We start from the raw sequence: 72,089 nt of genomic DNA on the forward strand, positions 1-72,089 counted from the left end.
AGGTTCAAAAGCAGTGACATGCTCTCCAGTCAAAAGCAGTCAATATTCAATCAGTTTGGCTGACTGACTTATTTAGCTCCTAGGGATACACAGAGAGGAGTAGTGAGCTATTTCTCACTGAAACAGAAAATTCTATACATAGGGACTAGAGGGACAGCTCTTCTCACTCCATCTTTTTATTTTGATATTTCTGCCCTCACTACTACCAGTAGTTTTAAAAGCAAAGCATACCCATTCTTTTTACAATGTAGATTGAGCACAAAACAGACAGTCATACAGCCATTACTTTCCCATGAGAAACAATGATTCACATGCAAAAAAAGTAAAGTAACTTCATGTTTGTTAGACAAATTTTTCACACTGAAAAGTATTCAATTTTAACAAAAATGGATTTTCCTCAAATTTTCATGGCCATCTGCACAGAGTAATCTTCAGTATACCCTTCAGTGCCCTCAGGAACAAACCTTCCATCAATATTAATCATGCATGTCTTGTTCTACCTTTGATTCTTAAGCAAATATGTTATTTTGGCCAGCTCAAATGAAATCCTATGCTTCATTTCTGCTTGACTTCTTCTGTTTTTCTTTTGCAGTTGAAGGAGCTATTTCATGCTATTGAAGGAGCACAGAGAAATATGTTCTAGAGGCAAAAAGAGTATTTGAACCAAAACCCATCCTCCTTTTTTTATAGGTCAAAATTCTGAAGAAATGCTTTTATGAAGCCCAAATTCTATTTCTAGTGACCAATGACCAGAAGTACTATAATAGTATTTCTTGGAATCAAGTCATTTTCCTTTTCACTATTCCAGGGTCAATAAGTGTTCAGAAAATCATTTTTCAAACATTTTTAAATTATAAAAATTCTCAGTTACACCCCCAAAATTCATCAGAAATGATTACCTCTAGCTAATATGATTGTTTGTGTGGGGAAGTCAAGTATTTCAAGGATTATTCAAGCTCATAATGAAACAGGATTAGTCAAAATCACTTTACAAAGGACAGTGAGGTTAAAATGAAAAAGCAACTCCAACTGACAAACTACAATATTATAAGAAACGAGGCAAATTCAATCAATTAATGAATACTTGTCAATCTCCTGTTATCATTAAACAAGTGAAGACCTTCAGAGAAAATTGGCAGGGGGAGGGTTTGCTATTGATTCCTTTACAGTGTGACTTCTTCAACAGTGAGAATATCTTGAAAGAGAACAACTACATAAGAGGTTATGGGATCTTCATCTAACCAATCATATTATTACTGTATTTGGTTCATGTTTTGAGGCATATAATTTGATTTGTTTTTTATTGGAACAAACGGCTAAGCAAATTTTAAATGAAGTCCTACTTTTTTGCTACTGAAACTTGAGGTATAAACAGAATATGTGCTACATTTGGATGATTTTACAAAGAACTGTATTTTTGAAATATCACCTACCTTTTCACTCTACATGAAAATTCAAGTATTTATTTAGATATAAGGCACACACCTGTCCATTTATTTTCAGATGAATTAAATGAAGGCCTTTTAATATCTTTGCTTCTAGGTTGGTATGTGTAGCATTTTTATTTCAAGTTTTCTTGCATTATAAATTGCCTACCAAAATTTGTTATTTTTAGATAGGAAAATTATTATTTTTATGCCTTCATTAATATTACATGAGTTTGTACTATCATAATTACAACCAAACAGTTAAAATGCATACAAGATGAATAACATAATATTTAAAACCCCTGATTTTTAAACTTTATAATGATTTATTTATGAGCCATCTGGATTCATAAACTGGATAGTTTGGCCAAAAGCACTTCATAGACTTAGGAAAATACTATTCACAATGAAATAGTTGAACTTAAAGAGTGAAATCTAAAAGTAGGCTAAATGATTCAGTCTTCAGACTGTGTGTGTGTGTGTGTGTGTGTGTGTGTGTGTGTGTTTGTGTGTGTATGAGAGAGAGACAGCGAGACCGCGAGACAGCGAGACAGCAATAGTAGCATTTTAAACCCCTACCACCACCACCAAGTTTTAGAATCTCAGTATAACACAGTCAAAGGAAACAAGATCCATACTCAGTGAAAAGTAAAGAAAAATAGAAAGAAGAATTGGTCAGGGATTTTTAGCATACTTATGATAGCATATAAGTAAAGAAAAGAATAGAAAATGCTCCATTTTTTACTATTGGCAGTTTGAAATCCTTCCCTGCTACATACCAACATAGTAGCTATTTTAGGGATTAAGATCAAACTTGAGGTCCTCTTGACTTCCTATTCATTTCTATTTGAGTTTGAGACTACTGACTAGAAGAATGTATTGTTTATGTATCTTAATGGAATTAATGCATTTTAATGGAATGGAGAGATCTTTTCTATCCATTAATAGGCCCATGTGAACCTGCTTGAATCACATGGAAACCTGAGTCACATAATTCTGTGGTGGAAGGAGCCTGCCAAAAAGGTGGAGCAGAAAGGGGTGGAGTAGGAAGGGTGGAACAGGAAGAGGTGGAGAAGCCGGAGGAACAGAGCTGGAAGTGAGTTAGTTAGAGAGCAATCAGGGCTGAGAAAGGCAGCTGCTAGCATGAGTGAGAGAGTTTGCTTGTGATTTGTATAAGGGAGCTGGTTTGTAGGAAGCCTAACAGAGGGAAGGCTTGGGGATGGTGTTGCTCTCTGCATTGTTATTGTGTATAGATTTCTTTGTTACTATGATGGATTTGGCTTTCTGGTGCTTAAATGTTTTGGTTCTTTCTTCCACATGGAGAGTCTGTTGTGTGTTACAATTCAGAATTGCACCATCATATTTGTGGCTGCTGTAGGCACTGTGAATATCACATTGGTGCTACAAAGACATATATAAATTTTATGCTGTCACCACAAAAGGGTTAACAACACCAGCACCAAAATATTTTAGTTCTTTGTCCCATCCCCCATTCATGTATCCTACAGTTCAGGTGACAAATATATAATTTCTAACTTCTCTTAAACCCTAGAACAGATTAAAATTAAGCTGCTTGATAACATGACATTTCATACTTGAATTTCAAGATTACATTAGCAAAACCTACTTGTCATTACTATGACTTTAAGCCTCTTTTAATCCTATTCATGTTCATGAAAAGGGCCACAATTAAAGTCTACATTTTTTCACTTTTTCCTTCCATGATGTGCAACTGATGACGCCTAATGCTCTTCTGGTTTTGTATGTCAAGTTCTTATCAACTTTCTCAATAAGATGAAGAAAATTATTACATTACACTTGGCGAGGAGGCTTTAACATGAGAAAAAATAACAGTAATGACTACAGCCCACCAAACAGCAAAACATCTAGTAGTAATATGCATTATTGGACAATGTCACAATAATATCAGTGTTACGGGATGCAAACAAGGACAAAATGCATGATAGTATTATGGGAACAAATGATATGGAACTCTTCATTGACTAAGTTGGAAATATTTCAATAGAAACTATACCATGGTAGGCAACATGTCTCTAGACGAGAGAACTTTGGTTCAGATCCCCCTTCTGAAACTTACTGCCTATGTGACCTTGGGCAAATCACTTAACTTCCCTAGGTATCAATTTCCTCATTGTAAAATAAGGGAGTTGGATGAGATGGCCTCTGAAGTTCCTTCCAACTTGAGATCTATGATGCTCTTACATAGGTGTAACAGTAAACACCCCAACATACACAGGGGGCCTTAGATAAGTATTCATAAAAGGAAAGTAATTTTCAAGGGGTTAACAATCACTTTAACCAGCCACATGTATCATTCCTTTAACCAAGTACATGTATCATTCCTTTAATTCATAGGAGTCAGCACCCTGAACTTCAAAGAAAATACAGAGAAATCAAAAAATCAGCAGACATGGCTTCCTCTGCCTGAATTCAACAGACAACGATAGTTACCAAAGATGGAAGCATGACTTCTGGGTTCTCAAAGCCAGGGGGCTCCTTAGGGTTTCCCAGAATCCTCATCTGACCAAACAAATAATTCCAGTCAGTAAGCCCCAAAGTAATGAACAGACATGGCTTCTTGCCTGACCATAATTCAACAGACAGGTACAGCTGTCTGACCATAGTTACCAGAAAGGGAAGCAGGACATCTGGGTTCTCAAAGCCAAAGAGCTCCTTAGCAACTTCTTAGAGTCCTCATCTGGCACTCAAACATTCTTGCAAAAACCAAGCCCCAAAGTAAAACCTCAACTCAGAGTATTTATACCATTTTTAAAGCCAGAGGGCATCACAACCCTTTGACCCAGTGCCTCAATGAAAAAACAAAAGGCACTTGGAACCCTCCTACAAAACAGTTCCCCTGATCAAGCTGCACAATGGGCAGATCCATCAATGGATGTAAAAACCTATAAACACAGTAAAACTGTGTCATGTCCATCTTTTTGTATTTTAACATAGTTTTCCCTATTGTTTCACTTAAAGGAGATTAACACCAAAAGTGTGAGTCAAAATTGTTATATGTAGATAAGCAAATCAAGAAATAATTTATTATTAATTAGGTTCATAGGAAGAGATAGGACAGGGTTGGGGGACCTGTGGCCTCAAGGCTACATGTAGCCCCCTAGATCTTGCTCAAGTACAATCCTTGGAAAATGTTTGAGGATCCAGAGGGCCACATGTGGCCTTGAGATCAGTGACCACTGTTTCCCCATGCCTGAGATAAGATCTTAGAGTGTAACAATCCGCCAGAAGCTCTCACAAGAGGAAAGGGGCATATTGCACCCCTTGCTCAATATGGCTATAAAGCAACCAACTATATTTCAAAACTTCATGTGTTATTAATGTAGAAAAAAACTTGGATAGAGACCAGGCCTCAGAGTCAGGAAGAATTCAGGTACTACCACTACTGTATTCAAATATTACCACTGCTACATAATAGATGAGTGGCCTTGGAGAAGTCACTTAATCTCTCAGTATTCTGCACAACTCTCTAAGAATCTAAGTTGCAGAGAAAGTGCTGGACAGCATCAAAAACAAATTTTCTCACCTACTAATTTCCTTTATGTCCATGCAATCACAGGTCTGGTCCCTATGCATTTTATTGGTATCAATAAGTAATTAAAGTGTGTAGAAATATCAAGAAAGAACGTATATGGTGTAATAATTATAAAATGATTAGTTATGTTGAACTGAAGTTTTAAGTGCTCAACAAATCTTCAACTTTAATTAAGCAGTTACTAATTCAAAGGCTTTATTTATCTTGGAGGTTGGAAATGGTTCATGTCAAGGAGAGAGATTCAGCTCAGGATTAGCCACAGGCTCAGGGCAGTCCATATGTGTTTCAAACTCCACAGAGGAAGTTAAAACATTTATGAGGAATTGCTGATGAGCATCTGGCTCTTAACACACAGCAGACAATAATCCTACTAAGGTAAAGGACTAGTTGAACTTCAGTGAGATCCCTTGGCAGAATTTTTCTTAGTACCCCAGGATTAAAATGTATTCTGTTAAGCTGAGCATTTCAACTGTAGGTATTTATTATAGACTCAAAATATCAATCAATATAAAAATGCACACTGAGCATTTACTTGCTAGTGCAAGTGACATGCAGGATTGTTGGGTTTTTAACCATGGAACTAAGTGCATGATTTTCAATTCATATTTTTATTTTAAGTGAAAATAATGCTAAAGTAACTTATGCACATATTAGAATATTAAATTTTAATAAACTTTCACTGCCTCTGCAAAGTAAGCCAGGCAGATTTCCTTTATGCTGAGTCATAAGGCAGTATTTAACAAGAAAACATCTATGCCTTCCATTTGCTAGCTTGAACACTGTATATCAGAGGAAACTGTGAGCTTCAGCCTGAACCATGTCTCAGAAGTCCAAGTTGGTTTTGGCATTTTTTAAAAGCTAAAATAACTTCTAGTTAAAAGAAAGAAGTCTCATTTGGAAGATTCATCAAATGTTTTGAATTATACTTTTTTCTTTTTTTTCTAAACCACAGATAGTAAGAAAGCTAATTATAACCTAGATACTAGGTCTGATGTTTAAGGTAAAGTGATATACTCAATGCTATGTAATATTGAAATTAAATTCATGTCATATCATTCATAATTTGATTAAATAAGGAATTCTTAAGAGCCTATGGAGAAGAAAGGATTCTGGAAAGATGGCATAGACGTCAAAAATTTTAGGCTCTCCAGATTTCCTTCACAAACAACACAAAATAGCACCTCATGGTGAATGTAGAGCAGCAAAAACAAACAAGAGTTGGGGCAGAACAGTTGTCCCTCTGGGATAACCAGAAAAGATCCAAAGAAAGATACTCAGAGAGAGATTCAGTCTGAATGAAGTGTAAACAATTTCAGACTAGTTCTGCTGGGGACCACTGAGGGAAGTTGGGTTTGGAGGCAGCCTTGAAGACAACCACGGAAATTTTCACTTCCTGGACAGTGTAGGGAGTCATGCAACTGATTAGGGGAAGATGAAGGCAGCTTCTAATGACAACGGATACCAGGTCCTGGGTGAGAAGGAAGCAGTACACACCCTATGAGTGCAGGAGGAGTAGGGCTGGGCCACTGCTGGCTGTGGGCATTTACAGGAGAGCTGAGTTCTTGGTCTTGGTTCCAGGACAGAGGGGAGAACTGAAGGTCATAGCCACTGGAGGAGGTCTCAGGGAGGAACAGTATTTTCAGCATAGTATGCCAGGGACAGGGGAAGCAGTGACTTGGATAGGGAAAGGGTTGCAGAGATTGACCCTAGGAAAAAATTCAAAAAATAACAGCAAGAAGGACCTGAGGTCAGAGGGATCATGTCCCACACCCCAGGATTAGAAGTGATTATGATAATAAGCTGTTAAAAAGTTTTCTCAAAAAATGAACAGAGGAAAAAACACCTAACCAATAGACTGTTACTATGAGAATAGAGAAAACAGGGATTTGTCTTCAGAGGAGGGTATTGAAAAAAGAAAAAAGCCACTCCTACCTCAAATAGTAATATCAAATGACCACTTGACTCAAAAGAATTCATAGAACTCAAGACTTCAAAAATGAAATGAGAAATTGAGGAAAAAAATTAGATATCCAAGAAAAACAAGAAGATTATGAAAAGAAAGTCGATCAACTGTAAAAGGGGTCTAGACTCTTAAGGAGAGTCATAAGGAAATGACTCCTTGAAAATTAGAATTGGGAAGGGGAAGCCAGTAAAGTTATGAGACCAAGAACTAATAAAACAAAATATAAATGAAAAATAGAAGAGCATGTGAAACATCTTATAAGGAAAAAAAAACTGATGTGGAGAACAGATCAAGAAGAAAAAACATAAGAATAATCAGACTACCTGAAAGCTACCATCAAAAAATAATTGATATAATAATACAAGAAGTAATTAAAGAAAATTGTCCTGAAGCGTTAGAACAAAATGGGGAAGTAGAAATAGAAAAATCCAACAGTCACCACCTGAAAGATATCCTGTGAGGAAAACCTACAGGAATATCATAATCAAATTCCAAAACCTAGGTTTAAGGAGACAATATTATGAGCAACAAGAAAAAGAAAACTCAAATATGGCAAAGAGATAATTAGAATTACACAAGGCGTAACAGTGGCTACACTAAAAGACCACAGTTCTTAGAACATTATATACCACAGAGCAAAAGAACTGGGGTTCTAGCCAAAAATATCATACCCAGTAAAGTTAAGTATAATCCTGAATGAAAAAAAAAAAGACATTCCATGAATGACAGACTTTCAGGATTGTCTTGCAAAAAAGACCAAAACTTAATAGAAAATTTGATATACAAGATCCAAGAGAAATAATAAGGTAAACATCAATGACTTATAAGGGACTTAATGAGGACAAAGTGTTACTTTTTATATGTGGAAATGTAGATTGCATATCTAAGGCTGCCATTAGTAGTTGATAGTTTGAAAGAAAGAGTAGTGTACTACTGAGTACTATGTGATTCTAAAAAGCAAAATGATGTAGGAAAAGGTAATAAGAGTAATCATCTCATGTAAATGAGGTATGAAAGAAAGAAATGATACAGAGGAATTAGATGGAAGAGGAGGGTGGATAGTTTTGGAACCCTAATCTCATCAAGAATGAGTTAAAGAGGGGACAATACATCTATATCTAGAAGGGTATAAAAGTATTCTAAATTCATAAAAAAATGAGGGTAAAGGGATGGGGGGGAGAGCCTAAGGGAGGGATAGCAAATAGGATAATAGGGATATAGAAGGGTGTGTAGATGAATGGGAATGGGATAAAAAAGGAACAACATATATATTTGGAAGGGTATAAAAGTATTCTAAATTCAGAAAGAAATAGGAGAGTAATGGGATAAAGTGGAAGGAGAGGATAAGGGAGTGGTTCTCGGAAGGGGTTAGCTTAAGGAATAGGAGGGCAAGGTAGTGGGTAGAAGTAAAGTAGAGGAGTGAGGAGGGATAGGAATAGGGTGAGGATAGTGAGTAAAATAGGAAGGAGAAAACCTATAATAGGTCAGTATAGTTTAGAATGGTAATGGGATGAATTTGCCTATAAAATGCAAACTGATAGCAGATTAAAAATATTAGTTCAACAATATGTTGTTTTAAGGAAATGCTATAAAAAAAGAGAGATATACACAAACATAAAAAAAATGGTCAGGAGAAGAATTTATGAGGTGAAAAAGCTCAGATAGTAATCATGATCTCAGATAAAGTTAAAGCTTATATCATATTTAATCAAAAGAAAAAAATAGGGAAACTACACTATGTGCCAGCCATATTAATCAGTAGTTAGAGACTATGCAATATAACAAGATAGTATAAAATATGGGAGTATACTTTCCAAAATAGACACAATAGACTCCAATAGATGCCAAAATAGACTCTACAAATATAAATGCAAAACTTTTAGACAAAATTAGATCTAAATAATTGAAGTAATTTGTATTGTGCATGGGTAGGTAAGGGTTAATGTAATAAAAAAATGACAATTTTACCTAATCTATTTATGTAATGCCATGCCAATTGAATTATTAAAAAACTTATCTTACTGAATCAGAAAAATAATAATAATAGGGTCCATTTGGATGAGCAGAGGGTCAGGAATATCAAGGAAACAAGGGGTGAAAGATGTGAAGGAACTAGACTGAGTGATATCAGACTTTAAACCCTTTTATAAGGTGAGAGCAGTGTTGAATTGTAAAATAGATATTGTTCGTTATTCAAAAGGAAGATTCTCTTGTATAATTTCTGTATACTATAAAATATTCCTGTAGCCAAGAATAGTAGGAATGTAGAAAATTGGGAAGAAAAAAACACATTCAGAGAATATCCCAGATAGAATACAACTGGGTCAGAATATTGTTATCGTGTAGGGCAGGGGTGGGGAAACTGCAGCCTTGAGGCCACTTGTAGGCCCTAGTGTAGGAAATGATGAGGTGTTGGATTTAAACAATGTGGAAAGACTTGGATTTATGAAGGAAAATTCTATCTACCTTCAGAGAAACAGATGACATGGAAAAAGCATAATATTATCTTACATATTTGTTTTTATTTTATGTGCATATTTGTGTATATGTATATACACACATATGTATGTTTATGGATATCTATGTGTGTGTGTGTGTGTGTATATATATATATATATATATATACACATACATACATACATATGTACCTGTGTGTATATACATATCGATCTATTTATCTCCATGCTTAATTGTAACTTTCTTGGAGAGGAGAGGGAAAGGGACAAATAAAATATAAACTGCACAGAAGAGGACAAAAGAAAGCAGGAAGCAAAGAAAAGATGGACAGCTTTGTGTAGAATTCATTATACAGGTTTTCTTGAAATGGGAATTTGTTGCTTTGCATTGAATGGTCTATGTTTTGTAGCATACATGGCAATGGTTTCTTTTCTTTTCTTATTTTGTACTTAAGTTTAATATAAATGTAAAAATTTTAAAAGTAAAGCAAATGAAACATACTTTACAATAAAGTCTATGGACCCCTTCTCAGAATAATATTTTAGATGCATAAATTGAAATACAAAGAATTACAAAGGAAAAATAATTATGTTGAAATGCATTTATGAATATGTATATGTTGAAATACATTTATCTATACGTAGATATATATGTGTTATATATTATATGTGCATGTATGTGCGTGTTTGTGTTTGTATAAGACATGAAAATAATCCTGTCCTTGGATCTGCTACTTTCTGAGTTTCAATACACTTACATTTAGAATGGTATTAACATCTCTTCCCTAACACCAAAAAACTCCAAAACAAAACAAAACAAAAAACTTTTTCCTTTGAAAATCAAATGAGTTAGTAAATGTAAAAGACATAGTGTTATATGTCCAAGAGGAAAAAGGTAGAAAGAGTTCATGCTATGTGCATCAGACTGGTTAAATGAGTTCCCTTGTTAAAAAATGAGTAATGATAACATGTTAAATATTAATAACCACCTGACTCTATACCCCCAAATTCCTTCAACTTTCATTGGAGAGACTTCTTAATTTCCAGAGCTCTGGAATGAATCTGTCTGCTAAAAAGGATAAATGTGAGGACCCGGATGCATAGGTCAGGGTATATAGCATTCATGGAAGTCATATGTTGTGCTTATACCTTAGTTCTAGAAAGCGGACTTAATTGAAGTCAATCAATTTAATTCACAAACATGTACTTTATATAATGTATAATGTTAAGACTTGAGGATTAAAAACATAGTGAAATAATCTCTGGCTTTAGGGACTTGCATTTTATCTTTGACCAACCTTTCTATTTTGACCAGCCTAGATTCCTTTTTAATACACACTGTTGGGACCTTCCTGGATTCGTTTCTGACCCTTTTAGATTCTGGGTTCTGATGTTTCCTCTTGTTCTTCTCTGTGTACTTGCACTGCATAGGATCAGAAAGGCACTGTGTTTAATGGCTAGAATCTAACCCTGAGTCATGTCCAGAAAGACTTCATCTGATATGGAGTATCCAAAGTACACCTGAGGAATGTAATTACAACAACCTGAGGCAGAGCCTGTATTTTATTATCTTTGTATTATCCTGTCCCCACATATAATATATATATATGAATATATGTATATATCACAAAATTAACCCAAATTACATTAAATTGCTTCAACATTAGTAATAGTATAAAATAAAAATGAGTACAAACTATTTCAAATTACAAGCTATGCAATCCTTTGTGAGTGTAATGCTGTGTAAATTGACCCTAAGAGAAATTGTAAAGTAAGCAAATTTTTTTTCTGGTATATTGGCATCATGCTTATGTGCCACAGACCCTCCCCCAATTCTCCCTAAAAGGGTATAACCTTCTTTTGATAACAAAGACAAGGAACACACTCTCAGTTTAAAACTAAGTTTTCTGGGGTGGGGACTTGCAGTTTCAAAGTCATATGTGACCCTCTAAGTGTTGAAGTGTGGCTCTTTGACTGAATCCAAACATCCCAGCACAAATCCCAAGACTGATGGAGTTCTAAGAAGCTTCAGCTCTTGCTAGCAACCTGACCTGCTCTTGTCTTTTTCTAGCTTTTATTTTTTTTTCTTACCATCTGGAGACAAAGACCAATGTGGCTTTTATACCCCTATAATCACAAGTCGTTCTTGAAATCCCAAGTTGATGAGGATATGGCATGCCTCCTTTGTCTCAGTGTGGAAAACTCTGTTCTAGGGAAAACATGTAGAAACACAGAAACACAAAGAAAATACATAGTACCTGACATATAATAAGCACTTAATAGACTCTTGTTGATGACTTCCATGAAAGGACAAACAAAAGAGCTTTCAAACATATAGAAGAAGGACAGCTTAGACTCCAAGGACATATAGGACCTTAACAAGGAACAAGAAACAAGACAACAACACAGAATGGAGCAAGTCAGAGCACTTATTTTTTAATAAGCATAATGATAGTTTGTTTCTTTACTCTAAAGACCAATCTAACAAAGCTCAGAAAGACTCAGCAGATTGATTACCAAATGTTTTATACATACATGAATACATACATATGCACACACATATACACCTATATACACACACAAACACACATATACATATACATAAACACAACACAAAGAGACATAGATGTACAACATTTGATCCTAGAGACACATAAAATGGAGAAAAAATACAAATTGTTGTTAGTTCTCTGTATTTCCAATCCATTTCTGATGGTCTAAGTGGTAGTGGCAAAAATTGGTAAAGAAGTGATTAAGAATCAAATATGTACAAAATAGACTAGCCATTGATAATTTTTTTTCACACATCTCTAATTCAAAAACCAAGTGATTCTACTGGAGTTCCTGATCATATCCATATTGACAGTCTCACTATGATTGATGTCAGAAAATATAAATATGCTTCATGTGAATACATTCTAAAGAGTCTTAAGTCAATTATGTCAAGAAGAATTTATTAAATCCCTAAAGGCAGAACATACAATCAAGGGCCCCAAAGCAAACAAAACCTAGATACTCAACCAGGGCAACAAACAAGCAAATGTCTAGTCTTTGCTTTTAAAGAACTCATAGTCTATTAAAAAATGCTTATATACAAGAAAGGATAAAGGAGATGTTTTTAAAATAGAATGTATTTCACTGTAAACACAAAAAACAATACAAATCACCTACTTTACAGTGTTCAAGATATACATAAATATGTGTAGAACTGTAAAGATAATCACATATTATACCCATATGCAAAGAAAGTGAAATGGAGAATTTTATGAAGAAGTTGTTAAGGACATTCAAACTAAGTAAACATGGTTTTCATTCTTTGTGTTTTTAATGCTAAGGCAAGAACAAGAAAGGACAGCAGAAAATGTGCCAGAAAATATGGTTCAGGATGAAGAAATGTACAAGGATAAGAAATTACAGAGCATTCAGTTCATGATTGCACATGATTAATCTTTTCTGTAAGAAGTGAATCAGAAGGTAGCAGGCATGGTAAACCTTGAAAGGCATTTGGGGAAAAATGTATTTGATAATATCCCAACGGACAGGAAATGTAAGGTTTTAGATGTAATAGTCATTGCAGAGTTGATTGAATGTAGTTTCAATCACAATGTTTTAAACAAGTTATTAGTTTAAACTTTGGAAATAGACAAAACCAAAGACATTGATTCTGATTCCTGTCTTTTCTTGGGAAACTTTAATGGTAACCACAATAGCAGGTCAAAGAAATTCAGAAATTTCCTTGTTCCATTTTGCCTAGGACAGAGTCATGGTAACTGCTTGGCAAAGACATTACAGGTAAAAATAAAAAAAAAAAAAAACATTTTATTGAATACTCCTTTTGGTGTTTAAGATGATAAAGAGAAAAGAAATGACTGCATCACTTTAGGCAGCACTGTTTTAGAGTAGAAAGTCATTTAAAGACAGGACTTTATATTTGTAAGAGGATGATAAAAAATTACAAATAGTATTATTCTACTGGACACTGAGAAGTGATTGGGAGGGAGAAAATACCCTGAAGAGAAGTTGGCATGAGAACCAGCTGAGCTAGATCATATTGAGCATATTTATAAATAAAATTGGAATGAGTATAAAGAAAAAATGTAAAATTGAAAAGATCTGCTAATGTTTTATGGTAATTTCTTCTTATTGCTAATAGTAGTGGAATTACCTAACATATTATAGCTTCTCAATACACAACTATGTATATGAACCAGTGAAAGAAATTCCTAAGAAATGAAGTGAAAAGACATGATTTTGCTTTACCAAATACCTGTATCTATACAAAAAAATCTTATATGTTAATCAGCAATTCATTTCCAAAATAACTTGTATAGGAGAAGACTCCAAGAGAATGGCAAATATCAGAGTTCTTTTATGAACAACAAACATGTAGTGTTGAGGAAATGAGACTATATTAACATTTATAAGTACTTTCTATTTTATAAAATAAACCTTTGTAACACTGCTCTATGCATTCTCATTGAAAACCTGGAAAGGGACTAGACAACTTTTTGTAATTGATTGCCATGAATAGAGCACATCTTCACATTTCCACAACTGATTAGGAGATATGAAAATGCAAAAAATAATATTTTTAGGAAAAATACTTTTACCAGCCCTACTGAGGCATTAAAATAATGTAAGAACCTAAAATATGTGACTATGGAAATGACTTTATTCTTCTGAGGTGATGACAGGTATGTGTCTAAAAAGAGTCACAACCTAGAGTCAGGAAATCTAGGTATTAATCCCTTCCCTCCAACTTTCTAAGTGTGATTGAAGGCAAAAAAATAACCTCTGGTGACCTGATTTTCCTCATTTGTGTAATGAGAGAATACCAATTTCATAGCACTGTTGGGAGCAACCACTCCTGTAAATCTAACTGCACTATATAAATGTGTAACTATGATAGCAGGATGATTATGATAATGGTGATGATACAAAGGATGCATTTGTTGAAAATGTTTATCAGTGACATGGATGTTCTATGCAATTTTTTTTAAATGTCCAGCTGTTGCACATTTAAATGGCCATCTATTCCACTTGGATCCTGTTGTAATGGTAATTTAAATGAGAAGATCTTTCCCATCCATTAATAGGCTCATGTGACCTGCTTGGGTAACATGGAAATCTGAGTTATATGGAGCCTGTTATGGGAGGAGTTTGCTTAGAGCAGGAAGTGAGTTGGAACAGTCAGAGCTGGGAAAGAGAGAGCAGATAGCAACTAGCATGAATGAGAGAGCTTGTTTGCGATTTTGTTTAAGGCAGTCTGTTTGTGATTTGTTAATGGAGCTGGTCTGTGGGAAGTCTAACAGAGAGAAGGCTTGGGAATGGTCTTTCCCCCTGCATTGTTATTGTGTATAGATTTCTTTGTTGCAATGATGGATTTAGTTTTCTGCTGTTGGGATTTGGTTTTCTGGTATTTTAATAAATATTTTGGTTCTGTGAAGAGTCTGTTATATTTTGCAATTCAGAACTTTGCTGGCCTATTCATAGCTGCTGTAGGCACTGCAAATATTGCATTGGCCCTACATCAGTTTACAAAAGATATGTTACTAATTTTAACAAGCTTTGGAATGCTCCAAAGTCTCTAGAGTGAAACTTATACAATATGGAAAATATCAGCTTAAACATCTTCATTGGAAAAACATAGTTAATTTTTAAAAATGTTGTCCAGATTGATGATATACTGCTATATATGGACAATCAGCATATGTATCCCAAAAGACCTCTATAGCCAGACAAGCATTTTCACCTAGAATTGTGAAGTAGAAGATGAATGGACTGGACTATATTGGGGAATTGTTATATTTTTCCAATGAAACCACCTGCTCGTATCATAAATAATCTCTTATTTTATTGTTTGTATAGGCCTGTGATTTTAGTGGTATTGGGAACTCTTCATGAGGAAATTTGCTCTATTGAAACAGACTACAAACTATTCTGCAACTAACAAGTTTGGACAGTTGTCTTGAACACAAGGTATTAATTGACTTGTCTAGCACCACACAGCCAGAAAATGTCATGGGTTTGACTTGAACCTAGTACTTGTGACTCTAATATCACTGTCTATACAGTATACCATATCTCTCATTAATATTCTCCAAAAATTTCTGCATGAATATGTCATGGAATACTAAGATGGTTGACAAAGAAAAATTTCAAATACCACAAAAGGTGATAGAAAGATATATAGTGGGCAAAGGAAGTAGTAACAAGTGTATTGTAGAAGAAATGGTATAAAAGACATCATCAAAATGGTGGCTCTGAAAGGGACTTTCAGATGTGAGTCAGTCAGAGTGAAAAGAAACGCTTCCTATTTAATACATTGTCAGGAGGTAAATAGAAAATTTATGAAAAGATTTAAACAAGAATTGAACAAGCAATATGTGAAAGGGAGGAGTGGTCAGGATCCACATTGACATAAGATATATAAAATACTGAATGCTATTTGTTATTAAGAAGTCACAGTTTGTGATTCCAAGATGTGCACAATATATTTATGCGTATTGATAATTCTACGTGATCCTGAACGAACCATTTAGTTAATAGTCCTCAGATTTTTTTTTTTACTACAAAATTAAAAATTTGAAATATACTATGTCATTAATACAAAGGAATCCTTTTATTCATTCAACATTTGTTTACAGTCAGCTAGGTGATTTAGTAGTCCCTGCTGTATTAGGAATCGGTTTAATTCATTGACATTGGCACTTCCACTGGAGTAAGTAAGGGAGTAAAGTAAAAGGAAGGGTGTTCAAATATTTTGTATCAAATAAATTGTACTATATTTGGTCTTTACAAATAGTATGTTAAGAGAGTTGTGCAAGAAAGAACCTGATTGTTGTTGGAAGGTATTGTATATCTGTCCTAATTATGGTGTTTAATTCTGTGTTTCTTCTTGCGTTGTCATCATGTTACACCTACATAACCATGGATGGTTATGTTGACCTGACATCATAGCTTGTTTTGTCCCAGAGAAGAAAAAGAGAAAGGAAAAAGCTTCTATTAAGTCCCAACTTTGCGCTAAGCAACGTGTAAAGCATTTTTCAATTATTGTCTCACTTGATTCTCACAGCAACTCTTAGAGAGGAGTGCTATTTTTATTCCCATTTTATAGCTGAGGAAACTGCGGTAGACAGAGGTTAAATGGCTTATCTAGGGGCACACAAATCATAAATGTTTGAGGCCTAGAGACCCCTTCAAGTGCGAACCAGACAAAGAGAAGTAAACAATGGTAAAAGTGAGGGCCATAACATTCTGAGAATTGTCTGTAAGAATTTTACCAGATGAATATAATTCTAATTTCACTACTGTTCAGTAGTGAATGTTATAGTAACTCATGCAAAATCAGTTTGTTTTTGTTGGAAGCAAAGTCAATAGAAGTAGAAATTATTTATATCAAATATTATCCTTTAACTTTTAGAAAATTACAAATTGTCAGTTTTCTAAGAAAATAATTTTTTAATCAATCTACTTCATCAATCATGGATTTACAACTAATCTAAAATTGCCACTTCATTAACTCAAATAAAAAGGTTTTATTCAAAGGAAATGTTGTAAAATTTTATTTCTTTTTTTTTTTTTTTTTTTTTTTTATTAATTTTTTTATTTTTTTTAATGTTTAACAATCACTGCCATACAATTGCGATTTTATCCCTCCCCACCCACCCCCCACTACCTCCCTCCCTCCCCACGACTGCATACAATTCTGTATAGATTCTACATATACTTTCCTATTGAGTATATTTTCACTATCGTCATGCTATGTAGTCAGACTAAGATAAATGAAAGAATCCGTATAACAAATCAGAACACGATACACAAACAGATACACATACACAAACATGATCTGCTACATTATGTGAGTGACTTCCATATTTCTCTCTCTGAGTGTGGAAGGCTTTTTGCCTTGAGGTCCACCATTGGGATTTTTTTTTTTTTTTCAGAAGTTCTTGTGTTATTACAAAAATCTAAGTCTACCAGAAAAAACTCTCACACACTGTGGTTGTTGCTGTGCATAAAGTTCTCCTGGTTCTGCTCCTTTCACTCAGCATCAGGTCATATAAGTCCTTCCAGGCCTCTCTGAAGTCTTCTTGTTCATCATTTCTTATGGCACAATAGTACTCCATTACATTCATATACCATAATTTATTCAGCCATTCCCCAATTGATGGACATCCCCTTGACTTCCAGTTTTTGGCAACTACATAGAGTGCTGCTATAAATATTTTTGTACATGTGGGACCCTTTCCCATTTTTATGATCTCTTGGGGATATAGTCCTAGTAGGGATATTGCTGGGTCAAAGGGTATGCACATTTTTGTAGCCCTTTGGGCATAGTTCCAAATTGCTCTCCAGAATGGTTGGATGCGCTCACAGCTCCACCAACAATGAATTAGTGTTCCAACTCTCCCACATCCTCTCCAGCATTTATCATTTTCTTGTTCTGTCATGTTTGCCAATCTTATAGGTGTGATGTGGTACCTCAGAGTTGTTTTGATTTGCATCTCTCTAACCAATAGTGATTTAGAGCATTTTTTCATATGATTATAGATAGCTTTAATTTCTTCCTCTGAAAATTGCCTGTTCATATCCTTTGACCATTTATCAATTGGGGAATGACTTGTATGATTATACATTTGGGTCAGTTCTCTATATATTCTAGAAATGAGGCCTTTATCCCCGAGCTTAGCTGTAAAAATTTTTTCCCAATTTACTACATCCCTCCGGATTTTGGTTGCATTGGGTTTGGTTGTGCAAAAACTTCTCAGTTTAATGTACTCAAAGTTATCCATTTTGCATTTCATAATGCATTCTATCTCTTCTTTAGTAAAGAATTCTTTCCTTCTCCATAGATCTGATAAATACACTATTCCTTGCTTCTCCAGTTTATTCATGGTATCAATCTTTATACCTAAATCATGTACCCATTTGGACTTTATTCTTGTGTACGGTGTCAGGTATGGGTCTATGCCTAATTTCCGCCACACTGTTATCCAGTTTTCCCAGAAATTTTTGTCAAACAATGAGTTCTTATCCCAGAAGCTGGGGTCCTTGGGTTTATCAAACAGAAGGTTAAAATTTTATTTCTTAGCAATGCCTCTGGAAGACTTCCTCTCCACATATTTGATTATCTGATTAACACCATAGAAAATGATGTTGTTTTAAGAAATTAAGGAAATGATAAATCTCCTCTGTTGAATGATACACTATCCACATACATTTGCAGCTAATAAGTAGGGTGGCTTAATGCCCTCAGTTACATGTTACAAATTATAGTAAAAAGGACATTTTTGTTTTAAATTATCTTGAACTCATTGGTGTTTACCTGACAGATTTTAAGAGTTTGTGACTTCAACCTCAATATGTTCATAATTTGTTTTGCTAAGTACTTATAAAAAACCACTCAAAATTTTTTTCATTCTCATGTTAAACTGATAAAAGTGAAACACTTTTAAAAAAAGAAAACTTTATGGGATTGATATTCTTTACACTATTCAATATCTTAAGCAGTATACCATGGTTTTATTACCAAAAAAGGTACTATACAAAAAAGTAATATACAGCAATGAGAATCCCCATCATTGTATAAGACAGGCAATGACTTCTCCCACCTCCCCCCACAATAACCACAGGAATAAGACTGAAGAATAGGAATAAGGCTGAACTTGAAGTCCATGTTTCTATCCTGCCTTCTTTGTGAAATGCAAAAAGGACACAATTCAGAGACGAAAAGCAGGGTTGGAGGCACATTTTAATACACTGTTGGTAGAGCTATGAACTGGTCCAGCTACTCTCAAAAGCAATTTAGAACTTTGCTCCAAACTTTATTAAATTGTGTCAACCCTTAGACTCAGCGATATCACTACTAGGTCTATATCTCAAAGAACCCCCCTCCACCCACCAAAGAGGAAAATAACCCATATATGCAATATGTGTGTGACATACACACATACACTCCATGTACATATGTATACATATTTATATACATATATGTACATACATAGGCATATAGTATATACACTGTATGTAAGTATATATAGTATAAACATTATGTATGCATATATACACGCATATTCATATACATACATACTATATATACACACTATGTATACTATTATATATAATATATATGCTTATTATAGATATTGATATATACACATACATGCACACACATATGAACTATTTTTGTGGTAGCAAATCCTTGGAGGGATTATGTATCAATTTGGGAATGGTTGGAAAAGTTATGGAATATGAATGTATTCTAATACTACTGTACTTTAATAAATTATCAAAGGGATAGTTTCATAGAAATCTGGGGAAAATATGTGCTACGATGCATAGTGAAGAGGGCTGAATAAGGAGAAGAATTATACAATAACAACAATATTATAAATATAAACACACTGAAAGACTTAAACTCTAATCAGTGCAATGATCAAAGACAATTCCAGGGAACTCATGACGTGTGCGGCCCCTCCCAATTCTGAGGTGATGGAATTTGAGTTTAGATTGAACCATGTGCTTTTAGACATGACCAATGTGAGGATTTGTTTTGCCAAACTATTCATGTTTATAACAAAGACTATTTTTAATGTTTTTTTCTAAATTGCAGAAGTAAGGGAAGGAGATAAGGAGGATTTTTGTTGATAAAAAAAATAATGTTAACAAAAAAGAAGCATAGTGTTACTCACCTGCCACCTTCATCAAAGCTCTTGGAATCCACGACTACTCTGCTCTACCCCGTCCCCCATGAACTGCTGCAGACATGCCAGTCTTAGCTCCCATTTCTCAGTCTAATCTCTCCTGCTTCTTAGCTCAATACCTAAGTCTCAGACATCAGGCTTTCACCTCCTATAGGACCCATTCAACATCTATGACCTAACATGTTAAAAGATTGTGTACATACATAAGTCAAACGAAATACCACAGAAAGTAGTAGTTATAACAGAAGTAAAATGACATCAGAAAAGAAAACCAGCAATTCATAGGAGACAATATCCATGAAAAAAGAAAAAAATCAATGGCCTCAGATACCTAAACAACAATGGAACAAGCATGGGCAAGAATTAACGTAAACTAGGTCTGTGAGGGAGAGGTGAGACGAAGGTAAAGGATTTGGAACTCAATATTTAAAGAAAAAAACAATGCTAAAAATAAAAAAAAAATGATATAGACATCCAGATATTTTAAGTGATTCCTATTCTTACTCTGACTGCTCTTCTCAACCTTATTTGACATGACTCACCTTTACATAATCTTCATTTAAGTGAACCAGTACTACTAGCAATTACAACAGGATATTCTTGCTCCATTCTTCATGCATTTATGTACAGTATCCCTACTGAAATTTATATTTCTATCAGAATCCTCATCTTCTTTGAAGTCTAAGATGCACTTTCTACTTGAAGCCTTCATTGATACTCCTTCATGTCTTCTATTTTTAATGACTCCTCAATTTAGAAATCACTTTGTTTTTGCTCTTTATATATTATATCCTCCACCCCACCCACCCCAGTAAAATGTAAGATTCTTGCAGGAAGGGACTATTTTCTTGTTGTTTCTGTATTCATAATGCTCAGCAATAAATGTTTATTTTATAATAAACAGTTGTAATTTATGATAAATATATATAGTAATACATAATATGTGTATTATATAACACACATATTTTATATAATTATACATATGTACATGATTATATTAGACTTCTACAAGAGACTTATTGATATAAATATAGTTAGAGGCTTCTTATAGATGGCTATTTGATGGTCCAAGTGTAAAATGAAAAGTTCCTGAACTAAGGTTATGGCATTGTCAGAGGAGAAAAGTGGACATATAAAGAAGATACTATTTCCTTTCTTCTTTGCTTCCTTGCTTGCTTTCTTCCTTCTGCTTTCCCCTCCCTCCTTCCTCCCCTCCTCTTCTCTGTTCTTCTTATCCCCCACATACAATCAGTTGCCAAGTCCTCTTGCTTGGACCATCAAAAGGTCTCCTTTATATGTCCATTTCTCCTCTCTGACAATGTCTAAATTCAGGCTCTCATCACTTTACACTTGGATTATTGCATTAGCCTTCCTCAAGAAGGCTTTTCTAATTCCCCTCAATACTAGTACAATCCCTCTATGTTTATTTACAACTTATACTGTATATATCTTGTTTGTACATAACTGTTTGCAGGTTGACACCCCATCAGACTGTTCATTCCTTAAGAAGAGGATTGTTTTTGTCATTTTTTGTATCTCTAGTACTTAACAGAGTGCCTAGCAAAGAGCAGGCTCTTAATATAGGCTTGTTGACTTAGATAGATAGATGGATAGATAGATAGATAGATAGATAGATAGATAGATAGATAGATAGATAGATAGATAGATATACAGACAGATAGATAATCAATTGCTTAACAAATATCACATGAATTAAATTGTGTAAGTATCATTGGTTTGTTTGGCTTTAAGAATACTTACAAGTGACAAAAATATTGATTACAACAATATGAATGTTTTTCCCCACAAGTGTATATTACTAGCTCTACATATATGGATTTCATAAATTGTTAATTCCAAAGAAGTTCAATACCTATCAACAACATTCCGAACATTATCAATATGGAGCTGGGAGGAATGATAGAGACTGGTCATTAAGATGAGTAACTTGCTCATTTTGTGGATGAGGAAACTTAAGTAGAGTGAGTTTACCTAATTTGCTTAGGACACCTTGCTAATAGATATCTGATCTGAATTCAGTTATTCCTGACTCCCACCAGACTAGGTAGACATCATGAAAACTTTTAGTCTTGTCAGGAGTGTGAATGTTCTGTCCATTATCAGATGTGTCCTCAAACACATTCTAGCTCATTAGGGTCATAGATTTTTAGCTGGGATGAAATTGACAGAAATTCTGCATATATTGCTTTTGCAGAAGTAATATTAAAAAGTATATTCAAATGGTTTATATTAAGATGGACAGTTTGTGTCAACCAGACAATGTCATATAACCAAGAGGGAAACACATCTTCAGGTGAAGAGAAGGTACTGGCATTAGTAACTGATTCTAGCATTCACATTGTAGGAATCCCTTCAGTCCATCAATTTGTTTTTCCTAATAAGATAAAAATTAAAAATTTCTACTGTTAAGGATACACAAAAAGTGTGTCTACCTGGGTGTGAGAACACATTCTGAGTTTTAAAATAAAATGTGTTAAAATGGTTACCTTCCATTAAGTGCGTGAAGAAAACAGTATAATATCATGGATGGAATGCTGATTTTGGATATGTCCTAAAATCAAGTTCTCTCTTATGCTCACTAGCTATATGTGTGTGTGTGTGTGTGTGTGTGTGTGTGTGTGTACGCACATGTGCGCACAAGAGAGAGACAGATAGACCTAGACAGATAGACCACCGCAAGTCACTTATTCTTTAAGAGATTCAAGTACAAATAACAAAATACAGATACAGTAACAAAATCACAGATCCTTTACCTATGAGTGTAAGAAAACCTGCAAATCATCTATAGCCTATAGAGATGATCAATATTAGTTAATAGTCCACACTAATACTTAATAATAGGTTCATAAGAGAATTTGAAGGACAAATTTATCTAAAGAAATAACTGTGGTGTTAAGGAATTGACTATTATAACCTCTAATTGTACATGTTCTAATTTTTTAAGTTCACATTTTGCATATAAAGATTCATTGTGTCATAATTTTAAAGTAATTTGTCACAGTACCTCAAAGAATACAGTATAGCCTCAATCTACACTGTAAGAGACATTTTAAGTCTCAGAATATTGCTTGCAATAAGATTTAATGTTTCCTTCTTCCCATGTTACTTATGTTAATCTTCTGAAATTATGTGCTACTTAACTAAATTTAAGAACTACCTGAATACCATTAATTTTAAAATTGATTAATCATATCATAATTATTTTTATAAATCATTGGTTCTATATATGTATGTATTCAATTATTGCATATGAAATTATGTCTCCCTTTAAAATGGTAAAGTAGTTAATTATGCTATTGACACAAAAATGTGCAAAAATATTTTTTCTAAAAAATACTACAAATATCCATGAAAGAGAATTATTTTCTGACCCTATATACAGGTGTTCATAAAGGGTAGATATAGATCATCTAAGGCAGAAATCTCTTGTCAGACCACCTGTGGTTCTTTAATTGGTTCCAGGAAGAAGAATGATAGCTGGACCCCTGATATGCCCATATGACGGTAGATATGGTCATTTTCTGATCTGAAACAAAAAGCAGAGGTGTGCAATCTCTCTGGAGTAGGTATCCAGGGTCTTCTAAGAGGAGAGAAGAACTTCTGTTCTAATTTTATGCTTCTGTGTGTGTGTGTTTGCATTTGGAGGTGACAGAGTCAATGAGGGATTTATTATATGTTAGGAAGAATTAGCATTAAATAGAAAAGCTTAATTATATGGGACTTTAATATTTGCAAAGAAATTTACGTGCATTATCCCAGTTGATCCTCAGAAAAACTCTTTTTATGATTTCCATTTTAATTCTCAATAAACTGAGGTTTAAGTACTTACCCAGGTTCACAGAGGCAATGGTAGGGTTTGAGTCCATACTTTCTTTACTCCAAATCTAGCATTCTGTCCTTTAATCTAAAGCCCATGGTGCAAACTGAATGACCTACAGGCACATATGATGATTTTATCACTTTTTCCAAAAGAAAGTTAAGATTTTAGAAGGAACAGGATGATATAGAAAGCAAACAGCTGGCTCCTAAGATGGTGTCGAAGAATAGGATATGATTTTCTGGATTGGGTTTATAGTACTGGATTAATGAATTCTTGGTCAGAGATGAAGAATAATCTCTGGGGGCCTAGGAAGAATATATCTGCACAGAGACTTTCTGATCAACAGAGTTTTGAACAAAAAAATGGAAGGGGGACAGGCAGAAAAGTAGAAGATACTATATTTATTCATTTCAATTTATATGCAGCCAATTATGTTCTAAGCCTAAGAGACACAAAGACAAAACCATGTTATGTTCTACTGAGGGGGGGGGGGAGTGAGATGGGGTATGATTCCCATACAGATAATTATAATATGATCTAGAAAGAGGGCACAGAAGAGGTGAGAGTCCTCAAGCAACAGTTAAGAAAGAAAGGTTTATGTAGAAGTTTCTCCTGAGCTGAGCCTTAAAGGAAAATACGGAATCTGAAAGTACACTTGAGGCAGGGAGGTATTCCACCTGTGGTGGGCTGCTTGTAAAATTACAAGGAGTAAAGAGATGGCATAAGGAGTTGAGGGAACAACTTGTAGTGTAGTTTATGTGGTCCATGGAGTACATGAATGGTAATATAAAAAAAAAAAAAAAAAAACAAGCTTCGGAAGGGTAGAATGGAACCAGATTGAAGATTCACTAAATGCCAGGTGAAGGAGATTCTATTTTATCTACTGTATCTCTTATACTTCATCTACATTTTAGTAGGGAGTCATTAAAATAATTTGAGCATGGACAAGGCAGCGCTAGACCTTAGGATTTTTATTAACAGCTGGGTGATAGATGAATTGTACAGTAAAGACCAAATGCTAGGCCTTCCAATCCCTTGACCCCTTAGACATCTCTCACAGAAGAGAACTCTTCTCTTTGCTATCTTGACCTTTTGAAGAGCAAGGTCAACTCTGCACTGTCGTTTTCTCTTATGTCCCTGATATCCTAATTTTATCACTGATTACACCCTTCCAAGCCTCAACCCTGTATGATTTCCATCATGTATTTCACTCCTACTTGTACTGCTGAACAAAGCTGGAGAAAATCACAAAAGCCTTCTGACCTGGTTCTCTACACATTTATGTTGCACAGCCTCCAAGAGGTGCTCACTGCCACAAAGCAATCCTTCTACTTATTACATCATTATTCTACTTTCTACAGAACCTCTTCCAAATATTTTCATGTCTCCTCATACCTCTCAAGGCTCCCCTTCCTTTCACCTGTCTAGCTGAGAGCTCTGCATAATATTTTCTAGAAAATATCAAAGCCATTTGAGGACATTGGAGATGAGATCTTCTCCCCTTGTCCTTACCTCATATCACTTCAATGTTTTCTCCCACTATCCCCTCTTTCATCCTGTATGACCAAGGTAATATTCACAACACAACATTAACTATGAATAATCTGATATGCATCTCCATAATGGGTGATTCCTTGGATGGTGACTTCAAGGTGAGGCTGGAAGCAGAACCAGTGGAATGTCCATTCACAAAGCCCACTGCCCTTCTTCCACTATTGATGTGTTTTTCCTAGAGCCTCTATTTCGTAAAAGGGACCAGGGTGTCTCACCTTCATTCTTCTTCTGACCTTGTTAATGACTTAGAGACTTAAAATACATCCCTTTTTCTGTGTCTTCTTCTGTTAGCATTTGAGTTCCTTAAGGATAGGTACTGTATTTCATTTCTTTAAATTTGTATTCCCAGTGCTTAGCATAATATATGGAACACTTACTAAATGTTTCTTTCTTTCTGTTAGGCAACTAGATGACATAATGGATTGAATGTTGAAAAACCTGAGTTCAAATTCTGTCTTATAACTTACTTCTGTGATCCTGGATAAATCACTTAACTTTTTCTAGCTTTAATCTCAGCTTCTGAAAAATAGTGATCCTACTAGTGCCTTTCTCAAAGGATTTGGAGGAGGATTAAATAATATAGCAGGTAAAGTGCTTTGTAAACTTTAAAGTGTTATGTGTATGTTACCTGTTATTATTATTAATACCATTATTTCTACCTTGATGAGGTTTATAATAATTTCAGCAATGCTGACACTATTTTGTAGGATAACACCATGTTTTTGTACGTATATTTACAAAAGAGGGATAAGACACTAATAGAGATCAATGTGATACACAAAATTAAAATTTAAGTGTATTAGAGTAGGACAAAAAAAATACCATGTGAGATCTGATGGGAGAACAACTGAAGAGTAGTTCTTATCTTCTTTTGTATTATGGACCCCTTTGGCAATGTGATGAAACCTATAAACCTTTTCTCAGAATAATCTTTTTAAATGCATAAAATATAAAAGTAGGACTACAAGGAAACCAATTATATTGAAATATAATTATCAGAAAATGTTTCTTAAATCCAGTTCACAGAACCCAGATTAAGGAGCCCTGGTCTTCAGAAAACACAGGAATTCAACAGACAAAGACAAGGCTAGATGGCATTTTAGGCTCAGCAAAAAGACACTGAGCAAAGACACTGAGGTATTCAGAACTGGGAGTTTGTTCAGTATTAGAAAATTGTCTACTTTGTCTAGAGTTTGAGTAGAACAGAATAATATGAAAAGAGGCTAGAAAGTTAGGGGACACGATTTTAGATAAAGATTAGGAAAGGCATTTGAGTATTACTTCCTAAGAAGTGGGGAAGCAATGAATATTTTTACACAATAATGTTCTTATACGAATGTGTTAGAAAGATAACTCTGTCACTGGTATGAAGACTAGATTGGTATAAAGAAAGACAATTGAGGTGAAGAGGTCCAGAAGGGGACTTTGCAAAAAACCCACAATACCAGTGATGAAGAGCTGTACACTATAATCTTAGTGGCATTAGGGAGAAAGGACGGGACTTTCAGGGGGACAACTTCAACAGAACTTAGCAAATATTGGATACAAGTGATGAAAAAAAGAAGGAATTAGAAAGGGAAGGGCTGAGAAAACTTCCTAGGGGAAAAAAAACAACCTAAAAGCACAAAAAAGGAAATAATTACAATAAGGAATAAAATGGAGTTCCCTGAAGAGAATGAATATAGATATGTAGAGATGGATGTAGAAGACAGAATATATGTATGTGTATCTGCATATGTGTGTGTATATGTGTGTAAGTATAAATACATACATCTATCTATTTATAGGTATATGATATAGATATAACATTTATTAAGTAGATACTGGGTGCCAAAGACTTACTAAGTGTTAGGGATTCAACTACAAATAAAGACCTTGTCCTCAAGGAGATATATTCTATTGAGAGAAAGCAGCCACATACATAGGAATTAGAAGTGGGACAGAGGGAAAGGGTACCCTGGGAAAATATGGTTAAGAGGCTACAGGAAGTGACTTGGTTTTCAGAAAGATAAGATAAAATGAATTTAGACTGTATGATTAAAGAGCTAGCAATTGGATATATAGAAGAAGTGTGGCATAATAGATGGAGAGTTACCCTCAGAGTTGGGAAACATGTTCAGATCATGCCTCCATCAAATAATGTCTATCTGACTGAAGTCAGATAAGTCATTTAACTTCCCAGTGCTGAAGGTAGCTAAGACCATGAGTTGAAAAGGTTTCAATCTGCATTAGTAAAGGATGTTCTTCATAAGGAGCTCTATATATCATAGAACCGTAAATAGTCTCCTATCCCAAATTAACATCTAACTAAAGAAGCAGTTAACAAAAACCTAGCACAGTTTCACCAAGAACAGATCATACCAAAATAATCTTGTTTCTGCTTTTTGAAAAATTTCCAAACTGAGAGATAAGGGGATTTGTAGAAGTATCATTTACCTAGGTTTCTGCAACGGATTTGATAAAATCTCTTGTTCTATCCATGTAGAATTGTTAGAAATGTGACTGAGATGACTGTATAATTACTAAAATTCAGAATTGACTGAATATCTCAAAATCTCACAGATTTGTCACTAATGTCCTTTGACACTGTGATATTTAATTTTTTTTATCAGTTACATGGTAAAAGAATGGAGAGTACCTTTATCAGACTTACAGAAAACCCAAAGCTGGGAAGGAAATCTTAACAGTCTAAATAATTAGACTCACTTTAATAAAATACAATGAATTAGAGATAAATGCAGTAAAATGTTAAGTATTATGTAAAGATGGGGGTCAATTGAGTCAATTATTCATCACATCCCTTAGACATTATACTTTCATGAGGTAAAAACATATTTGAGTTGAATCAATTAAACAAACAAAGGTATTTCAGCTATTGATATAGGAAATGTCTTTGTACTGGTTAAGAAGTTTGACCACACTCTATGGGTTTATATAAAAGCAATGAATTAGTTTATAATTAACAATTCAGCGTTACATCTTGTAATGGTAATTTAAATGGGAAAATGTTTCCCATTCATTAATAGGCCCATGTGACCTGCCTGAGTCACACGGAAATCTGAGTCCCATGGAGCCTGTGGTGGAAGGTGTTTGGTGAACTGGTGGAACAGGAAGAGGCAGAGCCAGAGCAGAACTGAGAGGAAGTTAATCATGACACCAGTCAGAGCTACGAAGGATGCGGGCAAGTAGGCAGTTGGCTAGCATGCGTGAAAGAGCTTGTTTGTGATTTTGTTTAAAAGAACTGCTTTGTGGGAAGCCTAGCAGGGGGAAGACTTGGGGATAGTTTGGTCCTCTGCCTTGTTATTATGCATAGATTATGATGGATTTGGCTTTGTGGTGTCTGCATAAATGTTTTGGTTCTGTCTCATATGTGGAGAGTCTGCTGTATTTTCGCGATTCAGAATTGCTCCAGGATATCCATGGATGCCTTAGGCACTGTGAACATTTTGGTGCTACATAGGTTAGTGGTTCATTTCAATTGCCCAGAGGCAAGGAATGAACATTAGATTTTCTCCTTATCCACCATAGGACATGACCCTGTGAACTTTGAAGGTTCAGAGGATTTTGGACTTCAAGTTAGTATCCTGTTATTTACTGCACCTCAAAGAGCTCACAAAGGACAAACTGGATACACTAAGGAAAGGCAGCTTCATGACTCTATAATGATCCCAGCAGAGAAGCTATACCATATCTAAGGGGAACTTCATGAGTATCCTGTGAAGCACAGATAAGGACTTCCAGGAACTCTAGGCTGGGAGTAATCTTTTTACACATATACTCCCTCAAACTGAGTTTAACTTTTCCCTAGACTCTGTAGGTATTAATGGAAGATTGTCACAGGTTTTATTTTATTTTTTTAAGGGGCATTATACTACCTGTTTAGCATACCACTAGGGGCTTGTGATACATCATGATAGAATGGACAGATCCTTAGCAATATCATGAAGGCCTGGAAGAGGTGTGGCTCTTATGCTCATGATTCATATTCCCTTTTCTTTGATATCTTCACTTGAATATCCCACCAGTATTTCTAAATCACTATTTTTATAATATGATACAGTTTTCCTCCTGAACTTCTTTTTTTCATTTCCTTTCAATTACTTAGTTTTACAATTTCAAAAAAAAATGCTTTCATTTATTTTAATGTTTAGTCAATTGATAATTCCTTTTATACCTTTCTGGCACATCTCTCAATTACTTTTTTCTGTGTTCATAATGATACATTAATCCTTTTCTGACTAAGCTGTACTCTTTCAATAGACTCAAAAATGATCTCCCTTTCTCTAGTCCCTTTTCCCTTTCAAGTAATCCAAAACACATTCTACATTAGTCACATTTTTCTTTTAATCCTTCATTAACTTCTCATTACCTATGGAATAAAATTAAAAATCCTTCACCTGGCATTAACCAAATCCAAGCTTCAACACTCTTCCTACCTTTCTGACATTTTGTACCAGTATTCTTTCACTAACCCATAGTCTTGTCAAACTAGAAAATTTAATTTTCAACCAGTATATAGAGAGTTTGCATTCTCTACACCTTTGTATATAATATTCCTAGTTCCTGGCATAACTTCCTGTCCAGCACTGCCAACCTAATTCTTCATGGACCATTTTTTCTGACAAAGTTCCAATGCCATTTCTATCATGATGTCTTCCATTAACTAGACATACTTTGTACCTACCTATGTGAATTAACATAGCACTTTGCACCATCCTTTTTTATTTCTTAATAGTCTCCTTTATATTAAACTTGAGTACATTGTTCAGTTGTTTTTCAGTCATTTCTGATTCTTTGTGACCCCTTGGGGTTGTTTTGGCAAAGATACTGGAGTGGTTTGCCATCTCCTTCTTTAGATCATTTTACAGATGAGGAACCTGAGGCAAACAAGGTTAAGTGACCTGTGTAGGGTCACAAAGCCAATGAGTATCCAAAACTGGATTTGAACTCAGAAAGAAGGGTCTTCCTCACTCTAGGCACAGCACTCTACCCACTGTGCCACATCACTGTCCTTTTATTTTCCTAGTTGACTGTAAGTTTCATGAGGGCAAGAGTATTTTTCCTGTTATCCCTGACAAGAGTGACCTCAGTTCCTTGAGAGTGGTAGGCAGATGATAGATTGAGTGGCATATTAATAAATGTATTTATATACTCATAGATAAATATGAAAGTAATTATCTAGCTACATTCCTTCCTTTTCCATATAAAGAAATTGAGTTTCAGAGAAGGAAAATGGCAAGACCTGAAGCGAGAACACCAAAATTTTCTTGCTAATTCAATGTTCTTTCTACCAGAATGAGTCACGATTAGAAGGCTTCTCTTGAAAATAACTGGGAAGAAATCAAAACATTCTTAGTTTTGACTAATTTTCATATACTACCTATGAAGATAGATGCTTTTATTCTGTTATAAAATATCAAATCACTAAAAAGAAAGGAGCAACAGAGGACCAATATATTCTTTTCAAATTCAATGTTCCAAAACATTATGCTCAAAGTTTGGAAAAACGAAACAATATTCCTCCCATCAAATAACAAAATAATTTCCAACTTTAAAAAAAAGCAGAAAGAAAGAGGATTGTAAAGGGTAACCTACAAAAAGGAAGCCTTTATTATGTTAACCCTCTAAGGATATAGCAATACAATATAGGCAGAGAGAAGCAGTTCATAAAAATTCATTTAGACTTACCAGAATGCTTTATCCAACATAAGCAAATACTCAATCCACAGAAAAACCATCTTGGGCAAAATATTAAATGAGCTCTGGGATATGGAACAGCAATATCCTTTTATTATTTTATTACAAGCACTGCTTTAGTTGTATTCATTTAAATTCTTAAATTTCAGTGTATTATTTGTAAATGTTTTCCCCCTAAAGCTGAGGAATAGGAAAAGTAATAGATAAATGCTTTTCCTCTGCCTCTCATCTAGTATTAAAGTCTTCAATTCTGCAATTACAAATATTTAATGCATGTAAAAAATATAAATGGAAGACAAAATAAATATCCCATGATTGAATCAGATTTCATGCTTCCTTTTTATTGCACCAGGGAGGCTTGGCTCCTCCTGGGTAATTGCTATATGAATCTCTAGCCTTCTCTTTAGGACATGAGCAAAAGGAATTAACAAATAAATAAAGGGATTTTGCTTTTAGTCCAACCAAAAGTTTTCTGGGAAAGGATATCTATAGATTCATTTGGGAAGAAAAGTTGTCAAAATCCTGAGGAAACAATGATGATGTACAAGGAATTGGTGACAATCTGAAACTAGATTCAATTCAATTTTTATCAAAGGTGTTGAAATGTTTCAGAACAAACAGAAAAAAATAAAATAACCTATTTACATTTTGGAGAGGATATTAAACATATGTTAAGGGTAGAAGATAACAACAGCCTCCAAAATGCTAAGCTTGAGGAATGGATGAATTGATGGAGAGCAGTGGTGGGGATTAACGAGATTTGATTCCATAGAACTGACTCTTCCATTGAACTCACATAACACTCATACATTTACAATGCTGGAAGGAATTATGTGTGTGTGTGTGTGTGTGTGTGTGTGTGTGTGTGTGTGTGTGTGTGTGTGTGTGATGGATCCCTTTCCAGAGTGAAAACCAAATATACTGTAATTTATTTATCAAAATACACAAAAAAATTAATGAATCTCAGCTTCAGAACTCCTGCTCTAGCCCAGGCAAGGGGAACCTTTGGCTTCAAGGCTACATGTGATCTTCTAGGTCCTTGAGTACATCTTTTGACTGAGTCCAAGTTTTACAGAACAAATCCTTTTATTAAGAGGTTTTATTCTGTGAAGTTTGAATTCAATCAAATGACCACACTTGAGGATCTACGGCCACAAATGGCCTCGAGGCCATATGTTCCACACCCCTGATCTAGGCAAACCCCTTTATCTTGTAGATGAGAAAAGTGAAGCCCATGGGTACTTGAGTCATTTATCTCAGATATTCTAGGATAACCCTAAATTCAATAAAATTAAATGAACTTAAAGTGGGACTATGAAAATAACCCTATCAAGTTTTTTTTTTAGTTTCTAAAATATGGAAGTTTGACACAAGATATTTTCTGAATTCCCTCATCTTGATGGAAGTTTTAATTCTACCATTTAGACATAGATTATAGACTGAGTATAATGCATTTAGAGCTAGAATGGACCTTAGAAGTCAACAAGCATAAACCCCTCCTAATAGTAAAGATAAATAAAGAGAAGTCCAGAAAGTTATTTAAATGATTTGTCCAAATTCTAGGTCTAAGATTCTGGGCTGATATAGATAGGTGAGTAACTATCTTTTTTCTTAACTGGATGGTTAGCAAAGGATGCAGCCCAGTACAAGGGAAAGAATCCTGGATTTAGAGTCAAAGAGCCTATGTCCAAATCTCTCCTCTGTCACCGTAAGTGAGACTAGGTAAGTCATTTAGATAAGTGTTTTTATCTAAGAATGGAGAGAGCTGAACTGAAAGGTCCCCTTGCCTTCTTTTAACTCAAAATACAAGATCTTTTTAACAAGTTGAAGACAAGGTGGGATTAAGTGGAAATCACTAGATTTGGAGTGAAAGAATCTGGATTTGAACAGAGGCACTGCTATTTAATACACATTTCATGTTAGATAAGATGATATCTGAGAGCCCTTTGAACTCTAAGTCAGAGACCCTATGAGTATCTATTACTACCCCCATCAGATCATGATTTTCTTAAGGGTTACTTTTTCCTCTTGTATCCCCGGAACTGAGCACAGTGCCTGATAACTTTGGGTGCTTAATTAATGTTTATTGACTAGTGAATAAAACTGACAGAGTATATTGTCACTGAATCTCATGAGTTATTTAAAAAATACATATATAAATATATGTGAACATAGATGTTAATGTTGATAAACATAAAAATATATGTGTATATATGTATGTAAACATATAATTTCTTGTATGTACATGTATAGCACATATACATACTATATATACACATATGTACATACACATATGTATACACTTACACACTATACAGACAGACAGAAATATGTGGTTAACTTTGACCAAAACATTTTTAGGGATGAGTAAATCTTTAAGTAGAAAAAAATTTTATATAAGGGGATTAAATATCTGACCCAGATCGTTCTTACAATTTTGTTTGCTCCCAGTAATTAAGTTGAACTATGGATTGGTTAATAAAAAATGCCATATTTACAATTTTGTTGAGGGTGATAATTTGAAACCCCACATCTCTTAATTTAATCTAGCCAGAAATGAGACAGAGTCCAAGAGGGAGAGAGTAGCAAGGATGTGGGTCCGTTTGTGTGTGTAGAGTGAAAGATAGTAAAAATGGGTTTACAGTCCAAATGCAGCAAAAACAAGCAGAAGAACACAAAATGCATAGTGAAGAGTCAGTGAAGATGATTAAGGCTGAAATTGAGCATTTGAAGTGTCAGTTAAGATACGATATTTTTTTTTTCACTCACAAAAGTTTTGCCTTTATGGTAACATTGTCTTAAAGTATCATGAAAAACATTCCATAGTTGAGAAAGAAGTAAGATTGACATATGCAAATTAAGTGACAAATAATATTTTTGCCAATATACTTTCATTATTATATCTCATTCAAGATCTCCTTTGGAGTTTAACAATGAGTCAGATCATCCTAACTCTTTCATCTTCACAATCAAGTTACTTGATCTTTATTGCACAAAACACATGAAAAAGACTGCCTCTCAATTTATTTAAATGGATATGGCATGTGAAGCTATTTTTTCTTTTTCTTTTTAGGACCTAGGTGATCAGTAAAACTTTTCCAGTTAAAATATGTTCTAGCAGGAGGTACTACATTTTATGAGTTAATAAAATGAATTGCAAAATGCCCCCTGAGCAGTTTGAAGGCCAGAGAAAGTAGAAAAAGGTATTTCTTTTATATACATAAAAAAGATGAATTTATTTGATGGTAGATAAATATTACAATAGGGAGAAAGAATACAGATTGAACCTAAAAGCAAAATCTTTTAATTTAATCTCTGTGGTTTGGCCTATACCGTCGCTCAGCTGAACAAATAATTTTAGAATCTTGTAAAATGAAATGGGAAAGCTTATAAATGAAATGAATATACGTAAGGATATTACTTGTGATCTATTGTTATTATTATAAAGTTAAAACTGTGCCTGTGTGAACTACAGCTCTTCACTAAAAAACCCCTTAGGTGAGCTTTTTTTTTCAAATATGACATATCCACACCATAATATATTGACTTTAGCTTATTAGGAATGATTTTGATAAACTTTAAATTAAGAAATAAGATCAATGAAAAAAGAGAGAGGTGAGATAGACAGACACAGACAGACACAGAGAGAATTTCTTGAGGTAAGTAGGTAATATTTGAAAGTGAGAGATATTAAAGACGATTTCCTAGAGGAAGCTAGGTGATATAATGGCTAGAGAACCAAACCTGGAATCAGAAAAACTTGAGTTCAAATCCATCCTCAGAGAGTCAGGTGTGCAACACTTGGCAAGTCACTTCACCTCCATTTACCTCAGTTTTCTCATGTGTAAAGTGGGGATAATAACAAAACTTATCTTCCAGGGTTATTGTGAGGATCCAATGAGATAATGTTTAAAAAGTGCTTAGCCCAGTGCCTGGCACATAGTAATGCTATACACGTTAGTTGTTATTGTTCATGATGAAAGATATTGCCTGAGATTAGAGCACAACAGACCATAAGGGAGTGACCTTGAGGGTTACCTGTGTGGATGACATCAGAGAATCTCTTCTACAATATTCCCAAGAAGTTTTCATCCATCTTTCTTCATTCAAAGACATCTAGTGAGGGAAACTTACCAAATCCTGAGGCAGTTCATTCTACTTGAAGGTTCTTCTCCCTGATAGGAATTTCCCTGGCATCTCATTATATCTTCTTGTCTCTAATTTCTATCTGCTGTGTCTAGTTTTACTCCCTCCTTTGAAGTTAATTTTAACAAGCCCAATCCTTCTTGCACTTGACTGCCTATCCGATATTTGAATACATCAATCATGTCAGTTGCTCCCCACCCCACTCCAAAACCTCAAGGTTAGCATGTTGAATCAAGTTCTGTTATATAAAATTATAGTCAAGAAAAGCTAATATCTTCATAATTAATCACTTTACTATCATCAATCACACATTTCATCTTACTGGTTAAGCATCTAATGAAATTTACTTCTCTTAAAATAGTGCAGATGTAATGTTCAAGATTGCTTTAGAAATAGTAGAGAGATATTTTGATATTATTGTCAAGATTCTCATGCCAAGATCACCTCCACCCTTATTTTACTCCTCTCTCTTTACTATTAGAGCTAAGGCCCAGTTAGCAAGCTGTACCCTGGACTTGGCATAACAACAATGCTTTGTGCTCATCCTCTGGTTAAACTTTGCTGAAGCAAAATCCCCAAATTGCTTCACACTAGCCTCAAGTCGTCCATGAGCTTAGACAAGCACCTGCAGGAGTCACATTATTGTCATGAAGCCCAGCTATGAAACAAACTTGTCTCACTGTGGCTGTTACCCCTCCTTGTGACAGCTATAGCTTCACACTAGCCTCAAGTCGTCCATGAGCTTAGACAAGCACCTGCAGGAGTCACATTATTGTCATGAAGCCCAGCTATGAAACAAACTTGTCTCACTGTGGCTGTTACCCCTCCTTGTGACAGCTATAGCTCACTGTGTAGCAACTACTAGATGTATTAAGGCTCAGCCTCATTAAAGTGGGTCTCCTCCTAGGGAAGGCCCTACAAGGTGTGCCTAGTTTTCCTCCTCCAATGGAATAAGAAAACTCTTTTCTTATGATCACTGTTAGCTCTTTGGTTTTATTGTATTTTATTTTTCAGAGCTAACAGTTGGCATGTTACCTCTGTGAACTCTTTGGTATTTTTCTGTGACTTTTTGGTCATTTATTTCAGTATTTGACAGTTGGTGTTAAAAGTCAATTCAGAAAGGAGAGAAGGGAGATGGAAGGTAGATGATGTTTGTCATTTTTTAATCAAACAATGAAGGGAAATTGCACGCACACACATCTTCAGAAGGAAAAGGGACTATAAGAAACAGGTGATGTGGCAAAAGAAGGGGCTGAAATAGGATGAAAGAGGGAGAAAAGTTTATCCATTCTCAAGAGGGGGGTCCCATTGAAGAGCACAGTCATGAGGGGAGAGTTAAGTGCTAAGACATAGGGATCTCATTTTTCAGTTCTGTCTCATTCTTTGTGAACCAATTTGGCGTTTTCTTGGCAAAGATGCTAGAGCAATTTATCGTTTTCTCCAGCTCATTTTACAGATGAGGATTCTGAGGCACACAGGGTTAAGTGACTTGCCCAAGGTCACACAGATACGAAATATCTGATCCTGGATTTGAATTCAGGAAGATGAGTCTTTTTTGACTTCAGACCTGGTGCTCTATCCACCATGGCATCTAGGTACCAGAAAGGGATCTTACAATCTGAAGGGATTTCATGCTCAGAGAGGCCACAAACTCTAAGTCTTGTTCCTCCATAGTCAATATCCTGCCTCAAAGAGAGAAGGGAAATCTCTAAGGATAGGAAGGCAGGACACAGACAGAATATTTCATGGAAAATGGGACATAAAAAGATAATGGAGAGGGAGGGTATAGAACCATATGTTCAGGAACAAAAACAGATTTCTATTCTGGGACAATATTTCAATCTCCCCCAAACTTTCTCTTAGTCAGTAAATAGAATAAAAATCAGAGAAGAGTTTAAGTGTTTGAGAGTCACTTAGATTAGCTCAGAGACAACCAGGGAGGAACATCTGAAGGTAAGAAAGTATCCCAGTAGCTGACTGTTCTCACCTCCCCAGGAAAGGAGACTGGTACAATTGCTAGGCCAATACAATCTGAGGAAGGCAAAAAAAAAATATGTATTAAGTGCCTATGATGTAACAGACTTATTATGTGCTAAGTGTTTTACAAACATTATGTCATTTCATCCCAGAAAACTTAAAGGTAGCAGATAGGAGTCAGACACTTTGCCCAGGGGCACACAACTAGTAAATAGTTGAGACTGGGATTAGAACTCAAGCTATTTGGATTACAAACCTAGCCCTCTATCCTCTGTGCCACTTAGCTGCCTCTGGTCATGGTCCATTCTCCCATTCCTAACACCATAGATCTGCCTCTGCTCCTTGTCATTGCTATACTTTCTTTGCATTCATCCAGCATCTGTCCCAACCCTGACTTAGACATAAGTTGGTGTTTATGGCTAGAATTGCCAGCAAGCAAAGACTGGGGATTCCCTGCTCATAGCTATGTGGAATGTGTGATATATTGAAAGTCTCTTCAGGAAAGAAAAATCTGAAGGCTGTTGGAAAAATCTAATCCCAAAACAACTCTTTGTTTTCTGGTGTCTCAATGATCCATTTTCCCTCATTACCTTCTGGGAGATATTACAAAGGCTTTTTGAAGGGGCCTTGTCATCATCTGTGCAACTAGGTGACAGTGAATAGAGCACCAGGCTTGAAATTGAGGAGACCTTAGTTCAAGCCCCAGCCAGGGGCCCTTTTACTTCAGGGCCACACTTGAGGACCCAGAGGGCCACATGTGACCTCCAGGCTGCAGGTTCCCCACCCCTGCCCCAGACACTTACTACCTGTGTAATGCTGGGCAAGTTACTTTGTTGTAGTTTCCTCATCTGCCAAATGAGCTGGATAAGCCAATTGCAAACCATTCTAGTATCTTTGCCAAGAAAACCCCTAATGGAGTCATGAAGGGTCAGACATGACTGAAAAACAACTAAGAGCTAGGCCTCATTGTTTAATTCAGTTGGTATTAAACTCAAAGACAAACAAAAGCCATGAATGTGCACCTAAGGATCCCTATAGGCTCCATACTGACTTAGTTTTAAATAGTAATTTTATCCATGATTTGTTTTAGTTTCATTTATTTTGTCAAATATTTCCAAATTGCACGTTAATCTAGTTTAGGTTTCATTCGAGAATGCCATAGGCCAGGTGTGTCCCCAAAGCCTTGTTTATGTCTCCGATCTAGTCCAACCCCATCATTTTATAGAGGAGGGAACTGTGATACAGAGAGGTTAATGACTTTCCAAGTGCCACACAGGAAAAAATGTCAGAGACAGAGTTGGAAGCCAGTGTCTCTGATTCCAAGTTCAGGGAGCTTTCTATCATATAGATATTTTGTAAGTTCTCTTTCATCTATAAGATTTCATTATTTAAGAAAGAGCATGTGTTAAGTTGTGGTAGCCCAATATGCTCATAATTTATGCTTTATTGTTTAGAGCATATGACTGGCACATTACCACCACTTGGTAACACAGACCTTAAATTGCAGGAGCAATTTCTTACACGTGGAAATAATTAAACTAGGGGAATGAAATGACAACAAGTGAGAATCATGGACAAAAACATACAAACATCCTTAAGTCTATTCCACCTTTCCTCACAGTGTATTGTTGATTCTTTGTGTTTTCACTGGCACCAGATACTTACAAGTTGTGTGACCCTGGACTAGTCACTTAATGTCTGTTTGCATGAGTTTTCCCATTTGTAAAATTAGAATAATAGCAGCACCTACCTCTCAAAGTTATAGTGAGGATCAAGGGAGATAATCATTGTAAAGCACTTAACACAATACTTGGCACACAGTAGGTGCTATATAGATGTCAATTATCATCATCGCTATTATTATTTGAGCTATTCTGGAAGGCACTATCTAAAATACTAGTAAGCAACTTACTAAAAATTAGTAAGGTGTCATTATCTTTCATATAGAAAGGCACTTTATGAGTATTTGTATTTGTGTTATATTTGAAAAGTCAGAAGGAAAATATTTTTTTCATTTTGTAGACAATTTTGAAACTATCTTTGTGCAAGTAATAAATCTTTCCTTTAGAATAAAACATAAGTAATAGGAATGTGGCAAAAAAAAACAAGACTAAGCAAAAAAAACCCAAAAAAGCAAACAACAAAACCAAGCACTCACCTACCATGTAATAAGGTTGGGTTTCTAGGTAGCTTTATTTACCCTGTAGCTCTTTATCCCTGGAAGCTGGACTGTTCCTTAGTATGTCCTGCAAACAAATTTCAGCAGGAAGTTCAGTGTTTGTTATCTTAGTACTCTGTTGAAAGTGATAAAGAGTTGAAAAGTAATTTTAGCCCTGCAGACAAAGAACTGAGAAAGTGGAAGCCAAAGACACAAACTTTCAAAGGATCAAATGACAGCTTAATGTACTAAAGAATTATTGTTAAATTTTTAAAATGAATTATCAGATGAATGAGAAATGATCTGTTTTGGAAATTTAGAAGAAGATATATTGTAAACCCATGAGTACAAAATAATTGAGGAATAATATTTCCCTGTTGTATCAACTTTTGATTTGATGGTCTCATCCAGCATGGGTAGTTAGACACAGCTGTGGCACAATGAATAGAGCTCTGGGCCTATTCAGGAAGTCTTGAAGAGCTGGAAGGATTTAGTTCAAATCTCTTCTCAGAAATTGATGTATGTTCTTGGGCAAGTCACTGAAATTCTGTTGACCTCAGTTTCCTCAAATATAAAATGGGATTAATGGTACCTACTTTGTAAGGTTGTTATGAGGATCAAATAAGATAATATTATAGAAAGGACTTAGCATGGTACCTGACACATAATAGGCCTATAAAAATACTTACTCCCCTACTTTCTGCAGTGGTACATAATCTGTGATGTCTATCCATACCCTTAAATCAGTCTCCCTCCGAAAGTTTCACAATATGTTAGAGACATTCCCCTCAAAAGCCTAAAATGGGACCCGCACTAACTTAACAGATGTTTTCATTTTATTATTAAATATTGTTGAAAGTATAGGTAATAAAAAATTTAAAAAAACATTTGCCTACTTCATAATAAAGATTCCTACATCAAAATGTTTCTGAGCAATAGTAGAGACATTTTAAAAACACATATTTGGAGATCTTTTACATGATGGAAGGACTATCCATATTCTTAAGTTTTTTATATAAATGAGGCTGAGGTGTTGTTAATAAGTCTCTACACCTTACTCCCACAAAACTCTCTTTTTTGTGTGTATTTGTATGTATTTTAATTTGTTAAGCATTTGCCAATACACCATTACATATATCTATATATTAACACAGTTTTAAACAATTCTTTTTTTCCAAGTGTATTAATTTGTTTTCAATTTTCAACAATCACTTCCATAAGTTCCAAATATTTTCCCCTTTCCTTCCCCCTCCTTCCTCAAGATGGCATGCAATTTTATATGGGTTCTATACGTACATTTCTATTAGACACATTTTCACATTAGTCATGTTACAGAGAAGAATTAAAATGAATGGGAGAAACCATGAGAAAAACAAAACATAACAAAGGAGAAATAGTCTACTTCATTCTGCTTTCTGACTCCATAGTTCTTTCTCTGGATGTGGATGGCATTTTGCATCAGGAGCCCTTTGGAAATATTTTAGGTCCTTGCATTGCTGTGAAGGGTTTAGTCTGTCAAACACAGTCCTCACACACTGTGGTTGTTACTGTGTACAATTTTCTCCTCTCTCCACTCACCTCACTCAGTGTCAATTCATATATCTTTCCAGGTTTTTTTCTGAAGTCTGCCAGTTTGTCATTTCATTTAGCACAATAGTATTCCATTACATTAAAAAATCTTTCTTTAACACCAATATTAGCCTCACAGTGTCTGGCACATAATAGATATTTAATAAATGTTGTTGAAAATTGACTTGACTTCATGTTTATAGCCATGAGTCATTGAATGGCATTAATATCAGCAGAAAACAGATAGGGATAAGGAATGGGCCTTCTCTAGGATAGAGAATTCTTCTGAAGAAATTCTCTCTCCTAGTGCAAGTAGGAATCTGCCGCATAACTTATTGGCATGTAACCCTGCAAAACTAAGTCTTGTCCTGAGTCATACAAGCAGTAGGAGAGATAGAAATGTGCATGGATTTACCTGGATTTCTCTGGTTTGAACTTAAATCATGTGGGACTTCAGTCATTGAAAAAACTATCACTTCCATGAACTATTGCAAAGTTAAGTAAACAGAACCAGAAGAACATTGTACACAATAACAGCAATATTGTATAAATGATCAGCTGTGGAATGACTTAGATATTCTCAGCATGCCAAAGATCCAAAACAATTCTGAAGAACCTGTGAGGAAAAACACTATCTACCTCCAAAGAAAGAACTGATAAAATCTGAATGCAGATGAAAGCATACTGATTTTTTTATTCTGTTTTTCTTAGGGTTTTTTGATATGACTTCACATGTATAGCCTTTCAAATTCCTTGCCTTGTCAATGAGGGGCAAGGGAGTTAGGGTGGGAAAGAATTTGAAAGTCACAATTGTAAGAAAAAATGATTAAAATTGTTTTTAAATATAATTGGGAAAATTTAAATATAAAATTTTTAAAAAGAAAAAACACTATTAGTAGTGTTATACAGTATATGTCAGAGGTGGGCCTTTAATACAAGTCTTTATGGTTTTGATAACGACTCTTTTCATTTTACTATAATGTCCCTTATATTAGAATAAATTTTTAAAAAATCAAAAAATTCAGCAAACTTGTATAAAACATCAAATATGTGTCAGTCAGAGCAGCTAGGTGACAGAGCAGATAGAGTGTATGGCCTGGAATTAGCAAGACTCACTTTTCTGAGTTAAAATCCAGCCTTAGACACTTATTAGCTATGTGACCCTGAGCAAGTCATTTAACTCAGTTTGCCTCAGATTCCTCATCTGTAAATTGTGCTGGAGAAGGAAATGTCAAACCATTTCAGTATCTCTGCCAAGAAAACCCAAATATGATCATGAAGAATTGGACATGATGGAAAAATGACTGAACAACAACAAAAGTACCAGACACTGTAAAATATCACACATGACAAAATAAAGATTTCATAAGTGGAAGTAGACTACAACGTTTCAGAAGAAAATTTTCATGTGAGAAGCAGATTAAAAGACATTATCAAGGTTACCTGAATACAATAGACAATAGGTTAGTTATAAAATGAGAATAAAGAAGAAGTAGAAAGCCCTAATGTTAGATTAGCATCAATGTGATGCGTGTGTTCATCCTTCGTTGCCAAAAAAGACCATGCCATCAGAGAAATGATGACATGACTTGTACTTGACTTTGTTTTGAGTGAGGGAGGGCTGGGTAGGTTACCAGCCTCACTTCTCCTCCAGAGTCATCTGAATCCAGTAACCAGATATTCATCAGGATGACTGGAGATGACCCAGGATGAGGCAATTGGGGTTAAGTGACTTGCTCAAGGTCACACAGCTACTGAGTGTCAAGTGTCTTATGTGTGATTTGAACTCAAGTCCTCCTGACTCCTGCACTGGTGTTCTATGCACTGCACCACCTAGCTGCCCCAATATCAATATGATATCACAATAGCAAAAGTAGGGAATCTAAGGAAGTGGGTAAATCATTCATGGAAAAGTCATTGGGATAAGTGGCTCTCTCTCTCTCCCCCTCTTTGTCTCTCTCTCTCTCTCTCTCTCTCTCTCTCTCTCATCTATATTTATTTTTCTCTTCACCTTTTCTCTGTTCACAGTGGAAGTAAGAGAATTATTGGTGTAGTGAAAAAAGAACCAGACACCCAGGAAGGATTCAAGTCTCATGTCTGTAATGTATAAACTTTGTTATTCTAGTCAAATCACTTAACTGCTCAGTTCTTTGGACATTTCGCTGAGTATAGATTACAGAGAAGGTGTCTCTACGTTAGTAAATAGAGTTTTCACAGGTAAGGGGGCCCCTATACTAATGAAATCACAAGCCCACTCCCTATCTCCTATTCTCCATTCCTCTATTCATGTAGCCACCAGCCAATATAGTCCTTCATCATGACTCACTTGCCTGGGCAATTGTAACAGTCTAGTAATTAGTTTCCCTTCTTCAAGTTTCTCCCCTCTGTATTCCACCCTCCATGTGATTGCCAAAGTACAGATCTGACTATGACATTCTCTAACTCACTAAATTGCAGAAGTGCCCTATTACCTCTTGGAACAAATATAAACTCCTCTGTTAGGAACTGAGAACTCTTCATGTCTTAGCCCTTTCTACATTTCCAGTCTTTTCACACATTTATCTGCTCTGCAAACTCTACAATCTAGTCATATGTACTTAAATGCTCTTCTTCAAAGAAAATGCTGTCTACTGGCTCCTTAAATTTGCATTGTCTTCCTCTAATCCCTCCATGCCTAAAATATTTTCCATCTTCTCCCTCCTCTAGCTCATGGAATCCTTGATTTATTTAATGACTCAACTGAAGCACCATATTCTGCAGTAAGGCTTTCTGCACACACACCCCCTTTCTGAGGTTTCTTGTATTTATTGCTCATTATAGATTACAAACACATGCAAACACATAGAGACAAATATGGTTATATGTATAATTTATATACACACATATATGCATTGTCTCTCCTATTAAGATGTAATCTTTTTGAAGTCCGTTGTTGTTTCATTTTGGTCTTTGCATTTCTAGTGATTGTCACAACAGCTGGTACATAGAAAGTATGTTATACATTCTTGATTATTGACTGATTAAACATATTCCTCTTCTTTCTTCTTTCATATGCTTTATATTTATCCTTGTGTGTATGCATATATTCACAATACATGCATACATATATACATACACACAGGCATGCATACATAAGGGCTCCTTTCTTCATTTACATTAATAATTGAGAAATTGATATATTTCAAGACTTAATTTTGGATAGCTATAAAAGGCACATATTATAGAGAAAGAGAAACACAGAATGCCTATTTAAGTCTTTGTTATTGAGAGATTATCCGTTCTGAAAAACCCTGCCCACAAAATGGTTATAATTGAAAAGCTTATGTATATAGTGAACCAGACGTAAGCTGAAGAAAAGAAAATTTAGCATAATTGAAAGAGGTAGGGGGAAAAGAGACAAAGGAACTGGGAAATGGGGAAGAAGAGGACAGATGGACTGATTCTTAAATCTAAAACTGTTAAAATATGTATATTAAAATAAGTAGGAGAAAATTGATTTGAAGCATGCAAGCAAAGGCCAAATTGATCCTTTTAAATAATGCATTTACTTTATCCTTCAATTTGAAGGAGAAAATACACATTTTTAATTTCAATTATTTTTCCCCCAACCAGTTACTTTGGTGTTAGTAGCAATTGAAAAGACCTGACTAATCCTGTTTACTTAGTGTGAAAGGAAATGATGTTAAAAGTCATTAAATGTCCTGATAAAATCTTCAGGGACTCTAAAAAGACCTATAAAAATATTCCAGGAGGCTTCTTTCTTTGCTCGTGTCTTAATTGGAAGTATGCTATACCTATAAGTTTATGTCTCTTTGACAACTAGAGATTACATTCCCCATCATACCACCCTCTATGCCAATCTTACTGTGAAAAGTGAAGTTTCAGACTAGCTGTTTTGGATATCAATCAAGGAGCCAACTAAAACTGGACTTGTTCTAGTGTCTCCCCTAAATTAACTATGGACAAAAACTGAGTATACATGTTGACAACACTTGAAACTCAAAGGATGGGGAGGCAGAGTTAGGACTAAGAGCTGGGACCTTAAATCCCTGATCAAGTAGACCTGAAACAAACAAAAAGTATGGTGGGTGATGGGAGGGAGAAGATGAGAAGTGGGGCACAGGACAAGGAGAGATGTTCAAGGTCTAGCAATTTTAAGATGAGAACTGTATGAGCAATGTATTGTTTTCATTTTATCATTGTGATATACAGGTGGAGTTGGGTTACTCCAACTTAGTGAACTGTGGTTAAAGTCAGGGAATATATCAAAGGATTAGATATATAAAAATAGGTTGCACTCACTCAAAAGGGTATATTTTCCAATTTGAAAGATAACACAAAGAACATACCCTTAGAGTTTCTGGCCAGAATAGAAAACAATTGCCATCAGAATCTAAACAATGAGTTAGAGCGGCTGAGTCTGGGCCTCTCTATTATTGATCATTTAATGAAAGCTAGAGTGATTTGGGTTTAAGTTCCATTTAAAATACAATGGACTTTTTAAAAACCTGTTTTTGAAAAAGGAATAATAAAATAAAAAGGAGGAAGAGAAGAAAGAAGAGAAGAAAGAGGAGGAGAAGAAAGAAATAAAGAAAGAAAAAGGAGAAATAATAAAAATAACAGTAGTAATATCTCCCAACTTCTGTTTGAATTGGCAGGTTGGGTCTTCAGAAGACAGCAGCTATTACTCAGGTAACATGATAAAAAATAATTAATGTAAAACCATCTCCTAAAGAACTTGGTTCACTTTTCCTAAAACATACACACGGTTCATTGGAGGAGTAAGCTTAAACTTAGATAATAAGAGTAATGAGACGAACATGTAAGAAATATGTGCAACAAGGTTTAACTCACATCTCCTGTTCTGAAAACTCTTCTATCCGAATAGGGACCTTATCCAGAACCTTGTTGTTGTGGTTGTTCATCTTTCATTCTCAAAGAGGACTAATTATATCACAGATCATATCCACAATTACAAAGAATCAGTTCTACTATATAAAAATGAGAGTCATTCTCTTGATATGAATAGGCAGTTTTCAAAAAAAAGAAATCCAAGTTATGAATATCTTTCTAAAAAAACCCTTGAGTCCCTAATAAATAGAGAATAAAAATTAAAGCAGCTTTGGAGTTAGATGCCCTATCTGTCAGAATAGAAGAGGTGACAAAAGGAAAATGATGGGAAAAGGAAAAAAAACACACTAGAACATTGTTGGTGGAACTGTAATGTGTCCACCTATTCTTAAAAGCAGTTCGAAATTATGCTGCAAAAGTTACTAAACTGTGCATGCCTTTTGACTCAGTTATGCCTCTACTATGCCAATAACCCAAAGAAATCAAAGAAAAACCAATACACAGAAATATTTTTAAGAAACATTTTTGCTGTCACTGAAAATAGGCTGTGTGATTTCCTATTGGGGAATGGCTAAACAAATTGTGGTTGCTACACAAAAGTCATGTAATATTGTTATTCCATAAAAAATGACCAAATGGATACTTTAAGATGAAACCAAGAAGATCTTTATAAAACTGATGAAGATCAAAATGAGCAGAATCAGGGGACATTTTTTTTTTATTATAACACATTATAGAAGAAACCAACTTAAAAAGGTTTAGGACTTTAATCAAGACAATGATAAACCATGCAACCAAAAGAATGAATAGAAACAACTACCTATTTTCAGATAAGTGATTAACTTGTCACATTTTGGGAATTAGGACATGGTCAATGTGGGAACATATGTATATATATATATGTATATATATACATATATATATATACACACACACACACACATACATACACACATACACACATACATACACACATACACACATACACACATACATATGTACCCTGAGAACCCTAAAAATGTAATACTATGGAAACCAGGGGAGTACAAGAGAATACAAAAAGAAACAGTGTTTAACAATATCAGATGCTTTAGGTATATCAAGGCGAATTTGAATCAAAAAACGTTCCCTTTATATGGCAAACAGTAGTTCATTGGCTACCTTGAGAGCTATTCTAGAACTATGGTTCTAAGGTTCTTAGTATGACACAGTGACCAAAGAAACTGCTGCAATCTTGGGCTACTTGAAAAGATATATAGTATTCAAAACTAGGGAAGGAATAGTGCCATTGGACAGTACCCATGTCTGACCATATATGAAGTTATTTTCTTTAGCTCAGAACAGTAAAGTTTAGAGTAGACAGTGGAAATCTGGGGAACATATAAAGAAGAGTGACCAAAATGTGGAAGGGCCTTAGATTACACTATATAAACGTCTTCTAAAGGAACTTGGGATGTTTAGGCTTGAAAAGAGATAATTGGAAGGTGACACTTTATTTGAAAGGATTTTATGGGAGAAGTGTTGGATGATAGTTGCAAAAGCAAATCTTGGCTCAATATGTAGAAATATTTTTTTTACCAATCATATTCTGCTTTCCTAAATTAAGATGGATTACTTTTAAAAAGCTTCTCTACATGCTTTTAAACAAAGGGACCTTATTAACCACTTAATGGATTGATCAATAGATATCCAGTAAGCCTCTACTGTATTCCAGTCACAGTACCAGGTATTGGAATTGCAAACATATAACAACCATCACCTTAGTCAAATAACAATGAAAGACAAATTAAAAAAAAAAACCTTCTACCCTCAAGAAACTTACTTATGAAGTATGTGATAAAAAGGACTATGGTTTCATGTAGGAGCTGAAATACATGGTTCCTGAAATCCTTTCCATTCTGAAATTTTGTGATTTTCAGAGCTAGGAAAAGGGAGCAGGTGAAGGGAGATTTTGTCTTGAAATCAATCAATCAATCAGGACTTTATTAAGTACCTACTAATGCCAAGAACTGTGAAATATAATAATAATAATAGCCACAATAATAGTAATAGTAATTTCTTCCCTCAAGGAATTTACCATAAAGTGATCACATAAGTAAATGCAACATACATTCAAAATAAACAAAGGTAATTTTGGTCCTGGACAAGACAACAATAACGGTCTCATATAAGCTGTTGTGTTTGAGCTGGGCACATAAATGTCAAGGACTGTTTCATTTTGGTCTTTGCATCTCCAATATCTAGCAGAGTGCTCAAAACATAGCAGAATGTAATAATTAAGTGTAGAATAATGAACTGTAAGCCCCAATCTCCATGATCTTATGATTTACATAGAGTGACACTTTTTTTTAGGAACTGTCCCATTGATATTTCTACAAACATCAACGAACTAGGTATAGAGGTAAGCTGGAACTTGGACTTGGGTTTCAAAGTCTGGCTGTAGATTTTTGGGGTATATGGTTTGGTGTCTGATTGTTAATGAAATCCTAAGTAATTCCATCTATACAACTTTATTTCAAAATAGTAGAGGCTAAGGTACATCCAAAAGTGGAGATTGCCTTGGATTCCTGTTTTCACTGGTTACCTCAGTCCATATTATGAATTTGGCTGTGATTATAATGGCTTAGGCTTAGGTTGGCACTTCAGAAATCTGGCTCCATTTTATGAGTTGGGTGATTCTGTCTCTGATTCCTTTATTCTAAAGCTGCACATGTGATATCCTATTTATATGTGCCAAAACAAAGCAGCTCAAAGATGAATTGATAATATCCATTATACATTTATGCAATCTTTTAAAATGATCAATAAATATTTCCTCATTTGATATTCAAAACAACTCTATATGGTAGGTTATAAACTACTGTTTTATATAAGATGAAACTGAGACTCTGAGAGATTAAATGCCCTCCCACAGACCACACAACTGAAACTCACATTTGCCTTGTACTTTGTGATTTGCAGTAGACAAGACCTCTCTCTTTTGAGAGAGGTAAGCCATCCAAGGACTATTATTTCCATTTTACTGATAAAGGAACTGACATTTTGAGTCACCAAATGACTTACCTGCCTCAAGCATGGATCTCTTAAATATATGACTGAAGATTTGAAACCAGATCTCCTGACTCCAAGTCTAGCTCTCTATTTATCACAACATGCTGCCTTTTAGTTTTTTAAATGGGGACAGAAGAGGCTGCTGAGCTCATTTTATTTTGCTCCTTTCTTTCTGATGAGGAAATTGAGGTCTAAATAGCCTGTCCAAGGTTATTGGATTATCAGCAGAATTAAGAATAAACTCATGTGATATTTCTACTCTCCCATAAAATAATGCCATTTCTTGTGGCTAGTTATTTAAATAGTCTGAACATTAATGTTTCCTTAAATGTAGTTGGGGTTTTGTTTCTAACTGAAATGCATTATAGGATTTTCATGAGCAAGAATGCAGCTGTCCTTGGAAACATATCAACATCTTGAATGCAGCTATAAATATTTGTTTTATCTCCACTTTATCTATAATGATATAATTTTGAGAACAGAAAATATTGACTAAAACATGGAGCATCCTACATAATCTGCTAAGTGAGATACAGGTATGAATGCCAGACTTTCCATACTAGAAAACCTGACACTTCATTTTCTAGGAAATAAAAAAAATCTCTGTTAGATGCAAGCTTATTTGCTGGAAACTGTCTGTATCCTTTAACCTCGGCATCATTCAATTCAGTTTGAAATAGTAAATAACTAAGTTACATCATTTAGCAATGACTTCACATTTACAGAAAAATTCCTTCTTTTTTTTTATTACAGTACTTTTCTTTATCAGAGGATCAACTGTCATTTTATTTAATTAAAAAATAGATTATCCAAAAAACATGGAGATGAGGAAGAAGGTCTAGAATCAAAGTAAAGAGAAAATAACCTTACTTAAAATTTTTTTTTAATTTCCTATTTAAAATAACCTTTCTGGGATTTCTAAGAGCCAAGATGGTGGAATAACCAATAAATCACCATAACTTTCCAATATTCACCTCCAAACAATGATAAATAATACCTCCATATAAATCATAGAACAGTAGAACCAGCAAAAAGAGGGGGTGAAGCAATCTTTGAGCCCAAGAAACTTGGAATATCTGCAGGGAAGGCCTGTCTCACTTGGGTAAAAGGGGAATGTAGTCCAGGACTAGAAGCATACCAGCAAGCTAGTAGCAAGCACCACTTCAGCAAAGCAGCAGATTTCACTACTGAGCCTCAGTACTGTGCAGCAAGTAAATGTCAGCATCAGGATCTCACACATGCCTCAGCATAGCCAGAAAAATGGGCAGATCCCACCTCTGAGAACTTCCACTTTCTTTAGTGTAGTCCAGAGCAAACATGTAGCTACCAACCCTAAGGGTGCTTAAGCAAACAGGCATCAACCAGCGGCCAAACTGCCACATGTTTCAATTGGTTAGTTGTTGTCTTTCATTCATGAAGAGGACCAAAATGACATCACCATGATAAAGTCAAGTTTCAATGTGTCTGACTGTGACTGATCAGACCAATATGAGTTCAGAATGTGCTACCATAGATTGGGCACAGATAGTCTGTGTGAATATTTAGGGAGGATACTCCAAATTTGCATATCCTGAATTTACTTTCAACTGTTTCAATTCTGCTTTGCTTGTAGAGCACAGCATCCTTTTTGATGTAGGCATGCCATGCTGAGTGATCCTGTGTCAGTGCCATGCTGCACAACCAATTCCAAAGTTCTTAACAGAGACCTTGAGAGTGTCTTTGTATTGCTTCTTCTAACCACCATGTAATTGCCTGCCCCATGCAAGTTCTCTATAAGATAATCTTTGGGTAAACATAAATTTTACATTCAAACAATGTGGCCAGCCCATTGGAGCTGCACTCTTTGAAGCATAGTTTGAATGCTTGGAAGTTTAGTTGGAGCAAGGACCTCAGTGTCTGGTACTTTATCCTGCCAAGTGATCTTCAGAATTTTCCTACAGTTCAAATGGAAGTGATCCAGTTTCCTGGGATGGCACTGGTAGATTGTCCAGGTTTCACAGGCATATAACAATTAGGTCAGCACAACAGCTCTGTAGGCTTTCAGTTTGGTAGTCAGTCTAATATTTTTTCTCTTCCATACTTTTCTTTTGCGCCTCCCAAACACAAACAAACTACCTCTAGCAATGCCTGTATTAATCTCATTGTCAATGTGTACATCTCTGGAAAGTATACAACCAAGGTAAGTGAATTTATCCATAGCATTTAAAGCTTCTCCATTTGTTGTAGCCAATGGTTCCACATATGGATGGTGTGGTGGTGGCTGATAGAGCACCTGTGTTTTCTTGGTGTTAACTATTAGGCCAAAATTAGAACAGGAAGCAGAGAAGTGATATGTACTTTATTGTATCTCAGCGTCAGACATTGCATTGAGTGCACAATCATCTGCAAACACAAAATCATGCACCGATACTCCCTCCACTTTGGTCTTGGCTTGTAGCCTTTCCAAATTTAAGAATTTACCATCAGTACAGTTACTGACCTTGATGCTCTATTAATCCTCATTGAAAGCATTTGACAACATGGCTGATAACATCATGCTAAAAAGCATGGGAGCAAGCATACAGCACTGTTTTATTCCACTGGTGACTGGGAAGGCACAAGAGCATTGTCCACTATCTAGAACCTGGGCAAGCGTGCCATCATGAAATTGTTGTACAATATTCATGAACTTCTCTGGGCAAACAAATTTTGACATAATATTCCATAAGCCTCATGACTAATAGTGTTAAAGACCTTGGTGAGATCTACAAAAGTTGTGTGTAAACCTCTGTTCTGCTCCTGCCATTTTTCCTGGAGTTGTTGGGCAGCAAACACCATATCAACTGTTCCTTGGCCCTTTCTGAAGTCATACTTGCTCTCAGGTAGATGACCATCTTCTAGGTGAAGGATCAGCCTATTAAGGAGGACCCTAGGAAGAAGCTTGCCAGCAATGACTAAGCGAGAGAACCTCCTGTGATTGTCACAGGACAATCTATTTCCTTTACCTTTATAGAGATGGACAATGGAGGCATCCTTGAAGACTGGGAGATAACCTCTTGCCATATAACCTGAAAAATTTCAGTGAGCTTTTGTATGAGTAATGGTCCCCCTACCTTGTAAATCTCAGCTGGAATAGAATCAGCACCAGGTCCTTTGCCACATGAAAGGAACTGAATGGTACTCAGAACCTCTTCTCCACTTGGAAGTTCAGCTAAGGAAGAATTGACTTCAACCTGAGGTAAATGGTCGATGGCCTCAGCATTAATTGTTGATGGTCTGCTGAGAACACTGCAGAATTATTCAATCCATCTTTCTAGTATCATGTCCTTATCACTAATCAATGTGGCTTCATCAGCACTGAGCAGTTCTGATACACCATAGATTTTTGGTCCACATGTAACTTTCAGGGAATCATAAAAGTGTTTTGGATTGTTACTATCAGCTTAAAATTGAATTTTATCTACTTTCTTAGTGATCCAGGAATCCTGCATCTCTCTAAGCTTTGTTTGTATTTTACTTTTGATGGGCTTTAATTCTGTCTTCTTAGAGGTGGATGAACTATTGTGCTGGTAAATCCTGTGGAGTTCTCATTTTTCATTTATCAGCTTGTGAATTTCTCCATCAATTTCATAAAACTAGTCTTGATGTTTGTGAGTGTTCTGACCCAGATGACTAAATGCAGTGCTGTACACCAGATCTCTGAAGCTTTTCTGCTCCACTGTTGTCAACTGTGCGCTGGCTCAACTTTTCCTCCAAGTTAGCAACAAACTGTTCACACTCAGAGAAGAGCTCTAATTTATTGACATTAATTCTTCTGGTAGATGTTTTGCCTTGGGGAAGGTACTTTTGATGAATGTGAATATTTAGCTTGGAAAGGATAAGTCTATGATCAGTCCATCACACTGTACCACACCTTGCCTTTGTCACTCTCACATCTTGTCTGTCTCTTCTCCTTAATCATATAATCTATTAGATGCCAATGTTTGCTGCAAGAGTGCATCCATGAAGTTTTTTTATTGTGTTTAGGTAAACAGAAAAGAATGATGGTTATATGAAGGTCATGTGATTCACAAATCTTCAGCAGTAAATGATCATTGCTGTTGCTATTTCAACTCCATTCCTTCCCAGGATTCCCTGCCAAGTCTGGTAGTCTGAGTCTACTCTAGCATTAAAGTCACTCAGAATTATAAGCTTATGCATTTTTGGCATGTTGATAATAAGGGTCTTTAGGTTTTCATAAAATTTTTCTTTGACCTTATCAAAGTTCATCATCATGGGAGCATAGGTACTGATGATGGTGGCTTGATATTTTCCTTCAAGTGGCAATCACATTGTCATGAGCCTGTCATTCACCCCTTTTTGGCAGACATAGCAGCTTGCTGACTAGATTCGTTTTGATTGCAAAACCTATGGAAGCTTCACGTTACTCATCTTCAATGCAGCCACTCCAGAAAAATGTGTATCTGGATAGCTTCAACTTCAATAAGCTGGTCTTCATCTGCTAGCTTTATTTCACTCAGGGCTGCTATTTGGATGCGATACCTGTTGAGTTCTCTTGCAACAAGAGCAATTTATTTCTCAAATCTACTGGATTTTGTGTTGTCTATAAGTGTGCACATGTTCCATGTGCCAATGGTGAGTGGAATGATCTTTACAGCTCTTTTTGTATATATATATAATATATATATACATATATAATATATATAATATGTATATTATATATATATATATATATATATATATATATATATATATATATATATATATATATATATATATATATATATATATATATATATATATATATATTAGTAGCAAAGTCCAACAGCAAGAGATAGAAAAAGAAATCTCATTTAAAACTAGGGCAGACAGTATATTTGAGAGTTTACCTGCCAAAAAAATGTAGGGACTATGTGAACACAATTACAAGACATTTTTTGCACAAATAAAGTCAGATCTAAGTAAGTGGAAAAACATCAGTTGCTCATAGGTAGGCCAAAACAATATAATAAAAATGACAATTCTACCTAAATTAGTTTATTTATTTAGTGGCATACCAATTAAACTATCAGATAATTATTTTGTAGAGCTGGATAAAATAATATCAAAACTCATCTGGAAGAGCAAAAGGTCCAGAATATCAAAGGGACAAATGAAAAGAAATTCTAGGGAAGGTGGCCTAGTGCTACCAGATCTCAAATTGTATTATAAAGCAGCAATTATCAAAATCACTTGGTACTGGCTAAAAAACAGAAGGGTAGATAAGTGGAATATACTAGGTACTCAACACCCAGAAAAAAATGAATATAACAATCTACAGTATGACAAACCCAAGAACCCCAGCTTCTGGGATAAGAACTCAGTGTTCAACAAAAATTGCTGGGAAAATTAGATAACAGTGTGGTGGAAACTAGGCATAGACCCATGCCTGACACCCTACACAAGAACAAAGTCCAAATGAGTACACTATCTTGGTATAAAGATTGATACCATGGACAAACTGGAGGAGCAAGGAATAGTGTATTTATCAGATTTATGGAGAAGGGAAGAATTTTTGACTAAAGAAGAGATAGAAAGGATTATGAAGTGCAAGATGGATAATTTTGATTACATTAAACTGAAAAGTTTTTGCACAACCAAACCCAATGCAACCAAAATTCAGAGGGAAGTAATATATTGGGAAAAAATTTTTATAGCTAATCTTGGGGATAAAGGCCTCATTTCTAGAATATATAGAGAACTCAGTCAAATGACAACAATACAAGTCATTCCCCATTTGATAAATGGTCAAAGGATATGAACAGGCAATTTTCAGAGGAAGAAATTAAAAATATCTATATTCATATGAAAAAATGCTCTAAATCACTTTTGATTAGAGGGATGCAAATCAAAACAACTCTGAGGTACTACATTACAACTATTAGATTGACAAACAAGACAGAACAGGAAAATGATAAATGTTGGAGAGGATGTGGGAGAGTTGAAACACTAATTTATTGTTGATGGAGCTGTGAGTTCATTCAAACATTCTGGAGAGCGGTTTGGAACTATGCCCAAAAGACTACAAAAAATATGCGTACCCTTTGACCCAGCAATATCCCTTTTAGGACTGTATCCTCAAGATATCATAAAAATGGGAACAGGTCCCACATGTACAGAAATATTTATAGCAGCACTCTTTGTAGTGGCCAAAAACTGGAAATCAAGGGAATGCCTATCAATTGGGGAATGGCTGAATAAATTATGGTATATGAATATAATGGAATAATATTGCGCCATAGAAATGATGAACAAGAAGACTTCAGAGAGGCCTGGAAAGACTTACATGATCTGATGCTGAGTGAAAGGAGCAGAACCAGGAGAACTTTGTACATAGCAAGGATGACAATATGTGAGAATTTTTTCTGGTAGACTTGGATCTTCACAGCAATGGAAGGATACACACACAAAAAAAAATTCACAATGATCTTCGAAGGCAAAATGCCTTCCACATTCAGAGAAAGAACTATGGAATTCAATCGCAGAATGTAGCAGATCATTTTTTTATGAGTCTATGAGTATTATGTTTTGATATGTTATATGATTTCTCCCTTTTATTTTAGTTCTTCTACATAGCATGAATATAATGAAAATGTGTTCAATAGGAATGTATGTGTAGATCCTATATAGAATTGTATGCCATCTTGGGGAGGGAGGGGGGTGCTGGAGGGTAGGTAGGAGGAAAAAAAATCTAAGTTTTATAGTAGTGATTGTAGAACATTAAAAATAAATAAAATGAATATATTAAAAAAATACCAAAATGCAAGTAAAAAATAGAGAAAAGAAATAAAATCATATCATAAGATTAAATATTGGAACTTAAATAAAAAGTTAAAAAGAAAAAAAGCCTGCTGTGTGTATAGCAGAACATAACAGAGGATTCAAAGTTTCAACAATGAATTTTCATTTCAAAAATGCCTGTATGATAAACAATACATATTGCATTGAGAATTCTCCATCTTTTCTTTCCTTTCTTGTGAGTTTTCTTTTGTTCTTTCCTATGTACTCTATTTGTTCTTTTTTCCCTACCCCTCCACAGAAGACTACAATAAATTTTAGATGCATTTCTCTACAATTATAGCTATATACATACATATATACATATAAACATACATATATAGACATATACTTTCCCAAAAATATTCTACTCCTGATCTGTTTTCATGTTTGTGCATATCTTTTGTTTTGTATCCCTCCTGCCTCCTCTACTTTACTTCTACCCACTACCTTGCCCTCCTATTACTTGCCTATCCACCTTCAAAGATCCCTCCCCCATCCTCCCATTCCCATAAATCTGAATCTATTCTCTCATTCTCCCCTCTGAATATTCCTCCCTTGTCCTCTTCCCTATTCCCTATATCCCTGCCATTTTATTTCTTCTGAATTTAGAAAACTTTTGTACTTTTCTAAATGTATATGTATTGTTCCTTCTTTAACCGATTCCCAGAGAAAGTAGGTTACCAGAACTAACAGCCTTCCTCTTCCATCTAATTTCTCTATATTGATTCTTCTTCTTGCACCACATTTGTATAAAATAATTAGGTTTTTAACCTCTTCCTAAATGGTTTTACTTTTGCAATTCATATTATACTCAGATTTACCCCAATCTTTGTTTTGAGCTACCTAATTATCATTAAGAAATTTAGACATACATTTTACATTATATATCTACATCTATCTATCTGTCTATCTATCTATCTATCTATCTATCTATCTATCTATCTATCTATCTATCTATCTATCTATCTATCTATCATCTATTGAGTAAATAGTCTGTCCTTATGAATCCTTTATTATAAGTCTTTGAAATGTGCCTTATATTTCTCTCTGTTCTTGTATATCAAATTTTCTATTAAGTTGAAGATTTTTTTAACAAAGACTTGGAAGTGTAAGAGTTTATCAAATGTCATTTTTTTTTCATTCGGGATAATACTTAACTTTGCATGGTATGATATTTTTGGACTGGAGCCACAGTTCTTTTGTGCTTTGAAATATTGTGTTCCAAGACCTGTGATGCTTCAATTTCTCTGCTGCTTGAACTGGTGTGAGTCTAATTGTGGCACCACCATTTTTAAATTGTTTTAAACTTAATGCTTTTTAACAGTTTATTCTTTAGCCAGAGATATTGGGATTTGACTGTGATATTCCTATGAGTTTTCCTCATAGAATTTCTTTTAAGTGGTAAGCAATAGATTTTTCCTATTTCTACATTCTCACCTTGTTCTAATTCTCCAGGAAAATTTTCTCTAATTATTTCTTGCATTATTGTATCAAGTTTCTTCTTTTGATCATAACTTTCAGTTAGTCTGATTTTTTTAAATTTTTTCTTCTTGATCTATGCTCCAAATCTCTTGTTTTTCTTATGAGATGTTGCATTTTCTCTTCTTTTTTTCATTATTCATATTTTAATAATTTCTTGATCTCTTCTAATTTTACTGGGTTTACTTTGCCCAATTCTAATTTTCAAGGTGTCATTTTCTTCCTTAGGATTCTGAATATTCTTTTCTAATTGGTTGGCTTTCCTTTCATAACGTTCCTTTTATAACCTTTCCGTAATAACCATATTCTTATTTTTTTCCTCCATCTATGTCATTTGATTTTTAATATCCTTTCAAAGATATATGAATTCTTTTTGAACAGGTGGCCTTTGATGTTACACTTGAGGGTTTTTTTTTACTGCAGTATCCTCTGAAGATGAACCCCAGTCATCTCTATTCCCACAATAGTTTTCTGTGGTTGGATTCTTTCTCTTTTGCCAGTGCATTTTTAGTGGTAATAGATTAATTTTTGTAATCAGCTCTAGCCTTGGGGTAGGGGAAATGGTGCCTCTTGGCCCAGATCTTCAGTTCTTTCCTCCATCTTAGAACCAAAGTCAAAACTTCAACCTCCTGTAAGTGCCTCCCCACTCTTTGCAGCACAGCTGGGTCTGATATTTCTTATCAACAAAGGTTCTTTCAGTCTTCCAGGGCTCAAATGCCCAGCTCCCCTCACTAACTCAGAGGTAAAATTCCTGTTACTAGGACTGAGGCAGCCTTTCAAACCAACTAACCCCAGGGCTTGCCCCTTGTCATTAAAATGGAACCTAGGCTGGAGGTGTTTACTCTTCACAGGGACCAAACTTTGTGCTGGGATTTTTCTTCAGATCATCTCAAATTATCCTAAGAAGACCCCAGTTATACCCCTATTCTTATTTATCACCACCCATACACTGTTTGTTCTAAGGTGCTATTTTAATTCTTTTGGGGAAAATCTTGAGAGCTTGGAATTTTCTGACCTACTCCACCATCTTCCCAGAATACTCTTTGATACTTGTAATTCTTAAAAATTGTACCACTAATAGCACAGCTAGAAGAAATACACATGAAAAGTGGGTACAGGTATAAGTTGAATTTGAAGGAATGATATAAAAATAATTAAAAGATGAAAAAGAGCAGTATACTAGGGGCAGAAAAAAGGCAGATGGAGAATGAGTTAAATTGTTTCACATAAAGAGACATGAAAGATCTATTAGATCAGAGGGAAGAGTAGACATTGGGCATTGCTTGAACCTTACTATTATCAGTTTTGGCTCAAAGAAGGGATAATATGCACAATAAGTTCAATATAGAAATCTATCTTACAGGAAAGTAGACTAGGAAGAGATTAAGTAAAGCTTTTTGTTGTTGTTTGTTCTTCTTACTCAAAGAGAACCATGATATGCAAGTGAATTGGATTTAAGGGAGGGAGTGCTGTGCAAGTCACCAGTCAAGTCCTGACATACATCTTGCCATTGGACTCAGATGGCACTGGAGGACAAATATGAGTCTAGTGGCAAGTTACAGGTCAGGAGGACTGGAGATGACACTGATGCAATAGGATACCTTGGTCTTTTTTTTAAAATTCTAATTTATTTATTTATTTTTAGTTTTCAACATTCATTTCCATCAGATTTTGAGTTCCAAATTTCCTCCCCATCTCTCCCCTCTGCACATATAAAAAGAGTACTCAATCTGATTACCCCTTCCCTCAGGCTTCCCTCCCCACTATAACAACCCTCCTTTCTCTTATCCCCATCCCTTCTATTTTCTTGGAGGACAAGATAGTTTCTATACCCCATCACCTGTATATCTTATTTCCCAGTTGAATGTAAAAACAACTTTCAACATTCATTTTTAAAACTTTGAGTTCAAATTTCTCTCCCTTTGCCACTCCCCTCCCATCGCCACTGAGAAGACAAGCAATTTGATATATTTTATACATGTGCAGTTATGCAAAAGACTTCCATAAAGTCATGTTGTGGAAGACTAACTATATTTCCCTTCATTGTATCCTGCCCCCCCATTTATTCTCTTCTCTCTTTTAACTCTATCCCTCCTCAAAAATATTTACTTCTAATTACACCCTCCTCCCATTTCCATTTGATCTCCCTTCTATCATCCTACACTACTTGCTTATCCCCTTCTTCCCTATTTTCCTGTAATGTAAGATACAGTTTCATAGCAAACTGAGTAAGCATGTTATTTCCCCCCTAAACTAAATGAGATGAGAGTAAGGTTGATTTTTTTTCCCTCTCACCTCACCTTTCTTCCCTTCCATTGAAAAAGCTTTTTCTTGTCTCTTCTATGTGAGAGATAATTTGCCCTATTCTATTTTTCCCTTTCTCCTCCCAATATATTCCTCTCTCAACTCTTAATTTTATTTTTCTAGATATTGTCCCTTCCTATTCAACTTCACCCTGTGCTCTCTGTCTGTCTGTATATAATCCCTCCAACTACCCAAATACTGAGAAGTCTTAAGAGTTACAAATATTATCTTTCCATGTAGGAATGTAAATAGTTCAACTTTAGTAAGCCCCTTATGATTTCTCTTTCTTGTTTACCTTTTCATGTTTCTCTTGATTTTTGTGTTTGAAAATCAAGTTTTCTATTCAGCTCTGGTCTTTTCATTAAGAAAGCTTGAAAGTCCTCTATTTCACTGAATTACCATTTTTTCCCCTGAAGTATTATACTCAGTTTTGCTGAGTAGGTGATTCTTGGTTTTAATCCTAGTTCTCTGACTTCTGGAATATCAGATTCCTAGCCCTGTGATCCCTTAATGTAGCAGCTGAAAGACTTTGTGTTATCCTGATTTTATTTCCACAATACTCAAAATTGTTTCTTTCTGGGTGCTTGCAATATTTTTTCCTTGACCTGGGAGATCTGAAATTTGGCTACTGTTGGGACTGGAAGCTCAAATCCGTGTGGACAGTCTCGGGCAGGTAAAAGTGGGACTTCTAAATCTTAGAGTCTTACGAGGCCCTCCATGAACAGCGGGGGTTCGAGAAGGTCAGACCGAGCTAGCTCGGCTAGCTCGGGTATTTCCGCCTCTCCCCCGGAGATACCTGATGGGTGGAGTCTCCCTGCCCTCGAGGTCGTCCCGGATTGGAGCACACCTAGTTACCTAACAGCACGGTATTGAGATGCAAACTGTGTGGCTGAAGATTAAGTAGGATTGAGGAAGCCTAAAAGCTCTCTTAGCACGTGTGGAGCCAAAGAGAAAAGTAGGGCTCCGCTTCTTTTCTTTCCTCTCTCCCCTCCCCCTCTCTCCCCGCTTGTACTTCTACTTCCAATCCCTTAAGCTTAGCCTTCTTAGGAAATCTCCCCCTCTTCGTCCTAAGAAAGAAGACCCCCTGCACTTGTAACCGAAACCCTGTAATAAAGCTCAACCCCTGTTTGACTCTGGAACGTCCTTTCTCTCATACGTGCATCCGGCGTGGCCAGCCGAAGACCTGGACAGGTAAGAAAGACTCGGGTAGCCCAATACAGGCCTCTAGGCTTGGCAGCTACAGTATTCCTAGGAGCTTTTATTTTTGAATCTCTTTCAGGAGGTGTTCAGTGGATTCTTTCAATCTTTATTTTAGACTCTGTTTCTACAATATCAGGACAGTTTTCCTTGATAATTTCTTGAAAGATGATATCTAGGCTCTTTTTTGGTCATGACTTTCAGGTAGTCCCATAATTTTTAAATTTTCTTTCCTGGATCTATTTTCCAGGTCAGTGGTTTTTCCAATGAGATATATTGTCTGCTATTATTACATTCCTTTGACTTTGTTTCATAATTTCTTGATTTTTTATAAAATTGCTAGCTTCCATTTGGTCCACTCTAATCTTTAAGTAATTATTTTCTTTAGTGAGCTTTTGGACCTGCTTTCCCATCTGGCCAATTCTGCTTTGTAGGGCATTCTTCTCTTCATTGGCATTTTGGATCTCTTTTGTCATTTGGGTTAGTTTATTTTTTAATGTGTTATTTTCTTCAGCATGTTTGAAGTCTCCTTTAGCAAGCAATTGATTCTTTCTTCATAATTTTCTTGTATCAGTCTCATTTCTCTTCCCATTTTTTGCTCTACTTCTCTTACTTGATTTTCAAAATCCTTTTTGAGCTCTTCCATGGCCTGACACCAATTCATATTTTTCTTGGAGGCTTTGAATGGGGGAACTTTGACTTTGTTTTCTTATATTTGCATGTTTTGGTATTCCTTGTCACCAAGGTAAGATTCTATAGTCTGATTATTTTTTCAGTTTTTGCTCATTTCACCAGCCAGGTAATTGACTTTTGAGCTCTTTGTCAAGGTCAATCTCTGCTTCCAGTGGGGTTGGGAGGTTTACTGTCAGTCACTGGATTCCCCCATTATCTGTGGGCCTAGAGCTCCAGAACCAGTTGATGTCTCTGCCCTTGCTGCTGCTGTGGCTGCTGCAGGTTCCTCTACCCCCTTCCCCCTCTGCAACCTACCCCCTCTGCCATCTTCCCCCCTGCTGCCCTGAGGCTAGGCCCTCAGAACTCCACTTTCCCACACTGGTGCCATAGGCTTTTTCCACTGACTTTCCAATTTGTCCTCAGTATTTTGGGGTCCTGACGTCTGGAAACTGCCATAGGTAGGAGAGATTCAGACTCCCCAAGGTCTGCTCAGATCCTGTCTGTGCCTTTGTGGCTCATGCTGGACTGTGCCTTGCCCCCTACTTGGTGCAATGAACACTACCTGGTGACCTTCCAGGCTGTCTTGGAGTAGAGATTTGCTTTACTCTATCATTCTGTGGCTTCTGCAGCTCCAGAATTTGTTTAGAGTCATTTTTACAGGTATTTGGCTGGGTTTCAGGGTAGCACTATAGAAAGTACATGCTATTACTCTGCCATCTTGGCTCCACCCCTTATCTTGGCCTTTTTAAGCTAAGATCTTAATAGGTCTCAGTTTGACTGAGACAATGACCTTTCAGTGATTAAGACTAGGTAAGAAACTAGACAGAAAATGGTCTCTTTTATCTATTTAAAAAAATCTGTCTGGAAGGGAAATAACTCAGGATTTCTGTCAGAAGTAGAAATGATTGTTGTTTATAGTCCTCCTGAGCTAATCAGGGCCCAAACACTGACCAAGTGGGGCTTGGCATGAAATTGGTTGTGGTCCAATCAATGAGAACAAGAGTGATTTGGGATTAAGATTGTTGTTATCTGTCCTTAACTCTGGAAGAAGACCATGACATCAGGAAGATGATACTATGACTTGCAAGTGAATTGAATTTAAGTGAGGTAGGGCTGTGCAAGGCTATAATCCTCACTTTCTCCTCTGGATCCCTGTTGGCCCAGTGAGAGGTATAGATCAGGACAATCATATGTGTGTGTGGGGGACTGAAAGGAGGGCATATTGGGGGAGGCAGTAGACAGAAGAAAAACACTGATGAGGAGGAAAATGGTAAAAGGAGAGAGAAGACAAACAGGAGGAAAAATAAGATGGAGGGAATTGCATAGTTAGTAATCATAACTGTGAATATGAATGGGATGAACTCTCCAATGAAATGGAAGAGGATAGTCGAGTCAATCAAAAACCAAAGTCCTACAGCTAACTTTTTCCCCTGAACTAAATCAATGATATATGTGCTTGATTTAAAATAATTATTGATCACTGAAAAGTCACTTTCCTTTTAGAAAAGCAGTTCTAAGAACCTGTACATCAGGCCCTGTGTATTCCCAGATCCTTGCTGTTACAGTTATAGGAAGAAATAGACAAAAAAAACCAAATTATTTTGGGATATTTGTCACCTCTCACAAATTGATAAATGCAATCCAAAAATGAACTAGAAAGAGAGTTAGGGGGTAAATAGAAAATTAGAAGTGTTAGTTATGACAGATCTTTTGAGAAAACTGAATGGAAGCAGAAAGGATTATAATCTTTACTCAGTAGAACATAGCACCTACACAAAAATTGATTATGTGTTTGCAGGGGTGTGAAGCCTGTGGCCTTAAGGCCATATGTGGCCTTATAGGTCTTAGACTGTCATCTTATGAGTGAGTCCATGTTTTACAAAAGAAATTCTTTTATTAAGACAATTCCTATTTATTAAGAGAATTCCTATTTATTAAGAGAATTTCCTAATAATTACAGCACAAAACCTTCAACATCAAATGTAGAAAAGCAAAATGTTAAATGTATTCTTTTTGGATCATAACACATTAAAAATTACATTTGACAAAGGGCAATGGAAAGAAAGATTAAAAATTAATGGGAAACTAAATAGTCTGATCCCAAAGAATAGGTGGATCAAATAACAAATCATAGAAACAACTAATAATTTCATTAAAAGCAATGACAAAAATGAGACAACACACTAAAATTAAAGGGATACAGCCAAAGCACTAATTATGACAAATTTATTGTCTAACTTCTTACTTCAGCAAAATAAAAAAAAAAAATAGGTCAATGAATTGGGTATGCAACTAAAAAATACTAGAAGAATAACAAAGTAAAAAATCCCCAACTGAGCACCAAATTAGAAATTCTAAAAATCAAGGTAAAATTTTAAAAAATGGAAAACAAAAACAAATAAACAAGAAAATTATTGAGGAAATAAATAAAGCTAGGAGACTTTTCTTTGAGAAAAATCTCCAACAACAATGAGATGATAAGTTAATTTTATTTTTTTTAATTTTTAAAAATTTGTTTATTTTCAGTTTTCAACATTCATTTCCACAAGATTTTGAGTTCCAAATTTTCTCCCATCTCTCCCTTCCTCCACCCTAAGACTCTGTGCATTCTGATTATCCCTTCCCTCAATCTGCCTTCCCTTCTATCACACTCTTCCCTTCCCTTATTCCCATCTTCTCTCTTTTCTTGTAGGGCAAGATAGATTTCTATACCCCTTTACCTGTATTTCTTATTTCCCAGTTGCATGCAAAAACAATTATCAACATTCATTCCTAATACTTTGAGTTCCAAATTCTCTCCATTCTTCCATCCCCACCCATGCCCACTGAGAATGTGAGCCATTCAATATAGGCTATACATGTGCAGTTATGTAAAGGACTTTCATAATAATCATGTTGTGGTAGATTAACTCTATTTCCCTCCATCCTATCCTGCCCCCCCATTTATTCTATTGTCTCTTTTGTCCCTCCCCCAAAGTATTTGCTTCTAATTATCACCCTTCTCTCATTTGCTCTCCCTCTGTCATCCCCACCCACACCTTACTTATCCCTTTCTCCCCTACTTTTCTGTAGTGTAAGATAGATTTTCATACCAAATTGGGTATGCATGTTATTCCCTCTTAAGCCAAATGTGATGAGAGTAAACTTCACTTTTTCCCTCTAACCTCCCCTCTTTTCCCTTGCATTGGAAAAGCTTTTTCTTGCCTCTTTTATGAGAGATAATTTTCTGGGGCAAACCATTTCTTCTATTTCCCCCTTTCTTTTGCCAATATATTCCTCTCTCATCCCTTAATTTTATCTTTTTAGATATCATCCCTTCCTATTCAACTCACCCTGTGCCCTCTGTCTATATGTATATAATCTCTTGAACCACTCAAATACTGAGAAAAGTCTCAAGAGTTACAAATATTATCTTTCCATGTAGGAATGTGAATAGTTGAACCTTAATAAGTCCCTTTTGATGTCTCTTTTCTGTTTACCTTTTCATGCTTCTCTTGATTCTTGTGTTTGAAAGTCAAATTTTCTATTCAGCTCTGGTCTTTTCATTAAGAATTCTTGAAAGTCCTCTCTTTCACTGAATGATCATATTTTTTCCCCTGAAGTATTACACTCAGTTTTGATGGGTAGGTGATTCTTGATTTTAATCCTAGTTCCTTTGACTTCTGAAATATCAAATTCCAAGTGATTCCTGTGATTCCTCAATGTGGGAGCTGCTAGATATTGTGTTATCCTGATTGTATTTCCACAGTACTTGAATTGTTTCTTTCTGACTTCTTACAATATTTTCTCCTTGACCTGAGAACTCTGGAATTTGGCTACAATATTCCTAGGAGTTTTTCTTTTGGGATCACTTTCAGAAGGTGTCTGGTGGATTCTTTCAATATTTATTTTACCCTCTGGTTCTAGAATATCAGGGAAGTTTCCTTTGATAATTTCATGAAAGATGATGTCTAGGCTCTTTTTTTGATCATGGCTTTCAGGTAGCCCCATAATTTTTAAAGTGTCTCTCCTGGATCTATTTTCTAGGTCAGTTGCTTTTCCAATGAGATATTTCACATAGTCTTCAATTATTTCATTCTTTTGCTTTTGTTTTGTAATTTCTTGGTTTCTCATAAAGTCATTACCTTCCATATGCTCCATTCTAATTTTTAAAGATCTATTTTCTTCAGTGAGCTTTTGAACCTTTATTAAAAAAGAAAGAAGAAAATTAAGTACTCAGTATCAAAAATGAAAAGGGTGGAATCACCACCAATGAAGAAAAATACTGCAATCTTTAGGGAATACTTCATCCAATTATATGCTAATGAATCTAACAATCTGAATGAAATTGATAGATATTTATGAAAATACAAATCACCCTGATTATCAGATCAGTAAATAGAATGCTGAAATAACTCAATCTTACAAAAAGAGATTGAACAAGTCATTAATGAACTCTGTAAGAAAGAATCTACAGGGATATATAGGTTTACAAGTGAATTCTACCAAACATTCAAAGAATAGTTATTTCTACTATTATATAAACTATTTTAAAAAATAAGTGGAGTTTTACCAAACTCCTCTTATGACAAACATATGGTGCTGATGACTAAGCCTGGAAGGGCTAAAACAGAGAAAGAAAATTATAGACTAATATCTGTAATGAATATTAATGCAAAAATCTTTTAGCAAAATATTAGCAAGGCAATTACAGCAAATTATCACAAGAATTCTATAATAAAATCAAGTGGGATTTATACTAGAATGCAATATTATTTCAATATTAGATAAACTAACAACATAACTGACCATTTCAATAATAAAACTACCAGAAAGCATATGATTAACTCAACAGATGTTGAAAATGTTTTGGAAAACTACAACATCCAATTCTATTAAAAAACAAAAAACAAAAAACAAAAGAACATAGGAAAAAAGGGAGTTTTCCTTAAAATCGTAAGTTCTATCTATCTAAAACCTTCAGGAGCTATTATCTGTAATAGAGATAGAATTAGAATAGATAATGAGGTATCAAAACTATCATTCTTTGCAGATGATATGATGGTATACTTAGGGAGCCCTAAATAATCTTCTAAAAATTGCTTGAAATAATTAACAATTTTAGCAAAGATGCAGGATGAAAGATAATCCTACATAATTCATCAGCATTTCTTTATATGGGCAACAAATCACAACAGCGAGAAATAGAAAGAGAAATTCCATTTAAAGTAGTAGTAAACCATACATAATCCTTATGAGTCTACCTAAGAAGACAAGTTCAGGAATTATTTGAACACAGTTACAGAACACTTTTCACACAAATAAAGTCAGATCTAAACATCTGAGAAAATATCAATTCCATATGGGTAGGCTGAGACACTACAATAAAAAAGATATTTCTGTCTCAACTAGTTCAGTACCATACTAACCAAACTACCAACAAAAATTTTGTAGAGCTAGAAATGATTTAAAAAATTAATCTGTAAGAACAAAAGGTAAAAGATATCAACAAAATTAATGGGAAAAATGTAAGGGAAGGAGGCCTTGGTGTATCAGATTTAAAACTGTTTTATAAAGCAACAATCATCAAAATAACTTGGTACTGGCTAAGAAATGAAGTGGTGGATGAGTAGAATAGGTTAGTTTCACAAGACACAGTAGTCAATGATTATAGTAATCTATTTTTTGATAAACCCCAAAACTCTAGCTTCTAGGATAAGAACTCACTATTTAACAAAGACTGCTGGTAGAACTGGAAAATAATATGGCAAAAATTAGGCATAGAATAACATCTTATACCATATACTAAGATAAATTCAAAACGGGTACATGATTTAGACATAATGGTTGATACCATAAGCAAATTAGGAGAGCAAGGAATAGTTTACCTGTCAGATATATGGAAAAGGGAGGAATATATGACCAGACAAGAGATAGAGAACATTATAAAATGCAAAATGGAAAATATTTACTGCATGAAATTAAAAAGATTTCACATAAAGTCAATGAGACCAAGACAAAGAGGAAAGCAGAAAACTGGGAAATGATTTTTAGAGCTAATATCTCTGATAAAGGCTATTTCAAAAACATAGAAAATGGAGTTAAATTTATAAGAACACAAGTCATTTCCCAATTGACAACTCATAAGAGGATGTGAACAGGCAACTTTCAGATGAAGAAATTAAAGCTACCAATAGGCATATAAAGACGTACTCTAAATAACGTTTGATTAGAGAAATACAAATTAAAATAGCTCTAAGGTACCACTTCACACCTATCAGATCGACTAATATGACAAAAAAGGAAAATGATAAATGATGGAGAGGATGTGGGAAAATTAGAGCACTGATACATTGTTGATGGAGTTGCGAACTGACACAACCATTCTGGAGACCAATTTGGAACTATGTCCAAAGAGCAACCAAGGTATGCATACACGTTGATCCAGCAATACCATTACTAGGTCTGTATTCCAAAGAAGGGTAAAGGAGCTAAATGTACTAAAACATGGATAGTAATCCTTTTCATGTTGGCAAAATATTGGAAAATGAGGGGGTGCCCATAAATTGGGGAATGGCTGAACAAGTTGTGGTATATGAATGTAATGAAATAATATTGTGTAATAAGAAATTATGAAAAGGTAGATTTTAGAAAACATGGAAAGACTTATGTGAACTGATGCAACTAAAAAGGGCAGAACCAGGAAAACACAGTACATAGTATCAGCAACATAATGTGATGATCAACTATGAGTGACTCAGCTCTTCTCTGCCATACAATGATCCTATACAAGTATAAAGGATTCAAGAGGAAAGTGCTATGCACATCCAGATAAATAACTAATGGACTCTGAAAGTGGGTCAAGGTACAGTTTTTTTTCACTTTATTCTTTTTTGTACATCTTTTTCCCCTTTGATCTGTTTCTTCTTTCACAATGGTGACTAATACAGAAATATGTTTCACATGATAGTGGATGTATAATTTATATCAATTTGCCTACCATTTTCAGAAGAGGGAAGAAGAGGGAGAGAGAAAATTTGGAATGCAAAATCTTGTAAAAATTAATGCTAAACTTATCTTGACATATGATTGAAAAATACTATTAAATAAAATAATTGTAGACAACATAACAAATAAAATAATTCTCCTGGTTTATTTATCTGAGAGAAAAGTAGAGTTTTCCATATAATCAGCATTTCCAGAACAAATATTTGCTATATAACATTTATAGTTTCTTCATCTTATTGGGATTGTTTCACACAGTCATTAGTGTTCCTCAAACCAAACCAATTAATAATCACTGCCAACATAGATACATAGTTTTTTTTATGTTTTCCTTTAAAAATCATAATATCAAGGTAATATCTCTACACAAATTCATTTTGTCAAAGAAAATATAATTTACAACCTTTCAAAACATATTATAAGGTTCATGCAATTTTGAATATGTAAAAAAAAAGAGAGAAAGAAACATTAGAAGTCATATAATCCACTGCTTCTTAAACTGTGGATCTTGACTCCATATTGGGTTGCATAACTGAATGCAGGGATCTCAAAAAAACTGTCAACATTAAAAGGTTTCTGAATGTGCAATCACCAAAAATTAATTCAAAATCAAATGCTCAAAGAATCTCAAGTGTTTCTGGCAGTGCTTGACTATGTTGCATCTTGCAATTTCTCTGAAGCTTTGGTTCTTAACATACAACATGTGCACTTTGCACTACACATGCCTTCACACCATGCAGCAAGGCAACCAAAAGCACCTTGGCTCAGATTCAAGACTATTGTATGTTATGAACTGCATAGTTTTTACTGTACATACAATATCATTAAATGAATTTCTGCTTGGGATTAAGACAGAATTTCCAAAAGTTTCTGATATGGCTCTAAAAATATGTCTGCCATTTTATACTGCATATTTATGCGCAGCAGCATTCTCAGCAATGGCAATTATAAAACCAAAATATCAATCAACTCTGAAAAACATTGAAGATTCTCTATGTCCTGCAATATCATGTATTCTACCAAGATAAAATTATTTGTGTAAAAATAAATAAACCCATCTTATTACTATGAAAATTTGATTTTACCTTTAATAAATGGAAAAATCATATGTATACCAAATAATTGTTTTAACATAAATTTGTTTATGATTTATTATCAGTAAATGTTTGATTTGTACACTTATTTTATATCTCTAAATACCTAGACATATAAAAATTTCTCAGGTGTTTAAAGGGTTGTAGGTGAAAAAATTTAAGAAGATCTGATTTAATCTAACACTTGATTTTACAGAGGAGGAAAATGAGGACCATACAATATATACATATATGAAGCAACTTACCCATTGTCACACAACTGTCATAGCCAGGGTTTGAAAATCAAGTCTTTTCATTGTAATGTCTAGCTTTTCCCAGGACATTGCAAAAGAGATTATTTGCTTTAAAAAGAGCTCTACTAAAAATTCTTTTAAATAGTGTAGCCTCTTGTGCATTTTAAATAAGATTAAATTAATAAAAAATTTTGTTTTTTTCTGCTCATAATCGTAACACACCTGGAGAATAAAGTAGAGTATATATGTATTATGTAATGATCAAAGTCACTTTCTTATCCTGTGAAGTTTTCTTTCCTAGTCTTTCAGGTAGTGTCCTAATTAATTTTTTGTGTCTTCAAAATAGTTACTAAACCTATTTAGTTTATTAGTGAAAAATGAGGAAAGAAAGATAAAATCTTTCTGACAGTTAAAAGTATTCAACATAGGTCATGTCCAAATGTGCTAAGTGGACAGATTATGACACAAATAAAACATTCATTCAGTTATCGCAACAATCATTCTGGTTCACCTCTCATTTGAAATATGAGCTGTGTTAAATCACCTATTGTGCGGTTTAGCACAAAGAGAAGATTTGCTGCTTTTATCTACTACATGATGAAGAACTTGTTATTTTTAAGTATACAGTTTAAAACAAGGATTTAGTTAGTGGTAACTTAATTATCCAGATGGAATTGCTATTTATTAAGATAAGAAGTTCAATCTATTTTGGTGGGGAAAAAGGAGAGCAGGTGTAGGTTAAGAGGGGGTTTGGGAGAGACGATGTGGAGAAGGAAAAAAGGAGGAGGAAAATAACAATGGATCTTCATATGTTTTATTTCTAAGTGATACTTGATCAGCTAGAGTAATAAAGATAGATAAGTAGAACTCAAGTTTTAAATGACAGTAACTTTTAAAAAAAAAAACCTATATTCTCAGAGCTATTTCATTGAATACTTTCACCTGGAAGGGAGGAATAGGGAATGATGGAAATAGTTAAGAGTAGGTTCTTTTCCCTTAATGCAGTACTTCATCATGGTGCCAAGGTGATACTTGATTTGGAAGGTTCCCACAGATACGGCCAAGATTGTAATAATTTTTGGAATGGCCCAGTAGACAAAATACTTGCTCTTCAAGGATCATCCAAATTAAGTACAAAGGGAAGTCATCAAAAGTAATCCGACCACTAAGTGTTGAATTTTTGCCCAGGGAAATTTCATTCTGCTTTACAACTCTCAAGCTAGTATGTTATTCAATAAATCAAAGAACTTTGATTTCTTAAGTGCAGATATTTCCTCCACTTATACAGATCACAAGTTTCAGACACTTTAATAGACGGGACTTCATGAGTTGTGGTTGAAAAATTGCTCTCTATTATCTATCTGGTCATTAGAGGATATGTAACTTACATAGGATCATACAGTAAATGACAGAGTTGGGACATTCCAATAATGTGTCCAGTGAATGCTAGTTACTTTTCTTTTATAGAGATAGAACATTTCCCAGCAATTATCTGGTTAGGCAACATCATTCAAATTGTGCAGAGGTCTTTCTGACTCCAGGCTCAGCTATCTATCCTCTTTCCTGCCTGGCTGTCTCTCTAATTTTTCTATTTGAACAATGTGTTTGCTGTAATCTGCATCTATATGTCCATCACACATATATAGGTATATGCACATCTATATAATGTCCATTATTATATAACATATTATCTATATATTGTATAGGTATTTATTATATGTCAAAGAGATTAGTCACATATATATACGTATGTGTGTATATATATACATATATATGTGTATATATATATAAATATACACATAATAAATTATTTCATTGATGTGTTTTGTTTTGAATTATAGGATTATTTTTGGCAATATCTACTGCTATAGAGTCTTCCCCCATAGCAAAAACAAACAAACAAAAATTCATTTCAAACAAACTGACAAAGCTACTACATCTTTCAGTGTATGCAACCTTTGATATTTGCAGTCCCTTGAATCTTTACCTAGGGAAATATTTTTGGTAATATATTTTAAAAATGTCTAATTTCAGTTTTGCATTCTCTCATTTCCTTCCTCCTCCCTCCCCCTTCTCCCCTACCTGTTGAGAAGGCAAGGCATATGATGTATGGTAGCATTTCTTAACCATCAACCTGATCCTTTACAGCTAGAAGGATCATGTGTTAGTTGCCTTGTGCTCACCCTGGTGACATGGACATCACAGGATTAGAAATCTAGAGGTCATAGAAATCTAGAGGTCAGAGGGACCTCAGGGATCTTCTTATCCAATCCTATCTTTTTACAGGTTTTGTGTTTCCCCAGCGAATGAAAGTGCTAAGCTCCCTATCAGAGAGCCCTCTAGAGACTCACTATCTCA

This window comes from Notamacropus eugenii, chromosome 4 (genome assembly GCF_028372415.1).
Source record: "Notamacropus eugenii isolate mMacEug1 chromosome 4, mMacEug1.pri_v2, whole genome shotgun sequence".
In the NCBI taxonomy this organism is placed as follows: domain Eukaryota; kingdom Metazoa; phylum Chordata; class Mammalia; order Diprotodontia; family Macropodidae; genus Notamacropus; species Notamacropus eugenii.